Source organism: Plecotus auritus (assembly GCF_963455305.1).
Source record: "Plecotus auritus genome assembly, chromosome: 1".
NCBI lineage: Eukaryota > Metazoa > Chordata > Mammalia > Chiroptera > Vespertilionidae > Plecotus > Plecotus auritus.
This window is the reverse complement of record NC_137770.1, coordinates 46,869,315-46,941,403: the sequence shown is the minus strand read 5'-3', so window position 1 is coordinate 46,941,403 and position 72,089 is coordinate 46,869,315. Positions and strand designations below refer to the sequence as shown.

The 72,089-nt window shown below is 41.0% G+C and overlaps 1 protein-coding gene and 1 pseudogene across 2 annotated transcripts; both read left to right on the top strand.

Annotated features, from left to right (window-relative positions):
* Positions 1–47,803: 47,803 nt before the first annotated feature.
* SPESP1 (sperm equatorial segment protein 1) lies at positions 47,804–71,674 on the top strand (the record flags this gene model as incomplete). The annotated part of the gene is made up of 2 exons (XM_080666817.1): positions 47,804–47,873; positions 70,629–71,674. 2 exons carry the CDS (start codon positions 47,804–47,806, stop codon positions 71,672–71,674), a joined length of 1,116 nt encoding a protein of 371 aa, XP_080522943.1.
* LOC308247541 (large ribosomal subunit protein uL4-like) lies at positions 49,853–51,357 on the top strand (annotated as a pseudogene). Its single transcript has 2 exons — positions 49,853–50,377; positions 50,616–51,357. The product of its transcript is annotated as a large ribosomal subunit protein uL4-like (transcript).
* Positions 71,675–72,089: the final 415 nt, after the last annotated feature.

Sequence of the window (72,089 nt, the reverse complement as noted above, 5' to 3'; positions counted from 1 at the left end):
GCCTGTAGATGTTGGAGATTAAACCTTTATCAGTGATAACATTTGCAAATACGTTCTCCCATACAGTGGGATTTCTTGTTGTTTTGTTGATGGTTTCTTTTGCTGTGCAAAAGCTTTTTATTTTGATGTAGTCCCATTTGTTTATTTTCTCTTTGGCTTCCGTTGCCCTAGGGGCAGTATCAGTGAAGAAGTTCTTAAGGCATATGTCTGAGATTTTGCTGCCTGTGGATTCCTCTAGTATTTTTATGGTTTCCCATCTTATATTTAAGTCCTATACCCCATGGTGATAGTGGGGTATTAAAGTCTATTACTATGATTGTATTTGGGTGCTCCTGTATCCATTTTGAGTTTATTTTTGTGTATGGTGTAAGTTGGTGATCTAGTTTCATTTTTTTGCATGTATCTGTCCAATTTTCCCAACACCATTTATTGAAGAGACTGTCTTGACTCCATTGTATGCTCATGCCTCCTTTGTCAAATATTAATTGCGCATAGTGGTTTGGGTCGATATCTGGATTCTCTATTCTATTCCATTGATCTATATGTCTGTTCTTGTGCCAGTACCAGGCTGTTTTGAGGACAGTGGCTTTGTAATACAGCTTGAAATCTGGTATTGAGACCCCTCCTACTTTATTCTTCTTTTTCAGGATTGCTGTGGCTATTCGGGGTCTTTTTTTTATTCCAGATGAATTCTTGGAGAGTTCTTTCTAGGTCTGTGAAATATGCCATTGATATTTTAATGGGGAGTGCATTGAATCTATAGATTGCTTTGGGTAGTATGGATATTTTAATGATGTTGATTCTACCAATCCATGAACATGGTATGTTCTTCCATCTGTTTATGTCTTCCTCTATCTCTTTTTTCAGTGCCCTATAGTTTTCCGCGTATAGGTCTTTTACCTCCTTGGTTAGTTTTATTCCTAAGTATCTTAATTTTTTTGGTGCAATGGTAAATGGGATTGCTTTTTTAGTCTCTCTTTCTGTAAGTTCACTATTGGTGTATAGAAATGCCATAGATTTCTTGGAGTTAATTTTGTATCCTGCTACATTGCCAAATTCATTTATTAAGTCTGTTAGTTTTTTGATGGAGTCTTTCGGGTTTTTTATGTACAATATCATGTCATCTGCAAATAAGGACAGCTTTACTTCTTCTTTTCCAATTTGGATGCCTTTTATTTCTTCTTCTTGTCTAATTGCAATGGCTAATAATTCCAGTACTATGTCGAACAGGAGTGGTGGGAGTGGGCATCCCTATCTTGTTCCTGTTCTTAGGGGAAATGGTTTTAGTTTTTGCCCATTGAGTATGATGTTAGCTGTGGGTTTATCATATATAGCTTTTATTATGTTGAGGTATGATCCTTCTATCCCCACCTTGTTGAGAGTTTTTATCAAGAAAGGGTGTTGGATTTTGTCAAATGCTTTTTCTGCATCAATCGATATGACTATGTGATTTTTATCTCTCAATTTCTTTATGTGATGTATCACATTTATTGATTTGCGGATATTGTACCACCCTTGCATTCCTGGGACAAACCCTACTTGGTCATGGTGTATGATCTTTCTGATGTACTGCTGGATCCAATTTGCTAGAATTTTGTTCAGGATTTTGGCATCTACATTCATGAGGGATATTGGCCTGTAATTCTCCTTCATTGTGTTGTCTTTATCTGGTTTTGGTATTAGGGTGTTGCTGGCTTCATAGAAGGAGCTTGGAAGTGTTCCTTCCTCTTGAATTTTTTGGAATAGTCTGAGGAGGATAGGTTTTAGTTCTTCCTTGAATGTTTGGTAAAACTCTCCTGTGAAGCCGTCTGGCCCTGGGCTTTTGTTTGCCGGAAGCTCTTTGATGACTGCTTCAATTTCTTCCATAGTTACTGGCATATTGAGCTGTTTAGATCCTTCCTGATTGAGTTTTGGAAGGTTATATTTTTCTAGGAATATGTCCATTTCCTCCAGGTTGTCCAGTTTGTTGGAATAGAGTTGTTCGTAGTATTTTTTAACAATCCTTTGTATTTCGGCGGGATCTGTTGTTATTTCACCTCTTTCATTTCTGATTTTGTTTATTTGGGTCCTCTCTCTTTGCTTCTTGGTGAGCCTGGCTAGAGGTTCATCAATCTTGTTTATCCTTTCAAAGAACCAGCTCTTGGTTTTGTTGATCTTTTGTATTGTTTCTTTGGTCTCTATGTCGTTTATCTCTGCTCTGATCTTTATTATTTCCTTCCTTCTGCTTACACTGGGCTTTTCTTGTTGCTCTCTTTCTAACTCTTTGAGTTGTTGGGTTAGGTAATTTATTACCATTGTTTCTTGTTTTTTGCAGTAGGCTTGTAGAGCTATGAACTTCCCTCTCAAGACTGCTTTCGCTGTGTCCCATAGATTTTGGATTGTAGTGTTTTCATTGTCATTTGTTGCCATGATGTTTTTTATTTCTTCTTTGATCTCTCTGGTAACCCAGTCCTGATTTAAGAGCATGCTGTTTAATCTCCATGTGTTTGATTTCTTTGGGTTGTTTTTATAGTAGTTGATTTCCAGTTTTATGCCACTGTGGTCTGAGAAGATGCTTGATATGATTTCTATCTTCTTGAATTTGAAGAGACTTTGCCTATGTCCCAACATATGGTCTATCTTTGAAAATGACCCATGTGCACTTGAGAAGAATGTATATTCTGTGGCTTTGGGGTGAAATGTTCTGAAGATGTCAATTAATTCCATCTGGTCTAGTGAGTCATTTAGGATTGATGTTTCTTTGCTGATTATTTGTTTAGAGGATTTGTCCAATGGTGATAGTGGGGTATTAAAGTCTCTTGCTATGATTGTATTGCTGTCAATCTCTCCTTTGATATCCTCCAGGAGTTTTTTTATGTATTTGGGTGCTCCTGTATTGGGTGCATATATGTTTACCAGAGTTATTTCTTCTTGTTGGATTGCTCCCTTTAGTATTATGAAGTGGCCTTCCTTATCTCTTGTTATGTCCTTCACTTTGAGATCTAATTAGTCAGATATAAGTATTGCTACCCCTGCTTTTTTTTCAGTTCCATTTGCCTGGAAAACCTTTTTCCATCCTTTCACCCTCAGTCTGTTTGCGTCTTTTTTTCTGAGGTGGGTTTCTTGTAGACAGCAGATATATGGGTCGTGTTTTCTTATCCAATCCATTACCCTATGTCTTTTGATTGGGGTATTTAATCCATTTACATTTAAAGTTATTATTGATAGGTACTTATTTGTCGCCATTCCTATTCTTTACCCCTGTGTTCCTTCTTCGCTTCCTGTTTCTTTCTTTCTTTCTTTCTTTTTTTTTTTTACAGCAGACCCTTTAGCATTTCTTGCATTGCTGGTTTGGTGGTAATAAATTCCCTTAGTCCTTTTTTGTCTGTGAAGCTCCTGATTTCACCTTCAATTTTGATTGATAGCCTTGCTGGGTACAGTATTCTTGGATTCAGACCCTTCCTTTGCATGACTTTGTATATTTCATTCCATTCCCTTCTGGCCTGATGAGTTTCTGTTGAGAAATCAGTTGCTAGTCTGATGGGGGTTCCTTTGTATGTAACTTTCTGTCTCTCTCTTGCCGCTTTTAAGATTCTTACTTTGTCATTGGTGTTTGCCATTTTAATTATGATGTGCCTTGGTGTCGGTCTTTAGGGGTTCATTTTGCTTGGGACTCTGTGAGCTTCTTGGATTTGTGTGGGTTTTTTCTTCCCTATATCAGGGAAATTTTCTGTCATTATTTCTTCAAAGAGGTTTTCTATTCCTTGCTCAGCTTCCTTTCCTTCTGGAACTCCTATTATGCGGATGTTGTTTTGTTTCGTGTTGTCCCAAAGTTCCCTTAGGCTCTCCTCCTGCCTTTTAATGTTTTTTTCTAGAAGTTGCTCTACTTGGGTATTTTTTCCCATCTTGTCTTCTAGCTCACTGATGTGGTCCTCTGCTTCTTCTAGTCTACTCTTGATGCTTTCTATTGAATTCTTTACAGCAGCGATGTCATTTTTCATTTCTTCTTGGTTCTTCTTCATTTCCTCTTGGTTCTTACTCATATTGTCGAATTTGTCTTCCATTCTTTTCAGCCACCTTATGACCATTTCTCTGAATTCTTTTTCTGGAAGGTTGCTTGCCTCCATTTCATTTACTTCCTTTTCTGGTGATGCCTGCTTTTCTTTCCTATGTGGGCTCTTTCTTTGTCTCCCCATGGTCTCTCTTCTCTGGGTGTCTGGTTATGTAGTTCTCTCTCTCCTGTGTTGATTTAAAGGCACATAATACAGCACTACCAGGTACACACACAAGGCACTGAACAGAAATGTATTCATGATATTAATTACCTCCAGTAAAGGTGACCACCAGAGAAAGGCAAATTAGGGGATAGGAGAGAAAGAAGAAGAGGAAAAAGAAAGAAAGAAGAAGAAGAAGAAAAAAGGAGTGTCAAAATGAAATTGGGAAAATGGAAAAAAAAGAGAGACAAGAAAGAGACTAAGAGAGAAAGGGGAACAGACTATATATATTGGGGATAAAACTCCAATAGAACAATCACTAATCCCAGCAAATGCCAGCAACAAGTACCTGGGGATTAATACAAACTACAACACCAACTAATATTGAGTGAGGCAAGGGAAAACGGAAGCACAAAACAAACAAAAAAATAAACAAAAGAAGAATAAGCAAAACAATCTCACAAAAAAGCATAAAAATTCGATATAATCTACATTCAAGTGAACAACAACAAAAGGACAGAGAGAAAAACAATTTTTTGGATAGTTAAGACAGTGAAGAGAGAGGTGTGTATGGACTTGGAGCAGAGGACTGGAGATTAGATATGTAAGTAGGGTGAAATTTTAACAAGTGGTAAACAGAAAGAATAGGGAAAATCTAAAGCAGGAAAGGGTTAAGATAAACAGGACACCTAAAAGGGGAAGGTTAGGAAGAGAGTGATGGCATAAAGGTAGAGTTGAGATAGAGTAAAACGATGCTAAAGGAAAGATAAAAATAGAATGTAGAACACTAATCCCAAAATAAAATGAAGAGAAAATAAAACGACACTTAAAAAAAAAAGATAAAATAGCAGTAGTAATAATACGAATTGAAAATAAAAATGTAATAATTAAAAAGGTAAAATCAAGTGAGGAAAAAAGAAAAAAATTAGTTTCTTGAGTAAAAGATGCAAAAAATGAAAATAAAAAAATAAAAAATAAAAATAAAATGTGGAGTAGTGAAGGTCATTCACTTCCTCTGTTGTTCTGTTTGGCACGCCTGTTTCTCAGTCCGGACAGTATTGCAGTTCCCTGCGTTCCACTGCTCTTCAGTGTTGTAAGCCAGTCCTGATTTTAAGCAGGCGGTGTGTCTTAATTTCTCGTATTCCTTTATTTTTGATTACACAAGAGTCAATTTGTGATTCAGCCCCTGGGTGGCAGTGTTTCTGGATTGACTTCCGGGTCTATCTATGGCCTCTCTAGGCAGTGGTAGAGCCTTCTTTCCCTGTGGCACTCACTACCGGTTTGTGGGAGTGGGCTGCCTCAGAGCTGGCTCTCCGATGGTCACTCCCCGCTCCGATCCCCAGGTTCCAGAAAAACAACTTTCCCCTGCAGTCTCCCAGGGTGTCCCCAACTGGGTGATCCTATGTATTGGGCTTAGTAATCAGAAGCAAGGATTTGAAGAGGAAAAAGCCCAAGTGTGCGAACTCCGGGGCTGTGCGTAACTCCAGGCAGCTGGCACACCCCTGAAATTCTTAGGGTGTCCTTGCACGTCAGATCAAAATGGGTTGCTTTTTAGAGAGCCCTTCTGTTAGCAGCTCTGAGGACCCCTTTCCACATTCACAGATCACGCCAGCCCCAACAGCCACGGATTTTTTCTAGGCACAGACTTCACTGGTCCTCCAGCTCCCGCAAAACGCGCGTTCCTCTCTCCCGCCGGGACCAGAGACCTCACCTTATCCCAGGCGAAATCTGACCTTTCCGTGGTGGAGTGTAGAGCTCCTCTGAACCCGTGTGCTTGCGCCAGTTGGGGAGCGTTGTTCTGGGGCTCGCAGCTGTTCCGTGGGTGCCGCAGTTGTGGATTCTCAGGCTTCAGATAAGCTCCACTTTCCGGTTCAAGATGGCGCAGACTCCGCGTCCAAGCCCGCAGCTCCAGGAGGGGACCCAGCCGCAGTGGGGGCTGCCAGGTCAGGGGAACCCCGTATAGCAGTCCCCCACCTTCATCTGGAGTTCAGCTGTCCCCCAACTTGCCAACAAACACTCCTCGTGCGACCCACAGCTGTTCTTTCTTTCTGCTCCAGGACAAGGCTCGGAACACGTGTCTATTCCGCCGCCATTTTTCCCTCTCAAGTCTCAATAATCTGTTTCTTGTTTTTTGCAGTAGCCTTGTAGAGCTATGAACTTCTCTCTCAAGACTGCTTTCACTGTGTCCCATAGATTTTGGATTGTTGTGTTTTCATTGTTGTTTGTTGCCATGATGCTTTTTATTTCTTTTTTGAACTCTCTGGTAACCCAGTCATTGTTTAATAGCATGCTATTTAGTCTCCATGTGTTTGATTTTTTTGGATTGTTTTTATTGTAGTTGATTTCCAGTTTTATGCCACTGTGATCTGAGAAGATGCTTGATATGATTTCTATAAACCTGAATTTGAAGAAATTTTGCCTGTGACCCAATATATGGTCTACCTTTGAAAATGACCCATGTGCACTTGAAAAGAATGTCTATTCTGTGGCTTTGGGGTGAAATGTTCTGAAGATGTCAATTAATTCCATCTGGTCTAGTGAGTCATTTGGGATTGATGTTTCTTTGCTGATTTTTTGTTTAGAGGATTTGTCCAATGGTGATAGTGGGGTATTAAAGTCTCCTACTGTGATTGCATTGCTGTCAATCTCTCTCTTGATATCTTCCAGGAGTTTTTTTTAATGTATTTGGGTTCTCCTGTATTGGGTGCGTATATGTTTACCAGAGTTATTTCTTCTTGTTGGATTGCTCCCTTTAGTATTATGAAGTGGCCTTCCTTATCTCTTGTTATGTCCTTCACTTTGAGATCTAATTAGTCAGATATAAGTATTGCTACCACTGCTTTTTTTTCATTTCCATTTGCCTGAAAAACCTTTTTCCATCCCTTCACCCTTAGTCTGTGTGAGTCTTTTTTTCTGAGATGGATTTCTTGTAGACAGCAGATACATGGGTCATGTTTTGTTATCCAATCCGTTACCCTATGTCTTTTGATTGGGGCATTTAATCCATTTACATTTAAAGTTATTATTGATAGGTACTTGTTTGTCACCATTTTTATTCTTTACCCCTGTGTTCCTTCTTCGCTTCCTATTTCTTTTTTTTTTTTTTACAGCAGACCCTTTAGCATTTTTCTGTTCTTTTCTTTTCTTTTCCTTTCTTTAATAAATCTTTATTGTTCAGATTGTTACAATTGTTCCTCTTTTTCCCCCCATATCTCCCCTCCACCCGGTTCCCACCCCACCCTCTGCCCTTAGCCCCCCCCCACTATCCTCATCCATAGGTGTATGATCTTTGTCCAGTCTCTTCCTGCACCCCTCACACCCCTTTCCCCCCGAGAATTGTCAGTCCACTCCCTTTCTATGTCCCTGGTTCTATTATATTCACCAGTTTATTCTGTTTATCAGATTGTTTATTCACTTGATTTTTAGATTCACTTGTTTATAGATATGTATTTGTTGTTCATAATTTTTATCTTTACCTTTTTCTTCTTCTTCCTCTTCTTAAAGAATACCTTTCAGCATTTCATATAATAATGGTTTGGTGGTGATGAACTCCTTTAGCTTTTTCTCACCTGTAAAGCTCTTTATTTGCCCTTCAATTCTGAATGATAGCTTTGCTGGGTAGAGTAATCTTGGTTGTAGGTTCTTGCTTTTCATCACTTTGAATATTTCTCCCGTCTGGCCTGAATAGTTTCTGTTGAGAAATCAGCTGACAATCATATGGGTGCTCCCTTGTAGGTAACTAACTGTTTTTCTCTTGCTGCTTTTAATATTCTCTCTTTGTCTTTTTCTGTTGTCATTTTAATTATGATGTGTCTTGGTGTGATCCTCTTTGGATTCCTTTTGTTTGGGGTTCTGTGTGCTTCCTGGACTTGTAAGTCTATTTCTTTCACCAGGTGGGGGAAATTTTCAGTCATTATTTCTTCAAATAAGTTTTCAGTATCTTGCTCTCTCTCTTCTTCTGGCACCCCCATAATTCTGATGTTGGTATGCTTGAAGTTGTCCCAGAGGCTCCTTACACTATCTTCATATTTTTGGATTCTTTTTTCTTTTTGCTTTTCTGGTTGAGTGTTTTTTGCTTCTTTGTATTTCAAATCTTTGACTTGATTCTTGTGATCCTCTAGTCTGCTGTTGGATCTCTGTATATTATTTTTTATTTCAGGCAGTGTATGCTTAATTTCTAGTTGGTCTGTTTTCATATCCTCGAGGGTCTCACTAAATTTATGGGCCTTTTCTAGAAAATTCTTGAAAAACCTTATAACTGTGGTTTTGAACTCTATATCCAGTCATTTGCTTTCCTCCATATCTTTCATTTGTGACCTGTTTCTTTGTCTCCACATTTTGGCTGCTTCCCTGAGTTGATAGAGTGGCTTTGTGTGCTAGGTGTCCAATAGGGCCCAGTGGCTCAGCCTCCCCAGTTACCTGAAGTGAACACTCTTGGTGCACCCCTTTGTGGGCTGTGTGCATAGTCTTGTTGTAGTTAAGCCTTGATTGTTGTTGGTATCACTGGGAGGATTTGACCTCCAGGCCAATTGACTGTGAGGATCAGCTGTGTCTACGCTGGGAGACCTTCTGTGCTGGAGACACCCTTATGAGATAAGACTTGCTTCAGTGGGGCTTTGGTGCTCACTGAGTCTGCCCCCTGTGTGTGTCCCTTATGGATTTGAGGAGCTGTAATCTGGATGGTCCCACTCTGACCTCTGGGTACACTGGCTCTTGGATCACCAAGGAGGTGCTAATTTAGCCTCTGCCTAAGGCCACCCAGCAGGAGCTATGGAGAGATCTGCAGATTCCTTTTCTTTGTTTGGTTTTGGAGGTGCCCAGATGAGGCCCAGCTGTGAAGCAGTGCAAGCTGCTGTGGGGCCTTGGGCTCTCTTTTGTATGTTCTGGGTCTCACTGACTCAGCTGCAGTTTGTTAGGTAAGTTTAGAATTCAAAGGACCAGGCCATTCATATGCAAAAGCCTCTGTGCTCAGCTTGGATGGGACTGAGTCTCAGGGTGGAGCAAGCAGCAATGGCTTCCTGGGGAGGGATCTTAGTGTGGAGCAAACCACAATGGCTTCCCGCAGCCCTGCCCTAAGAGGCCCCTGGGTCTCAGTGTCCTGCGGTAATTGCTGCAAGCACCTCTGAGAGAAAGCTGCCCTCGAGTTTCGCCCGCTGCTAGACAGTCCAGTTTCTCCCCGTATGAGTCTGGGTCCCCAGAGTCTCACCCGGAACTGGAGTTCAGAGTAGTCGGGAGCTTTTGTCTCCCTCCAGCTTGAGAAAGCCAGCCGTGTACTCAGTTGCCATCCCTCTCCATGCGTGCACGCCTCCGTACCTCTGCCTTCCACAGCTCCTGTGAGTCTCAGTATGCTTTCCTCTTTCCTTCTAGTTGTAGAATTTCCACTCAGCCAGCCTTCCTGTGGTTCTGGATGATGTCCGTTTTGTCTTTTAGTTGTAGTTTTGAAATTGTTGTGCGAGGCAGCAGTTCAGGTGTTTACCTATGCTGCCATCTTGGTTACTCCTGCCTTTAGCATTTCTTGCATTGCTGGTTTGGTGGTAATAAACTCCCTTAGTCCTTTTTTTGTCTGTGAAGCTCCTAATTTCACCTTCAATTTTGATTGATAGCCTTGCTGGGTACAGTATTCTTGGATTCAGATCCTTCTTTTGCATGACTTTGTATATTTCATTCCATTCCCTTCTGACCTGATGTGTTTCTGTTGAGAAATCAATTGCTAGTCTGATGAGGGATCCTTTGTAGGTAACTTTCTGTCTCTCTCTTGCCGCTTTTAAGATTCTTACTTTGTCATTGGTGTTTGCCAATTTAATTATAATGTGCCTTGGCGTTGGTCTTTAGGGGTTCATTTTGCTTGGGACTCTGTGAGCTTCTTGAATTTGTGAGGGTTTTTTCTTCCCTATATCAGGGAGTTTTCTTTCATTATTTCTTCAAACAGGTTTTCTATTCCTTGCTCAGTTTCCTCTCCTTCCGGGACCCCTATTATGCAGATGTTGTTTTGTTTCATGTTGTCCCAAAGTTCCATTAGGCTCTCCTCCTGCTTTTTAATTTTTTTTTCTAGAAGCTGCTCTACTTGGGTATTTTTTTTCTACCTTGTCTTCTAGCTCACTGATGCAGTCCTCTGCTTCTTCTAGTCTACTCTTGATGCTTTCTATTGAGTTCTTTACAGCAGCGATGTCATTTTTCATTTCTTCTTGATTCTTCTTAATTTCCTCTTGGTTCTTACACATATTGTCAAATTTGTCTTCCATTCTTTTCATCCACCTTATGACCATTTCTCTGAATTCTTTCTTTGACAGGTTGCTTGCCTCCATTTCATTTACTAACTTTTCCGATGATGCCTGCTTTTCTTTCATAGGTGGGCTGTTTCTTTGTCTCCCCATGTTCTCTCTTCTCCACATGTCTGGTTATGTAGTTCTCTCTCTCCTGCATTGATTTAAAGGCACAAAATATAACACAACAAGGCACAACGCACAAGGCACTGAACACAAATGTATTCATGATATTAATAACCCCAAATATAGGTGACTGCCAGAGAAAGGCAAATTAGAGGATAAGAAAGAAGAGAAAAAAAAGGAGGGCAAAAAGGAAATTGGGAAAAGGAAAAAAAAAAGAGAGAGAGAAAAGAGAAAGAGTAAGAAAGAAGAGGGGAAACCCTATATATACATGGGGAAAAAACTCCAATAGAACAGCCACTAATCCCAACACATGCCAGCAACAAGTACCTGGAGATGAATGCAAACTACAAAGAACAATTAATATCAAGTGAGGTGAGGGAAAACAGAAGCAAAAAACAAAACAAAAAAACAAAAAGAAAAAGCGAAACAATCTCACAAATAAGCATAAAAAATCGAAATAATCAACAATCAAGCACACAAAAAGAAAAGGACAGAGAGAGAAAAAATTTGGATAGTGAAGAAAGAGAAGACAGAGGTGTGTATGAACTTGGATCAGGGGATTAGAAATTAGATGTATAAGTACGGTGAATTTTTAACAGGGGGTAAAAAGAAGGAATAGGGAAAATCTAAAGCAGGAATAGGGTAAGAGAAATAGGACAACAAAAGGGGAAATTGAGGAAGAGAGTGATGGCGTAAAGGTAAAGTTGAGATAGAGTAAAATGATGCTAAAGGAAAGATGAAAATAGAATGTAGAACACTAATCCCAAAGTAAAATAAAGAGAAAATAAAATGACACTTTTTTTTAAAAAAAAAAAAGGTAAAATAGTAGTAGTAATAATACTGATTGAAAATAAAAATGGAGGGAGGGAATAATGGCGGCGGAATAGACAGACGTGTTCCGAGCCTTGTCCCGGAGCAGAAAGAAAGAACAGCTGAGGGTCGCACAAGGAGTGTTTGTTGGCTGGTTGGGAGACAGCTGAACTCCAGAAGAAGGTGGGAGACTGCTGAACGGGGTTCCCCTGACCTGGCAGCACCAACTGCGGCTGGGTCCCCTCCTGGAGCTGCGGGCTTGGACGCGGAGTCTGCACCATCTTGAACTGGAAAGTGGAGCTTATCTGAAGCCTGAGAATCCACAACTGCGGCACCCACGGAACAGCTGCGAGCCCCAGAACAACGCTCCCCAACTGGCGCAAGCACACGGGTTCAGAGGAGCTCTACACTCCACCACGGAAAGGTCAGATTTCGCCTGGGATAAGGTGAGGTCTCTGGTCCCGGCGGGAGAGAGGAACGCGCGTTTTGCGGGAGCTGGAGGACCAGGGAAGTCTGTGCCTAGAAAAATCCGTGGCTGTAGGGGCTGGCGTGATCTGTGATTGTGGAAAGGGGTCCTCAGAGCTGCTAACAGAAGGGCTCTCTAAAAAGCAACCCATTTTGATCTGAAGTGCAGGGACACCCTAAGAATTTCAGGCAGTCCAGACTTACGCGCAGCCCCTGCGTTCCCTGGGTGCCTGGGCTTACGTCCCGGAGTTCGCACAACTGGGCTTTTTCCTCTTGAAATTCTTGCTTCTGATTACTAAGCCCAATACATAGGATCACCCAGTTGGGGACACCCTGGGAGACTGCAGGGGAAGGTTGTTTTTCTGGAACCTGGGGATCGGAGCGGGGAGTGACCATCAGAGAGTCAGCTCTGAGGCAGACCACTCCCACAGGCCGGTGGCCAGTGCCACAGGGAAAGAAGGCTCTAACACTGCCTAGAGAGGCCATAGATAGACCCGGAAGTTAATCCAGAAACACTGCCACCCAGGGGCTGAATCACAAATTGACTCTTGTGTAATCAAAAATAAAGGAATACGAGAAATTAAGACACACCGCCTGCTTAAAATCAGGACTGGCTTACAACACCGAAGAGCAGTGGATCACAGGGAACTGCAATACTGTCTGGACTGAGAAACAGGCGTGCCAAACAGAAAAACAGAGGAAGTGAATGACCTTCACTACTTCACATTTTATTTTTACCTTTTATTTTTTTATTTTATTTATTTATTTTTTTATTTTCTTTTTTTGCATCTTTTAATCAAGAAACTTTTTTTCTTTTTTCATCACTTGATTTTACCTTTTTAATGATTACATTTTTATTTTCAATCCGTATTATTACTACTGCTATTTTATCTTTCTTTTTTTTTAAGTGTCATTTTATTTTCTCTTCATTTTATTTTGGGATTAGGGTTCTACATTCTATTTTTATCTTTCCTTTAGCATCGTTTTACTCTATCTCAACTCTACCTTTAGGCCATCACTCTCTTCCTAACCTCCCCCTTTTCAGTGTCCTGTTTATCTTACCCTTTTACTGCTTTAGATTTTCCCTATTCTTTCTGTTTACCCCTTGTTAAAATTTCACCCTACTTACATATCTAATCTCCAGTCCTCTGCTCCAAGTCCACATACACCTCTCCCTTCGCTGTCTGAGCTATCCATAAACTTGTCCTTCTCTCTGTCCTTTTGTTGTTGTTTGCTTGAATGTAGATTATATCCAATTTTTATGCTTTTTTGTGAGATTGTTTTGCTTATTCTTCTTTTGTTTATTTTTTTGTTTGTTTTGTGCTTCAGCTTTCCCTTGCCTCACTCCATATTAGTTGGTGTTGTAGTTTGTACTAATCCCCAGGCACTTGTTGCTGGCATTTGCTGGGATTAGTGATTGTTCTATTGGAGTTTTATCCCCAATATATATAGTCTGTTCCCCTTTCTCTCTTAGTCACTTTTTTGTCTCTCTTACTTTTTTTTTCCTCTTTACTTTCCCTTTTCCCAATTTCATTTTCACACTCCTTTTTTCTTTCTTTCTTTCTTCTTTCTTCTTTCTTTCTTTCTTTCTTTCTTTCTTTCTTCCTCTTCTTCTTTCTCTCCTATCACCTAATTTGCCTTTCTCTGGTGGTCACCTTTATTGGAGGTTATTAATATCGTGAATACATTCCTGTTCAGTGCCTTGTGAGTTGTACCTGGTAGTGCTGTATTTTGTGCCTTTAAATCAACCCAGGAGAGAGAGAACTACATAACCAGACACCCAGAGAAGAGAGACCATGGGAAGACAAAGAAGCAGCCCGCATATGAAAGAAAAGCAGGCATCACCAGAAAAGGAAGTAAACGAAATGGAGGCAAGCAACCTTCCAGAAAAAGAATTCAGAGAAATGGTCATAAGGTGGCTGAAAAGAATGGAAGACAAATTCGACAATATGAGTAAGAACCAAGAGGAAATGAAGAAGAACCAAGAAGAAATGAAAAATGACATCGCTGCTGTAAAGAACTCAATAGAAAGCATCAAGAGTAGACTAGAAGAAGCAGAGGACCGCATCAGTGAGCTAGAAGACAAGATGGAAAAAAATACCCAAGAAAAGCAACTTCTAGAAAAAAAAAATTAAAAGGCAGGAGGAGAGTCTAAGGGAACTTTGGGACAACACGAAACAAAATAACATCCGCATAATAGGGGTTCCAGAAGGAAAGGAAGCTGAGCAAGGAATAGAAAACCTCTTTGAAGAAATAATGACAGAAAATTTCCCAGATATAGGGAAGAAAAAACACACACAAATCCAAGAAGCTCACAGAGTCCCAAGCAAAATGAACCCCAAAAGACTGAAGCCAAGGCACATTATAATTAAATTGGCAAACACCAACGACAAAGTAAGAATCTTAAAAGCAGCAAGAGAGAGACAGAAAGTTACATACAAAGGAACCCCCATCAGACTAGCAACTGATTTCTCAACAGAAACTCATCAGGCCAGAAGGGAATGGAATGAAATATACAAAGTCATGCAAAGGAAGGGTCTGAATCCAAGAATACTGTACCCAGCAAGGCTATCAATCAAAATTGAAGGTGAAATCAGGAGCTTCACAGACAAAAAAGGACTAAGGGAATTTATTACCACCAAACCAGCAATGCAAGAAATGCTAAAGGGTCTGCTGTAAAAAAAAAAAAAAGAAAGAAAGAAAGAAAGAAACAGGAAGCGAAGAAGGAACACAGGGGTAAAGAATAGGAATGGCGACAAATAAGTACCTATCAATAATAACTTTAAATGTAAATGGATTAAATACCCCAATCAAAAGACATAGGGTAACGGATTGGATAAGAAAACACGACCCATATATCTGCTGTCTACAAGAAACCCACCTCAGAAAAAAAGACGCACACAGACTGAGGGTGAAGGGATGGAAAAAGGTTTTCCAGGCAAATGGAACTGAAAAATAAGCTGGGGTAGCAATACTTATTTCTGACAAATTAGATCTCAAACTGAAGGACATAACAAGAGATAAGGAAGGCCATTTCATAATACTAAAGGGAGCAATCCAACAAGAAGAAATAACTCTGGTAAACATATATGCACCCAATACAGGAGCACCCAAATACATAAAAAAACTCCTGGAGGATATCAAGGGAGAGATTGACAGCAATACAATCATAGTAGGAGACTTTAATACCCCACTATCACCATTGGACAAATCCTCTAAACAAAACATCAGCAAAGAAACATCAATCCTAAATGACTCACTAGACCAGATGGAATTAATTGACATCTTCAGAACATTTCACCCCAAAGCCACAGAATATACATTCTTCTCAAGTGCACATGGGTCATTTTCAAAGATAGACCATATGTTGGGACATAGGCAAAGTCTCTTCAAATTCAAGAAGATAGAAATCATATCAAGCATCTTCTCAGACCACAGTGGCATAAAACTGGAAATCAACTACAATAAAAACAACCCAAAGAAATCAAACACATGGAGACTAAACAGCATGCTATTAAACCATGACTGGGTTACCAGAGAGATCAAAGAAGAAATAAAAAACATCATGACAACAAATGACAATGAAAACACTACAATCCAAAATCTATGGGACACAGCGAAAGCAGTCCTGAGAGGGAAGTTCATAGCTCTACAAGCCTACTGCAAAAAACAAGAAACAATGGTAATAAATTACCTAACCCAACAACTCAAAGAGTTAGAAAAAGAGCAACAAGAAAAGCCCAGTGTAAGCAGAAGGAAGGAAATAATAAAGATCAGAGCAGAGATAAACGACATAGAGACCAAAGAAACAATACAAAAGATCAACAAAACCAAGAGCTGGTTCTTTGAAAGGATAAACAAGATTGATGAACCTCTAGCTAGGCTCACCAAGAAGCAAAGAGAGAGGACCCAAATAAACAAAATCAGAAATGAAAGAGGTGAAATAACAACAGATCCCGCCGAAATACAAAGGATTGTTAAAAAATACTACGAATAACTCTATTCCAACAAACTGGACAACCTGGAGGAAATGGACATATTCCTAGAAAAATATAACCTTCCAAAACTCAATCAGGAAGAATCTAAACAGCTCAACATGCCAATAACTATGGAAGAAATTGAAGCAGTCATCAAAGAGCTTCCGGCAAACAAAAGCCCGGGTCCAGACGGCTTCACAGGAGAGTTTTACCAAACATTCAAGGAAGAACTAAAACCTATCCTCCTCAGACTATTCCAAAAAATTCAAGAGGAAGGAACACTTCCAAGCTCCTTCTATGAAGCCAGCATCACCCTAATACCAAAACCAGATAAAGACAACACAATGAAGGAGAATTACAGGCCAATATCCCTCATGAATGTAGATGCCAAAATCCTCAATAAAATTCTAGCAAATCGGATCCAGCAGTACATCAGAAAGATCATACACCATGACCAAGTAGGATTTATCCCAGGAATGCAAGGATGGTTCAATATCCGCAAATCAATAAATGTGATACATCACATAAACAAATTGAGAGATAAAAATCACATAGTCATATCAATTGATGCAGAAAAAGCATTTGACAAAATCCAACACCCTTTCTTGATAAAAACTCTCAACAAGGTGGGAATAGAAGGATCATACCTCAACATAATAAAAGCTATATATGATAAACCCACAGCTAACATCATACTCAATGGGCAAAAACTAAAACCATTTCCCCTAAGAACAGGAACAAGACAGGGATGCCCACTCTCACCACTCCTGTTTGACATAGTACTGGAAGTATTAGCCACTGCAATTAGAGAAGAAGAAGAAATAAAAGGCATCCAAATTGGAAAAGAAGAAGTAAAGCTGTCCTTATTTGCAGATGACATGATATTGTACATAAAAAACCCGAAAGACTCCATCAAAAAACTAACAGACTTAATAAATGAATTCGGCAATGTAGCAGGATACAAAATTAACACCAAGAAATCTATGGCATTTCTATACACCAACAATGAACTTACAGAAAGAGAGACTAAAAAAGCAATCCCATTTTCCATCGCACCAAAAAAAATTAAGATACTTAGGAATAAACCTAACCAAGGAGGTAAAAGACCTATATGCGGAAAACTACAGGACACTGAAAAAAGAGATAGAGGAAGATGTAAACAGATGGAAGAACATACCATGTTCATGGATTGGTAGAATCAACATCATTAAAATGTCCATACTACCCAAAGCAATCTATAGATTCAATGCACTCCCCATTAAATACCAACGGCGTATTTCACAGACCTAGAAAGAACTCTCCAAAAATTCATCTGGAATAAAAAAAGACCCCGAATAGCCACAGCAATCCTGAGAAAGAAGAATAAAGTAGGAGGGATCTCAATACCAGATTTCAAGCTGTATTACAAAGCCACTGTCATCAAAACAGCCTGGTACTGGCACAAGAACAGACATATAGATCAATGGAACAGAATAGAGAATCCAGATATCGACCCAAACCAATATGCGCATTTAATATTTGACAAAGGAGGCATGAGCATACAGTGGAGTCAAGACAGTCTCTTTAATAAATGGTGTTGGGAAAATTGGACAGATACATGCAAAAAAATGAAACTAGATCACCAACTTACACCATACACAAAAATAAACTCAAAATGGGTACAGGACTTAAATATAAGATGGGAAACCATAAAAATACTAGAGGAATCCACAGGCAGCAAAATCTCAGACATATGCCAAAAGAACTTTTTCAGTGATACTGCCCCTAGGGCAATGGAAGCCAAACAGAAAATAAACAAATGGGACTACATCAAAATAAAAAGCTTTTGCACAGCAAAAGAAACCATCAACAAAACAACAAGAAACCCCACTGTATGGGAGAACATATTTGCAAATGGTATCACTGATAAAGGTTTAATTTCCAACATCTACAGGCAGCTTATACAACTTAATAAAAGGAAGATAAAGGATCCAATAAAAAATGGGCAACGGACCTAAATAGAATCTTTTCGAAAGAAGACAGAAGGAAGGCCAAGAGACACATGAAAACATGCTCAAAGTCACTAATTATCCGAGAGATGCAAATCAAAACGACAATGCGATACCATCTCACACCTGTCAGAATGGCTATCATCAACAAATCAACAAACGACAAGTGTTGGCGAGGATGCGGAGAAAAAGGAACCCTCGTGCACTGCTGGTGGGAATGCAGACTGGTGCAGCCACTGTGGAGAACAGTATGGAGTTTCCTCAAAAAACTGAAAATGGAACTCCCATTTGACCCAGTAATCCCACTCCTAGGAATATATCCTAAGAAACCAGAAACACCAATCAGAAAGGATATATGCACCCCTATGTTCATAGCAGCACAATTTACAATAGCTAAGATTTGGAAACAGCCTAGGTGCCCGTCAGCAGATGACTGGATCAGAAAACTATGGTACATCTACACAATGGAATACTATGCTGCCGTAAAAAAGAAGGAATTACTACCATTTGTAGGCACTTGGATGGAATTAGAGAACATTATGCTAAGTGAAATAAGCCAGTCAATGAAAGAAAAATACCACATGATCCCACTCATTTGGGGATAATGAAAAACATTATAAACTGATGAACAAAAAGATAGTTACAGAAGCAGTAAAGCATCAAACAGACTGTCAAATTACAGTGGTAAGGTTAGGGAGAGGTGGGGGAAATAAGAGATCAACTGAAGGACTTATATGCATGTATATAAGAGTAACCAATGGATGCAAAACATTGGGGGGTGAGGGCATGTATGGGAGTGGGGTGGGGGTGGGGGGCAATGGTAAGATATGTACACATATAATACCTTAATAAAAATTTGAAAAAAAAATAAATAAATAAATAAATAAATATGTAGACTATAAAAAACAAACAAACAAAAAAACGTAAGAAGAAGTGGAAAATTGGGTCTCTGAATGGTTTGCCTCAAAATAAGAAAAGTTCTATTGGGACGGTATCCACAAAGTAATTGAAAGATGGGGAAAATGTGTAGCCTGCAATGGACATTACTTTGAATAAAGCACTTTTGATGTTTCTCTTGAAAAAAAAAAAAAGAAAAAAAAAAGAAAAGAAAAATGTAACAATTAAAAAGGTAAAATCAAGTGAGGAAAAAAGAAAAAAAAATTAGTTTCTTAAGTAAAAGATGAAAAAAATAAAAATGTGCAGTAGTGAAGATCATTCACTTCCTCTCCTGTTCTGTTTGGCACACCTGTTTCCTAGTCAGGACAGTATTGAAGTTCCCTGCGTTCCACTGCTCCAGTGTTGTAAGCCAGTCCTGATTTTTAAGCTGGCAGTTTATTTGTGTTTACACAAGAGTCAATTTGTGATTCAACCCCTGGGTGGCAGTGTTTCTGGATTGACCTCCGGGTCTATAGGTCATCTCTAGCTAGTGTTTAGATATTGTTTTCCCTGTGGCACTTAATACCGGTTTAGGGGAGTGGGTTGCCCCAGAGCTGGTTCTCTGATGGTTATTCCCCGCTCTGATCCCCAGGTTCCAGAAAAACAACTTTCCCTTGCAGTCTCTTAGAGTGTCTCCAATTGGGTGATCCTATGTATTGGGCTTAGTAATCAGAAGCAAGGATTTAAAGAGGAAAAAAAAAAAAGAGTCAGAGTTAAGTGTGTGAACTCCGGGGCTATGTGCAAGTCTGTGCAGTCTTTTTTTCCCTTGGGTCTAAGCAGCCGGCACACTTTTAAAATTTTTAGGCTGTCCTTTTGTGTCCAGATCCAAATGGGTTGCTTTTTAGAGTTCCCTTCTGTTAGCAGCTCTGCGGACCCGCTTCCACATTCACAGATCATGCCAGCCCCAACAGCCACAGATTTTTCTAGGCACAGACTTCCCCAGGTCTCCAGCTCCCATGTGCGCGTTTCTCTCTCCTGCCGGGACCACAGACCTGATCTTCTCCCAGGTGAAATCTGACCTTTCCGTGGTGGAGTGTAGAGCTCCTCTGAATCTGCGTGCTTGCGCCACTTGGGAACCAGTGTTCTCAGGTTCGCAGCTGTTCGGTGGGTGCCGTAGTTGTAGATTCCCCAGGCTTTCCAGGCTTCTAATAACATCCACTTTTCCTTCAAGATGGCGTGGTCTCCGCCTCTGAGCTGGTCACTCCAGGAGGGAACCCAGCAGCAGTGGGGGCTGCCCAGTCAGGGGAGCCCCATCCGACAGTCCCCCACATTCTCCTGGAGTATAGCTGTCCCTCAACTCACCAACAAACACTCCCCGTGCGACCACACACTCTCTCTTTGTTTTCTCACTCACACACTATATTGCAGTCTGCCTTCCCATCGGCAGCCATCTTCCAACATCTCAGGCAGGAATTTAAAACAACTATAATTAATATGCTAAAGGCTCTAATGGGTAAAATAGACAGCATATAAGAACGGATGGGCAATGTAAGCTGAGATAGAAATACCAGGAAAGAAACCAAAAAATGCTAGAGGTTAAAAACTCACTATTGTAGAAGTGAAAAATGCCTTTGATAGGCTTACTAACAGACTGGACATGGCTGAAGAAAGAATCTCTGAGCTTGAGGGTGTCTCAATAGAAACCTCCCAAACTGAAAAGCAAAAGGAATAAAGATGGAAAAAGAAATAGAACAGACTATCCAAGGATTGTGGGGCAACTACAAAAGGTATAATATACAAGTAATAGGTATACGAGAAGCAGAGACAAAGAAACAGAAGAAATATTTGAAATAATAATGACTGAGGATTCCCCAAGTTAATGTCAGACCCCAAACCACAAATCCAGGAACCTCAGAGACCACCAAGCAACACAAATGCCAACAAACAAACAAAAAATTACACCTAGGTATATAACTTTCAAATTATAGAAAATCCAAGACAAAGAAAAAACCCTGGCCCTGGCCAGTTTGGCTCATTTTGTCCCACGCACCAAAGGGTCTCAGGTTTGATTCCCTGTCAAAGGACATACTTGGGTTGCATGTTCAATCCCCTACCCCATTTGGGGTAAGCGCTGGAGGCAACCAATCAATGTGTCTCTCTCTCTCACATTAATGTTTCTCTCTCTCTTGCTACTTCCTTCCCTCCTTTCCACTCTCTCTAAAATCAATGGGAAAATATCCTTTAGTGAGGACTACAACAACAACAAATCTGAGAGAAGCCAAAGGCGCAAAAACACTTTAACTATAGAGGAGCAAAGATAGAAATTATATCCAGCTTCTCTTCAGAAACCGTCCGATCAAGAAAAGAGTGGGGTGAAATATTTAAAGTGTTGAAAGAAATAAAACCACCAAAAATCCTCCCATCAAACTAGAATTCTGTGCCCTGAAAAATTATCCTTCGAAAGTGAAGGGAAAATGTCTTTCTCAGACACAAATTGAGGAAAATTGTTGTTAGTAGATCTGCCTTGCAAGAAATGTTTTAGAAGTTTCTTAGAGAGAATGAAAATAATATGGGTCAGAAATTTGGAACTACATTAAGAATGGAAGAGCATCAAATAAGAATTAAGTGAAGGTCAAATAAGAACTTATTTTTCTTATTCATAATTGATTTAATAGATAACAGTTTGTTCAAAATAATAACAATAATGTTTTTGATTATGATGCTTACGTATATTGTATATGCTTACATATAAGTAAAATCATATTTGAGAAATCTCTGTACTTTCCTCTTATTTTTGCTGTGAACCTAAACTGTTCTAAAATGAAGTCCTTTTTTTTGTTGTTGTTAATCCTCACCTGAGGTTATTTTTCCATTAATTTTTAGGGAGAGTGGAAGAGAGAGGGAAAGACAGAGAAACATCGATGCGAGAGAAACATATCGATTGGCTGCCTCCTTCACGAGTCCTGACCAGGACCCTGGCCAGTGAGGAGCCTACAGCCAGGGTACGTGCCCTTGACTGGAATCGAATCCAGGACACTTTGGTCCGCAGGCCGACGCTCTATCCACTGAGCCAAACCGGCTAGGGCAGTGGTCGGCAAACTGCGGCTCGTGAGCCACATGCAGCTCTTTGGCCCCTTGAGTGTGGCTCTTCCACAAAATACCACGGCCTGGGAGAGTCTATTTTGGAGAAGTGGTGTTAGAAGAAGTTTAAGTTTAAAAAATTTGGCTCTCAAAAGAAATTTCAATCGTTGTACTGTTGATATTTGGCTCTGTTGACTAATGAGTTTGCCGACCACTGGGCTAGGGCAAAAATGAAGTCCTTTTAAAAAAAAGGTCTATGATATGGATAGACACTGGTATTGTTTAAACACACACACACACACACACACACACACACACACAACTTCACAGCACAAGTGATTCTAATGTGCTAGGGTGGTTTCATTTAGAATTAACAATTGATGGTTTTCTTTAATTGATTCACTTCACAAAATATTATTGAGCTCCTACTAGGTGCTAAGTACTGTGATGGAGATGATGTGCACGTGCTCATGCACGGGCACGCGCGCACGCGCACACACACACACACACACACACACACACACACCAGTCCCCTACCCTCAGTTACATTACAGATACTAATAAAATAAGTATTCAATTTTAAAATAGGTATTAGAGCTAAGAACAGGGCAACCTGAACTCATCTGGGGGTTAGCAAAGGATTACCTGAGGATCTGCCTTTTGCTGTGAGATCTGAAGAGTGAGTTGGAATTAACTAGGTCAGGGTGATGTACTGAGCTTCCCAATTAATTGCCTCAGGTATCTTTGCTGGAAAAATGGCCCATGAAGTTGGAGGCAGGCCCTTCTTGATTCAACTCTGATTTCCCCAAATGAACAATCATATCATTGGATGATTTAAGATGATTACCTATTCATTTCATTGGGTTAATATGAGAAAACATTAACATCAAGAAATTGTTGACTCTAGGGACAGTTAAAGGTGTATGGGTGAGGAAGGCAGGGGAGGAAGGTAGGAGAGGGAGATAAGATGAAGAATTGAAAATCAAATAAATGCAACTTAAAAATGGGGCTGTATTTTATCAAGCCGACTGACAAAGATGGATAATACACTGGGCTGGTGAGAGTGGAAATTCTTGCCTCTGATCCAGCAAATTCACTGCTAGGACGTCATCCTAGAGGATTACAGGCATAGATGTGCAGAGTCTAACAGAGCAAGGGAGCATGGCTGGGCTTAGATAATTAGGATCCTAGCCCCTTCTGGAGGGGAGGTTCCTTTTTGAGAGAGGAAGAGAAAGTGTTATGTGGGAGGTTGTCTCAGTGGATGAATTGCCACTGATCATCCCATGTAGGATTATGTAAGAGCAGATCTATGCATATAAAAATTTCTATATAACAACCTCTCCCATGCTTTTAATTCCAGTTGAATTCAGCACACTTAATGAGTACCTTCTGATGCAAGGCTTTGGCAAGGATGAAGAACTGCATTATGATGAGAATGGGTAACACCTGACTGCCCACCAGGAACATAGTCTAAAGCAGCGGTCGCCAACTGGTGGTCCGCGGACCACTGGTGGTCTGTGAGGTCTGAAAGGTTGGCGACTGCTGGTCTAAAGGAAGGCTGGCATGTGACAAATTCAGATACAGTAATTATAGTAAAGTAAATATTATATTATAGGTATAAAATATGTGTTTAAAAGCGTTATGAGAAGAAAGGAAAAGCACAATAAATTGTAATTGGGCAAAGGGAGAAATAAGAGGTACATTCTTACCACCCCCTTTCCTCAGGCTTCTAGACTAAAAGTATTATTCTTCCTTTCTTTTTTTTCTGCTTTTTAAAATTATGTTTTTATTGATTTTGAGAGAGAGAGGAAGGGAGAGGGATAGAGAGATAGAAACATCAATGAGAGAGAAACATCATTGATCAGCTAGCTGCCTTCTGCACAGGCCCCCTGCGGATTGAGCTCCCAACCCAAGCATGTGCCCTGACCTGGAATTGAACCAGCAACCTCTTGGTTCATGGGTCAATACTTAACCACTGAACCACACCAGTCAGGCTGTATTATTACTTCTTAATGTTATCTGATCCATACCTGAAAACACTTTGGCAAAAATTCAAGCATAAATAATACGGAAAAAATCAAAGCCTCCCTTTACCACTCCCACTGCCCTCCAATTCCATATCTCTCCCCATGTATAACTACTATTGCTAGATGGTTGTGGAGCCTCAGAGGACTTTGTGCATTTATGTGCAAATATGTAGGGTTGTGTTTTTTTTTTGTTTCTGTGTGTTTTATATAAATGGTAACATTCTAAATAGCTTCTTCAACTTTATTTTTCACTCTAATATATTTTAGGGAACTTTACATGTCAGTCTGCTTAGATACACTTCATTTTTAAAAATGTATTCCATGGTATGCGCAGGTTAGTTACTTAACTATTCCCATATGATCAAACATAAAATGGGCAACCCATTAAAGGTCTACTTCTTTTGTACAACAACAATAATAATAACAGCAGACACACACACACACACACACACACACATACACACAGAATTAAATGGAGCCCTATCTTCAGCCTCTACTCTAGAGAGTCATGGCCCACTGCCAATTCCAAGATCTGAATCAATTCACAGATCCAGAATGGAGGGGAAACTGGGAACCCTTGAAGAGGAACATAGCAATGGCACTACAGGGTGAATGGAGAACCTTACTCCAAGCCTTCACCAAAGAAACTGGTGATCTTTGACTAAGTAACTATATAACGACAAAAGGGAAATACCAAGAGCTCAACAGCCACCGTGGTCTATCAGTGAGGGTGGGGACCCAGGTGAGCAGGGGAATAAGTGATGCTTTGATTTGAATCTGCCTCATAGTAGGCACACTGAAATGTGAACTTTAAGAAAATTCAAAGATGTTTGGGGTGGGGGAGGAAAGCCAAGTTAGAAGTCTTTGCATCTCTAAAAATTAAAGAAATGAAGGTTAAGACAAGATACTCATTTTATCATGCTGATTGTTAAGTCAATAAATTGTTTATGAGATGAAAATCAGTGTTTTCCACCCTGGCCAGTTTGGCTCAGTAGATAGAGCATTGTCCCACAGACTGAATTTGATTCCCTTCAAGGGCACATACCTTGGCAATCAATCAATGTCTGTGTCTGTCTGTCTGTCTGTCTCTCTCTCTCTTACACTCTCTAAAATTCAATGGAAAATCTCCTCAGATATTTTTGATGGATTGACAAAAAGAAAAGAAATCAGTGTTTTCCTTTGACTCAGTAGACCCACTTTTAGAAATATCCCATAGAATAAAGCTCATAGATATGTAGAGAGAAAGCAGAAAATGAGAGAAGTTGCCAAACTTTTATTTTACTTAAATTGTGGAATTAAAGAACCTGTGGGATAAGATATTTTGAACCTGGTAATTATTTCCCAAGTTCCTGAGTATATAGTTGAAACTGATATACTTAGAAATTGGCAGAATCTTTATTTTGGATCCCTAATCCAGTGAGAGATATCAGGATTGGAAAACCCAGACTTCCCCCTTTTACCACACCAAAGAGCAATACTGTGTCCCTGGGAGAACCATAGCAAATCAGTGTCACCAACAAAACCTTGAAAGTTACAAAAGTAATGATTTCTGTCATATCTGCAGTTTACCTGACAATTTGGCTAATGCACAATTTAGAAGAACTTGGAGAATGGATTGACAATGGCTTTAATTGCATCTGCTTTTACAGATGTTGTCTCTTTCCTGCTATGTCACTGTCAATTTGGAAAGTGCTTCTTCATCTCAATGAAAGCAGCCATTTGCTTTTACATGGCAGGGACTGCAGAATACTTTCAACTTCTTGCCTCAGATTTATATCAGCACCATGGTTTTTGGCTTCAGTTTTGTACTTAGTAACCTTGATCATCTCATCAACCCACAGGACACAGTCCTGGGCCTCTACACAGATGTCATCATGCTAAGAGGGCCTGGTGAGCAGGAAGGAACAGGTACCCTGGTTGACTTGGTAAGACAGCTGCATACTGAAGGTGGGAGATATATCTTAAGAAAAACCAGGGAACTATCACATTAGTAAAGTTTCTGAGAGTCCAGTAGTCTGAATTATGATGGATAGTTCTCCAGAATGAAAGATAAATCTCTTAATTTTATGCCCCCATATAGTTTTGACAGAGATACAATACTTTATAGGACATTTTTGGAGAAGCAAAAACTTGTTAGCTTTGCATGAGGCCCAGAGAAACAGAACACTTCTCAAGCTATCCCAGGCTGCAGTGTAAGTAATGGCTACCTAGCCTTTCTGACCAGTACATCTACTGGTAGTCCAAGTGTCTGTGGAAGATTGGGCTGTGTGGAGTCTGGGGCAAGCCCAATAAAAGTAGTTTGAAGGCTAATATTTCATTACTGTAATTTCTCTGTTATAGTACTACATGATTTCTGTTGTTAATATATTTTAAAATTTTTTCAGTTGTGTAAAATATAGATAACATAAAATTTACCATCTTAAATGTACAGTTCAGTGCCAGTATGTACATTCACATTGTTGTGCAACCATCATCACCTTTCATCTTCAGAACTTTTTTCATTTTGCAAAACTAAAACTGCATACCCATTAGCAATAGCTCCCACCCCTCTCTCTCCCTAGTCCCTGGCAACTGCCATTCTACTTTGTCTCTATGAATTTGACTGGTCTAAAGTACACCATGATTTAAATTTTGATATCTTTACAGTCTTTTGCTCTGCAGAAAGTTGTCTTTCCTCATTGTTCTTTAAAAAATTTCCTGGACTCCCCCTGGCCGGTGGTGAGAGCATCAGCTTGACGACTAAAGGGTTTGTGTCCAGTCAAGGGCACATACCTTGGTTGCAGGCTCAATTCCTGGCATGTGTCAGGGTGTGTTCAGCGGATAACCAATTGATGTGTCTCTCCCTCCTTTCCACTCTCTCTAAAAATAAATGGAAAAAATAACCTGAAAATTTCCTGGACATCTCTTGTACATTTGATTTTCCAGCTTAGTTTTTGAGACAGCTTATCAAGTTACATAAAAAATTCATAGGGGATTTTTGATATTACACTGAACACATTGCTAAGGTATAAAATTTAAGCTTTATTAAAAATATAATTTATTAAAACAAGTTAAGTCTATTATAAAAAGTTATGAGACTCTAATGACTGCAAATAGATATTTCCTTTTCTTTTCAAATAAATAATACCATACTCAGGTTAATTTTATTCAGGTGAGAGCAATTTTGTTCACATTTAACTGTAAATATGTTCTCAGGGTGTCTTCATTATATACAGAAAGATAAGAATTTTCCTTTGAAATATTAATGAACAGTCTCATGGGACTTTCTGTTCCTCCAGCATATGGTGTTAGTAGGGAAAAGACAGGGCCCTGGAGAGTGGGGTAGGCTTTAAAAACTGAGATTACAATCTCAAAATTTCAAAATAGGTTTGTATCAGACAGCCTAATATCCCTGTGTTTTAGCCACCTTGGACCATAAAATTATTTGACTGCCCCCAAATTCCACTCATCATATGTCAAGCAGCCACAGGGTGAGCTTTTGTCATAATGTCAAAATATAATTCAATATGATGTGTGGTAAATATACATTTTTTAATGGATGCCTGGGTTTTTAAAAATACATTTTTACTTATTTCAGAGAGGAAGGAAGAGGGATAGAGAGATAGAAACATCAATGATGAGAGAGAATCACTGATCAGCTGCCTCCTGCATGCCCCACACTGGGGATCGAGCCCGAGCCTGCAACTCAGGCATCTGCCCTGACAGGGAATCAAATCTTGACCTCCTGGGTCACAAGTCGATGTTCAACCATTGAACCATGCTAGCTGGGTCATATCTTCAAGTACACTTTAAAAATCAAATCTAAGACCATTCAGCTTATAGTGTAATGTAGGATAGGGGCCTTTTCCCAGCAGAAGCATCCATTCAAACCATACCAATTCATAATCACTATGCTGTTCACCTGAAACTAATACAAAATAATACTGAATATAAAGCATAATTGAAAAAACACACCCTACCAATTCATGTATGAAATGTGTCCCACTCAACTCTTCCACGCTGAGGCAAACAGCATATTTCATGCAGTGAAAGACAAGAGGGTGACCTAGGGGCCCAAACTCCCATTACAGGGAGTATCTGAGGATAAACTGCAAATATGGTCAGAGTCCTTCCTTAGATTGAGTAGTAGAGTTTGAAAACCTCTGGACTGATAATTAGATCAAAATCCAATGCATTATAGTTATATTTTTAGAAGCCTCCTGGATCCATCCACTTTAGTGATAGTTCTTTCATGCGGTACAGAAAATTGAAAGAAGGTTTCTCTGAATGGCATTCTAATTATACCAAATTTGAATCAACTACTTTGTAAGTTGAAGTATCCAAAAAGTGTATCTAACCAACTACATGCTTAACATTAGAATTTTTTTTTACCATATACATTAAAAACATTCCCCACCATATTTTACAAATACAACTTACATTTATAGTTTCTAAGGTAATTTTTATCTGATTTTGATTATTTTACATATATCATAAAGAAACAGAGCTATATCCTACAGGTAAAGGCTCAGTGGTTTACTCTGTTACTTATTACTAAGGATGAGATAACCAGATCTCTTATGCTTCCTAAGGTGATGTAAATTCATAAAGTCCTCAGTTTGGCATACTAGGGCTGAAATGTGAAGTATCCAAGACAGTTGAGGGATATGTAATAAAATAAAAGGTTTGGAGGATATATGGTCCAGCTAAAGCTGTACCCCCTCCCTGTGAGTTAAATAACTAAAAAATCAATACACAATGTTACCGACAACCAAGCTATTGCATTGTGGAGGTTTTGTGCTGAAACAGATAGTAGTAAAAGAGAATTATGTTGTTTTTCATGCATCATATCTTGCCTTCCAACCAATGGCATGATCTGGGGAATCCATAAATAATGATTTATAGCAGGACCCAAGCTTTGAAATAAAGTCGTTTGTGATCAAGTTTGATGAACATCTTTGCCTGTTGTTATTTAAAAAGCAATAAAAGACTTCTAGACCTAAAAGATAATTATCAACATGTTAAAAGAATAACTAAGTTACAGAAACCTCATTAACTGACCACGTAAAACTTGGCCCTTTGGAGCACCTTTCAATTTAAACTGCAAGGTCAGTCAAAACAAAGGCCATTGTAATTCATGAATGATTGAAAATGGATCATCTGTATGAAAATGGAGAGCCAAAAGAGAAAATCCCACCCCAAGGCTGTGTTTTGAACACTTATATCTGTTTGTGGGAAGGGAATTTAGTACAGTTATCCACAGGGCATACGTTTCAAGGCCTCCATGGATGCCTGAAACAGCAGATAGTACCAAACCCTACATATACTGTTTTTTTCTATGCATACATACCTATGATAAAGTTAATTTATAAATTAGGCAGAGTAAGAGATTAACAATAACTAATAGAACAATTATAACAATATACTGTTATAAAAGTTACAAGAATGTGGTCTCTCTCTCCCTCTGTACTCATCCTTCTTCTTATAATGATGTGAGATGATATGATGCCTCCGTGATGAGATGAAGTGAGGTGAATAATGTAGGCATTGTGACATAGTGTTAGTCTATTATAAGGGTTACTTGAACACAAGCACTTTGATACCATGACAATTGATCTGATAACGGAGACAGCTACTAAGTGACTAATGGGTGGGTAGTGTACACAGTGTGGAAACGATGTACAAAAGAATGATTCATGTCTTGGGCACAGCAGAACAGGACAGTGAGAGATTTCATCATGCTACTGAGAAGAGTGTACAATTTAAAACTTATGAACTGTTTATTTCTGGAATTTTCCATTTAATATTTTCAGACTTCGGTTGACCATGGGTAACTGAAACTGCAGAAAGCTAAACCCTAGATAATGGTGACAACTGTACAAAGGTTTTAGAGGGAAATTTGGCCCTATATACAAAATTTTAAATACAATGTCCTCTGATTCAACAAGGCCATTTGTAAGAATTTGGTGCACTGAAATATTGGAATGTATACAAAAATAAATGTATAAGAAAAGTTCATTACTAAATATTTATAACTAGAGGTCCAGTGCACAAAATTCGTGCAAAGGGGGGTGTGTGGTGTCCCTCAACCCAGCCTGCACCCTCTCCAATCCAGGACTGCTGGCTCCCAATCACTCGCCTGCCTGCCTGCCTGATTGCCCCTAACTGCTTCTGCCTGCCAGCCTGATCAGCCCCTAACCACACCCCTGCCAGCCTGATCAATGCCTAACTGCTCCCCTGCCAGCCCGATTGCCCCCAACTGCCCTCCTCTGCCGGCCTGATCACACCCAACTGCCCTTCCTTGCAGGCCTGGTCGCCCCCAACTGCCCTCCTCTGCCAGCCTGGTCACCCCTAACTGCCCTCCTCTGCTGGCCTGATTGCCCACAACTGCCCTCCCCTGCTGGCCATCTTGTGGCGGCCATCTTGTGTCCATATGGGGGTGGCCATCTTTGACCACATGGGGGCGGCCATCTTGTGTGTTGGAGTGATGGTCAATTTGCATATTATCTGTTTATTATATAGGATATTTGTGAAAGTGAAAAGTTGACAACCTACATGTCTAAGAATAGTTAAAAACATTGTAGATCCATCGTGTGAATACTATATAGCCATGAGCAAGAAGGAGGTTGATTTACATGCACTGACTTGAAAGTAACTGTGGGGTCTATTGGGGAGAAGATAGCAAGTTGCAGAGCAGCATGAATAATGTAATTTCATTTTGTAAAATAAATGTAAAAAAAAGCAATCTGAATACACATGCACATGTGTGCTCATAAATAATTCAGGAAATACTATATTTACAGCAAATTGTTAAGAATGGTTAATGCTTGGGAGTGGGTGAGAGTGATTCATTTGAATTTTTTAGGATGTACTTTCATTACTTTTTTTTTTAAGGCAGAACTTATTTTTTGTTTCTTTTAAGAACAATGGAGCATGTTGTCAGGTTCTCTCCATACCATCCCAAGTACAGGGATTTAAAAAAAGAGAGAGAGAGAGAGAGAGAGAGAGAGAGTTGATCTATCCTACTGTATTTTTGGCAAAGGTTTCCATTAGGTAACACATTGAAATCACTTATCAAATAAAGATAATATGTTACTTGAAGAATTAAATTTATATTTTTGTACCTATTCATATTGCTCTATTTTAAACTTGGAATATAAAGAATGCTTTTCCTTCTTCCCTAAGCTATTTCTCACTTCCTGGGTCTTCCAAGACCTACATCTGTCTCTCTCTAGACACCATTCAATTAGCAGAAGCTGTTAGTGGTTCTAAAAGAAGTGGTATTTCTGGAAGTTTACATATGGGCTAGGTGAATGGAGGGGGTCAGGACATACCTATGGGATCCAACAAGTGATCCAATAATTATTAAGAGACTGAAGAGCAACTATTCAGAGATCAAGGATAAATCACCAAGATGGCACTTCTGTTCCCACCCAATAACAATGCCTGTCAATCAACTTAGTACATTGTGAAAGCAACCAAAGAACTAATGGAGAGTATTAAAAGTGTAGAGAATTAAGGAGAATTGCTTTGAACAGTAGCAGTTTAATTTTGGAAAACATCATTTGAATTCTTAAAAAGGGATTAAAGCCCTAACCGGTTTGGCTCAGTGGATAGAGCGTCGGCCTGCAGACTGAAGGGTCCCAGGTTCTATTCCGGTCAAGGGCATGTACCTGGGTTGCGGGCACATCCCCAGTAGGGGGCGTGCAGGAGGCAGCTGATCGATGTCTCTCTCTCATCGATGTTTCTAACTTTCTATCCCTCTCTCTTCCTCTCTGTAAAAAATCAATAAAATATATTTTTAAAAAAAGGGATTAAAAATAAACTCTTGAGGTATAATATACAAAAAGTACATATTTAATTTAATAAGTGTACAACTTATTAAATTTTTATAAACACAACAGTCCCATGTAATCAGTATCCAAATTAAGAAATACTAAATCAGTATCACAGGAACTCCTTGTTTGTTTTGTTTTTGTGGGTTTTTTTAGTGTCAGGTGACAGTGTATGCGTGAGTTTGCTTTTGGGCTGTCTTGGAAAGGACTGACATGAACACAATATTGAATTTTTCAATCCATGAACATGGTCTATCTCTCACAAAGGGAAACTTTGATTCAACAACTCCCCTGAGAAATGCAAGAGAATCAGAAGTGTGTCTAAGTTCGTCAGTTTGTCTGGGGCTCCTGAGGGTCCCTGCAGGGAGAAGTCCTGCTTCACCATACCCTCCCCAAAATAAATTTTTTACTGATCTGAAAAAAATAGATAAAATTTTGATTCATTCACACCAGACAGCTATTGCCATATTTTATTTGACAATCTAAAGGAAAAGAGTTCATTGCTTCTGACAAAATAGTCAGGTATTGCATGTTTTAAAAATTCTTGCAGCACACCAGTGTGTGTCTTGAAGCATACCAGTTGAAAATTGCTGCTGTAATCCAATTTCCCCTTACTTTCTCCCACATCTATGTAATCTTCCTTAGTTCCCTCCTTAATTTCAAATGTATAAAAAAAGCTGCAAAACTGTTATCCTCCAGAGCGTTTGAGACTTTGTTCCCCCCAAATGGTGTCAGTTTGGCTTAAATAAACTCTTATAAAATTCTCTACAGGTTTAGACATTTCTTATGTTAACAGGTTGAAATCAAAGGACAGTAAGCAGTAACTCAAAGCCTTATGAAAAAATAGAGATCTCCAGTAAAGGTACATGGGTAAATGTAAAAGCTAGCATTACTGTATTTTTGGTTTCTAACTCCACTTTTTATATCCTACATGATTAAAAGACAAAGGTAAAAGCAATCATTATAAATCTATAAATGCATGCACAATGTATAGAGATGTAACTTGTGAAAATAACAACCAAATGGGGAAATGGATCTGTACAGGAGCAGAGTTTTGTATGCTATTGAAATTAAGCTGGACTCAATTCAAACTAGATTTCTATAAATTTAGGGTGTTAATTGTAATCCCATGGTAACTATTAAGAAAATATCAAAAAAATTATACACAAAAGGAAATGAGAGGGAATCAAATGGTACATTACAGAAAAAATAATTACAAAAGAAGGCAATAATGAAGAAAATGAAGGATAAAGGAATAAGACATACAGAAAAAAAACAGCAAATGGCAGAAGTCCTTCCTTATCAGTAGTTACTTTAAATGTAAATGGATTAAACTGTACAACAAAAGGCAGAGATTGGCAGAATGGATTTTTAGAAATGATCCAACTACATGTTGTCTACAAAAGTCATTTTAGATCTAAGGACATGCATGAGTTGAGAGTGAAAGAATGTAAAAAAAAATATTCCATGCAAATAGTAATCCAAAGAGAACTGGAGTGACTATACTAAAATAAAAATAAAATATAGACTTTTAGTCAAAACCTTTAAAAGGAGAAAAAGAAGTACATTATATATTAGTAAAAGGGTCAATTCCTCAAGAATATATAACAATTATAAACATATACACACCAAATGACAGAGTCCCAAAATATATGAAGCAAACACTGACAGAATATAAGGGAGAAATAGACTGTGCTATAATAATAGTTGGAGATTTCAATACCTCACTTTGAATAATTAGTAGAACATGGAAACAGAAGATCAATAGGAAATAGAATAATAATAATATGTAACAGGACTATAAAACAACTAAGCCTATATAACATACATATATAGGACATTCTGCCAACAACAGGAGAATACACATTCTGCTCAGGTGCACAAGAAACATTCTCTAGGACAGGCCATAGATATTGGACACAGAAAAATCTCAATAAATTTAAAAAGATGGAAGGCATTCAAAGTGTACTTTCCAAACTCAATGAAAAACACATACCTAGATAATAAAAGGAAAACTGAAACATAAAAAAATGTGGAAATTAAACATATCCTTAAACAACCAATGAGTCAGAGAAACAAATCACAAGGGAAATTACAAAATATTTAGAGACAAATGAAAATGAACCCATAACATACCAAAATGTATGAGTTGCAGTAAAAGCAGTGCTAAGAGGAAAAACCTATTCTTACATTAAAAATAAGATCTCAAATCAACAACCTAAATTTACAACTTAGGAAACTTGCAGCATTATTTGCAGTAGCCAAGATTTGGAAGCAGCCCAAATGTTCATTAGTAGATGAGTAGATAAAACGGCTATGGTACATTTATGCAATGGAATATTACTTGGCTGAAAAAAGAAGGTAATTTTACTTTTTTTTGACAGCATGGATGCTAAGTGAAATAAGCCAGTTAGAGAAAGACAAGTACTACCAGTATATGATTTTACTCATATGTGGAATCTAATGAACAAACTGAACTAACAAACAAAACAGAGACAGATTCATAGAGACAAGGTGTTTTCACTGGTGAATTCTATGAAACACTAAAGAAGAATACCAATTCTTCTCAAACTCTTCCAAAAAATAGAAGGGGAAGAAACACTTTATAACTCATTCTATAAAGCCAGTACTACCTTGATACCAACTCCAGACAAAGATATCACTGTAAAGAAAACTATGGACCAATATATAAATATAGATATAAAAACTTTCAATAAAATATGAGCAAACCCAAGTTAACAGTATATTAAAAAGGACTATACACCATGACCAAGTGGGATTGGTTTTTTTCACTTAGCATAATTTCTTGGAGATTCATCCATGTTGTTGCATGTATTCATAGTTCATTCTTTTTTATTGCTGAGTAGTATTTCATGGTATGAATGTTCCATAGCTTGCTTAACCACTTATCCACTGAGTGACAGCTGAGTTGTTTCCAATGTTTTTGTTATTATTAATAAAGTTGTTATGAACATTTATGTCCAGATTTTCTATAAAACACGTTTTCAATTCTCTTGGATAAGTACCCAACATTGCAATTATTGAGTCATACAGTTGTTTCATGTTTAGTTTTATAAGAAAACTAGTGGCCCGGTGTATGAAATTCATTCACGGGGGCGGGGGGGTTGTCCCTCAGCCCAGCCTGCACCCTCTCCAATCTCGGACATCCCTCTTGCAATTGGGGACTGCTGGCTCCTAACCGCTCACCTGCCTGCCTGCCTGATTGCCCCTAACCACTCTGCCTGCCTGCCTGCTTGCTCCAACTGCCCCCCTGCCGGCCTGCTCGCCCTCACCTGCCCTCCCTGCCAGCCTGATCGCCCCCAACTGACCCCACTGATGACCTGCTCACCCCCTACTGCCCCCCCCCCCCCCCGCTGGCCTGATCACCCTCAATGCCCCCCCCCCCCACTGGCCTGGTCACTCACAACTGCCATCCCATCCTGGCCTGATCACCCACAACTGCCCTCCCTTCTTGGCCCCTAACCACCTCTACCTCGGCCCTGCCACCATGGTTTTGTCCAGAAGAACATCCGGAAGGTCTCCTGGAAGGTCTCCCAGTCTAATTAGCATATTACCCTTTTATTAGTATAGATAGAGGCCTGGTGCATGGGTGGGAGCCAGCTGGTTTGCCCTGAGAGGTGTCCCGGATCAGGGTGGGGGTCCCCTTGGGGAGTGGGGCGACCTGGGCGAGAGGCCTGTGGTGGTTTGCAGGCCAGCCACACCCCCATTGGGGTGGGGGTCCCCACTGGGGATGGTGCCAGCCTGGGCGAGGGGCTGGGGCAGTTTGTAGGCCAGCCACGCCCCCATGGGGTAAGGGTCTCCATTGGGTGGGCGTGGCCAGCCTGGGTGAGGGGCTGAGGGCCATTTTCAGGCTGGCCACACCCCCTTCAGGGTGGGGGTCCCCGCTGGGGTGCCTGGCCAGCCTGGGTGAGGGGCTGAGGGCCATTTTCAGGCTAGCCACACCCCCTTCAGGGTGGGGGTCACCGCTGGGGTGCCTGGCCAGCCTGGGTGAGGGGCTGATGGCTGTTCATAGGCCGGCTATGCCCCCCAGCGGGGACCCTCACCCCGATGGTGGCGTGGCCAGCCTGGGTGACGGGCTGAGGGCCATTTGCAGGCCCCTCCCTCGGTGGCCAGCCCAGGTGACCCAAGCCTCCCGCGCGCTCAGGCCGGCTCCGAGGCCACCGCCATCTTTGTCCCACTAATTTGCATATTATCTCCTGATTGGCTGTGGGTGTCACAGAGTGACAGTCAATTATCATATTTCTCTCTTATTAGTATTGATGGCAAACTGTCTTCCAGAATGACTACACCATTTTATATCCCACCAGGAATTTATGAGTGATGCCATTTCTCTGCATACTCTGCAGCATTTGGTGTCACTATTTTTATTTTGGTCATTTAGATATGTGTGTAGTGGTATCTCGTGGTTATTTTGATCTGCAATTTACTAATGGCTAATGATGTTCAACATCATTTCATGTGCATTATTTGCCATCTATCTGTTCTTTTGGGCTAAGTTTCTGTTTGTTCTTTTTCCTGTTTTCTAATTGATTTTTGTCTTTCACTGTTGAGTTTTGAGGTCTCTACATATTCTACATACTAGTCCTTTGTCAGATTTGTGGTTTGCAGATATTTTCTCTAAGACTGTAGCTTGTCTTTTCATTTTCTTAACAGGGTCTTTCTTAGAGCAAATGTTACTAATTTTGATGAAGTCAAATGAATCAATTTTTTTTGTATAGTTTCTTGTATAGCTTTTGGTGTCAAGTTTAAGAACTTTTTGCTCAGTCCTAGGTCCTGAAGATTTTCTCCTATTTTTTCTTAAAGTTTTATAGACTTATATCTGTGATCCATTTTGAGTTAATTTTTGTATAAGGGATGAGGTTTAGTGTGTGGGTGTTTTGTTTTTTTTTAAACCTATGCATGTTCAATTGCTCTAGCACTATTTCTTTAAAAGAGTATCCTTTTTCTATTGAACTGCTTTTGCATTTTGTAAAATATCAGCTGGGCACATATATCTGGGTTTATTTCTGGACTTTCTATTCTATAGTTCTATTGAGCTATGTGTCTATCCCTCTGCTAATACTACACAGTTTTGATTAGTGGTTATTTGTTTTTAAAGGTCTGCACTAATTCTAATGTGCCATAAGGACTGAGAACCACTGCTGGAGCTAGAAAAATGGTTTCAAGGGACTGACAAGTCCAATGATCTCATAAAATCCAGAGAGGTGGAGTGAAAAGCATGTTGTACTTAGAGGCAAAAGACCTGCGTTTTGCAGTCTTATTGCCTCAGGATATGGCTGGAGGACCTGGCCAAACCTTTTAGACTGAGCCTCAGTTTTCTCATACAAGGAAGGTGGGTGTTAATATCTGTTTAGCCTACCCTTCCAGTATAAAAGGAAATATAGAATCTGTAAGGTTTAGACTAAATCCAGTATTCAAATTAAAGGGTTATTATTTGAGGGATAAGGAAAATGAGATCCCAAGAGATTAAGGTCCTTCTCACCTTCTATTTGATTTGGTGGCATCACCAGAAAGTGTCACATGTTATTTGACAACACTTCCAGAGCCCACATTCTTTCAGGCACTGTGTAAAGCCCCTGGGACACAAACACAAAAAGACATGGTCCCTGTCCTTAAGAATCTTTCTTCATAGTGGGGACATATTCAATTTTTCAAAGGTTAAGTGAATTCAAATTAAATTTATACTGAGGAATCCTTTAGAATTCCAGGACCTTCCTAGGTGGATGGATACATGGAGCAATAAATCATGGTCTGACATCTCTCTAAGTCACATTCGCAGACTTTCATAAGGCTGCACACTGACTTAGGTAGAGCGAAAGGAACGAGGGAGGGTTTTGCTGGACAGAACTAAAAACACTGAGGTTCACATGCTTGCAACCACTTTCCAACTATTCCCATCTCCATTCCAGGATTTCTTTGCCATCTACTTATTAAAAAAAAAAAAAAAAAAAAAAAAAAAAACACATTATGGGAAAACAAATCCCACGGAGCCAATTCAGAGTCCTATATAGTGAATAAAAAAATGCATTTTGTCTAACTGAAGCGGGGCAGAACCTGTTGAAAGAGGGCACTTCCAAGGCTCAGCCTGCCTCTTCTATGTGCCCCCAGGTCTCATTTTACGAAACGATTTCAGCCCAGGTCTGTCTGCAATGCGGTGCATGTGGAGTAGCTTTAACAGCCAGAGAAAGACTAGATGTACAACATCCCTCGTCCTCAAACTACGGCCAGCGGGCCACATGCGGCCCGCCGAGGACATTTATCCAGCCCGCCGGGTGCCGCTGCCTGTCCTGCTTAGCAGCCGACTTGTTCCAGGCCCGCAGTGCGCATAGGAATTTGTTCATAGTTTTTTTTAAACTATAGTCCGGCCCTCCAACGGTCTGAGGGAGAGTGAACTGGCCCCCTGTTTAAAAAGTTTGAGGTCCCCTGCTAGACAGCCTGCAGTGAAGAAAATCTCACTTACTGAACAAACTGTTCTTATTGAATCATTGTGAATGTTAGTACATCCTATTTGGTGCATTTAGAATGCAAGGTATAAAAATAAAACAAACACACAATAGCAAAACACACTCCAGCACAACAAAATCAGAATCCAGTTCCGACGCACAGCTAGAGAGATCGGTGAGGCTCTGCTGCCCCCAGGCGGCTGAAGCCTTTCTCAGACAGCCACAAGTGCTCGGGTGCTGTTAGGTATTATGGTAACTTTTAGAATGATGGGAGTGGATGGATGGATAGGGAGATGGGTGGATTCATTTATTTGTTCATTCAGTTAATAAAGGTAGAATTTAAACTGTTTTACAAGGCACTGTCACAAGCGCTGTTCGGAAGTTTCATTTGAGATATGACATCTGAAAACTTCTATGGTCAGAGCTACCCTGTGCATTGGTCCCAAGAAAATAGTGGGAGCAATGGCAAGTGAGCTATGATGATAAAGGCAAGAATTCCCAAACATGCTATTCCCCCCAAAGGACAAATATATATCATAACCTATTAATTCAAACCCATTGAGAGAAAGAATATGAAGCAGGTAAGCGTGAGTTTTACAGATACATTAAAAGGAATGAATATAGTGAGAGTTTGAGGTGGGGACAGAGAGCGTAGGTAGAACCCTTTGCCTCACTGAAAAAAAAAAGTGAACAGACTAAAACAACAAGATACCATATTTAACATGGTTTTTCCTCAAAGATTATGACAGCCAATATTAGTAAGTCACCATACTATTGGTGGGTATAGAAATTGGTGCAATTCATTTGATAGAGCAATTCTACAAGTAGGAACTTATTGTCCAGAATTACTTGCACAAGTGTATAGAGGAAAGAACAGATGAAGTAACCACATGCCGTTTGTTTCACCGGGATTAAATAACAGAGTCACAGACATTAGAGCTGAGGAGTTCCTTCTTAAGAATAAAAATTGTGCTGGAAGTTGCCTCTGTAGCTGTCTTACTATTCTTAGGTCTTTTTAGGACTCAGTAAGCCTATATAAAATTCCCAACCTTTTCATTTCAATTGAACTCAAACATGCATTTACTGAGCACCTTGGTAAATCCAAGATTTTGGCTGTGTTGGGGAGGGTGCACAGCATAGATAACTTAGATCTAGTTCCTGGACTTCAATGACCTAGGTCTAAAAAATCGACTTGTTAAAACATAAAATTCAGTAATTAAATGAAATAATGGCTATAAGATAGCATTATGGAAATAATATGAGATCCAGAAGATATAATATATTCTAAGTGGAGAGGTTAGGGAGGAGTGGATTCTAGCAAATGTGGTATTTGAGCCTTGAAACACAACAGGATTTTGATAGGCCTGGGAGGTCAGGAGGGGGAATAACTCTTTTCCTTTTGGTTGGAAGATTATGAGATGTTAACTGTTGAGCAAGTCTTTACTGAACACCAACAAGATACTGTGTTAAATAGAGAAGCATAAGAACTACTATATCCCTGAGAAAAAGTTATATTAAATGATGCTGTGTGATTAGGTATTGCACAATCTACAGAGTTCAGAAGTAAAGCAGAGATGCAGGCTAAACATATATTTTTGGTAGTGAATTAACCACTTGAAAAATATTTCAGTAATAGCATGAAACATAAGATATATATTATTTCTATTACTGCTCCCCCTTTCCAAGTTTCTAGATTTTGTAAAAAGTAATTGTTTTTATTTTTAATTAAATGAACAATGTATAATATACAGTATAATCTTGTTTGGAAAAGTTTAAGGGAGAAGAAAAATATTTTCAGGCAAAATTAAAACTCCCCCTTCAAAATTTCCCATTCTGCCCCCAATCGCATTCTCTTTCCAGCAAGCAGTAGTTATCTGCTTGCTGTGTTTCCTCCCAGAATGATTCATGTAAATATATAACTGTGCTGTATTTTCACATAAATGGATATGTATGTGTGTGGTTTTGTGTCTTTTTTTTTTTTTTTTGCACTCTTACTTTTAACTCAATACCATATTTTCGAGATTTTTCTATGTTAGTACATTGATCATAGAATACATAGAGTTAAAACTCATTCTTCTGAACTAGAATTCCATGGTAAGGCTATACCTTGGCTATTTCACCGTGTCCATTTTGATGGTCCATGACAGTCACTAAGGTCTGATCTGATTTATATAAACAAGCAAAAACAACCCCACTTCTGGGCTTAACAAACAGACATCTTATTTGAACCTCTCACTTACAGCCCCTTGCTCAATTCCCAGACCTGAGTTCATTCACAAACCCAGAGTCTCCTAAATGAAGGGAAATCTGAAAATCTTTGAGGAGTAAACATTAATAACATCACAAGTATGTATTGTGACTCTTACTCCTAGCCTTACCCAAAGGGACCAGTGGTCATCTATAGAAAACCTGCATGGACAAAAAGAAAAATCAGTCCTCTGAGATGACTGAACCCTGGATGTGAATTACATTAACTCCTAGAGACCTGGAATGTCACTGCAGTTCACTGATTAGAGTGGGACTATATACAGCAGTGAGGTGATCAAAGAAATTATAACCTGAGTCCACCTTACAGTGAGTTTATTGGGACCCTAAACCCTTCCTGCGGTTATCTTCCCAAATCTTAAGTGTACAGTAGAAAGAGATATACTCTTCACATTGGTTTCCAGGCTTTTACAACAAGAGTGATTATGATAGAAAAGACTAAGTGGAAACCCACAGAGCTTTATCCTCCCTTCATCAAATCAAGAGTAAAATGAAAGTTATATAAATCCCTTGGCTAATGACCATAGTAGGGGTCATCAAAGGTTTGAAAGATGCATTTAACCTGCCAGCTTGGTTGAGGATGAAGATGGATGGATCTTGAAGAATGACTGAGGATTATAAACTCAATCAGGTAATGTATCCAATTGCCAGTGCTTTTCCAGGTGTGGTCTCTTTTGAGGAACATATCAACAGAGGCCCTGGCATGGAGCCATTGCCTGAGCAAATGCTTCCCCTCATCTATTTTATAGATAAAACATACCAGAAGCAATTTGCTGTCACCTGTTGAACACCATCTTGCCTTAGTGTTGATGTAACTCTAAGGATCTGTTTGGTAAACAGAGATCATGATCATCTCACTAGCCCATAGGATATCATAGTGGTCCACCAGGCTGATGAGCTGCCTAGTGGCACTTCATTTATTGTGTGTGTGTGTGTGTGTGTGTGTGTGTGTGTGTGTGTGTGTGTGTGAGAGAGAGAGAGAGAGAGAGAGAGAGAGAGAGAGAGAGAGAGAGTTATTCATTTGTTTGCACTCAGCTACATTTCTACCTTCCTATACTCTTCTTGGTTATCATAAGGGGCCAAAAGTATATCAAATACATTTATCAGACCCTTTGTAAGGTAGCTTCCAATTAGGTTTTTGACAATGAAAGATAGAAGGCAGGTGAAGGCATATTTTGTTTGTATTAAGTCCCCTCCCCCACTTCTCCTATTTCTGGCTTACTTACAGACAGCAGTAACTGTGGACAAGAGTGGGTCACTGGGTTCCCATGTTATTACAGAGATAGCAGTAGCAGCAGGCATGCTGGAAGCCACTGAACAAGTGATCCTGGGCTCTGGCTGTGGTGGGGGCAACAAAAGAAGCAGGTGTCACAGTATCCTGCAATGTTATGGTGGGTGTAGCACCAATGGCAGCATCGTCAGCAACAGGTACTGCAGCTGGCTCACCTGGACAATGATCGTGGGCTGTGTGTAACACCATTTATCATTCTCTGTTGCTGTGTTAGACATTACTCTCATACTAAGTGGATTAAAACAAGCATTTATCTTCAGTTTGTGGTCAGGAATCTGGGCATGGCTTACCTGGGTACCTTACATGGCAGCTGGCATCACTCACAATGAATGAGCAAGGGATTAAGAGAAGGTGCCTAAAATGAAAGCCGTAGGGCTTTGTGTCCTAATCTCAGAGGTGACATCCTTCCTTAACAAAATTCTAGCAAATCGGATTCAGCAATACATTAGAAAGATCATGACCAAGTGGGATTTATTCCAGGGATGCAAGGATGGTACAATATTTGCAAATCACTAAATGTGATACATCACATAAACAAACTGAAAGACAAAAATCACATAATCATATCAGTTGATGCAGAAAAAGCATTTGACAAAATCCAACACCCTTTCTTGATAAAAACTCTCAGCAACGTGGGAATAGAGGGATCATACCGCAACATAATAAAAGCCCTGTATGACAAACCTACAGCCAACATCATACTCAATGGACAAAAACTAAACCCATTTCCCCTAAGAACAGGAATAAGACAAGGATGCCCACTTTCACCACTCCTGTTCAACATAGTACTAGAAGTACTAGCCATAGCGATTAGACAAGAAGAAGAAATAAAAGGCATCCAAATTGGAAAAGAAGAAGTAAAACTGTCCTTATTTGCAGATGACATGATACTATACATAGAAAATCCCAAAGACGCCATCAAAAAACTACTAGACCTAATAAATGAATTTGGCAATTAGCAGGATACAAAATTAACACCCAGAAATCTATTACCATTGCACCAAAAGATTTAAGATACCTAGGAATAAACTTAACCAAGGACGTAAAAGACCTGTACTCGGAAAACTACAGGACATTGAAAAAAGAGATAGAGGAAGACATAAACAAATGGAAGAACATACCATGTTCATAGATTGGAATCAACATCATTAAAACGTCCATACTACCTAAAGCAATCTATAGATTCAATGCAATACCTATTAAAATACCAATGGCATATTTTGAAGATCTAGAACTAACTCTCCAAAAATTCATCTGGAAAAAAAAAGACCCCGAATAGCCATAGCTGTCCTGAGAAAGAAAAACAAAGTTGGAGGGATCACAATACCAGACATCCAACTATATTACCAAGCCACGGTTCTCAAAACTGCCTTGTACTGGCACAAGAACAGATATATAGACCAATGGAACAGAATTGAGGACCCAGAAATTGACCCAAGCCATTATACTCTCAATTAATATTTGACAAAGGAGGCAAGAGCATACAATGGAGTCAAAACAGCCTCTTTAATAAATGGTGCTGGGAAATTTGGTCAGATACATGCAAAAAAATGAAACTAGATCACCAACTTACACCATACACAAAAACAAACTCAAAATGGCTAAAGGACTTGAATGTAAGATGGGAAACCATAAAAATCCTACAAGACTCCATAGGCAGCAAAATTGCAGACATATGTCGTAGCAATATCTTTACTGACACAGATCCTAGGGCAAGAGAGACTAAGGAGAAAATAAACAAATGGGACATCAAAATAAAAAGCTTCTGTGCAGCAAGAGGAACCATCAACAAAACAACAAGAAAGCCCACTGCATGGGAGAACACACATTTGCCAATGTATCTCTGATAAGGGTTTAATTTCCAAAATTTACAGGGAACTCATACAACTTAACAAAAGGAAGATAAACAACCCAATAAAAAAATGGACAAAGGACCTAAATAGACACTTTTTGAAAGAGGACATTCAGAAATCCAAGAGACACATGAAAACCTGCTCAAAGTCACTATTCATCCCAGAGATGCAAATCAAAACAACAATGAGGTACCACCTCACACCTGTCAGAATGGCTGTTATCAACAAATCAACAAATGACAAGTGCGGAGAGGATGTGGAAAAAAAGGAACCCTTCTTCACTGCTGGTGGGAATGCAGACTGGTGCAGCCATTGTGGAAAACAGTATGGCGTGTCCTCAAAAATTTAAAAATGGAACTGCCATTTGACCCAGTAATACCACTTCCAAGAAATATATCCCAAGAAAACAGAAACACCAATTAGAAAGGATACATGCACCCCTATGTTCATAGCAGCACAATTTACAATAGCTAAGATTTGCAAACAGCCTAAATGCCCATCAGCAGATGAGTGGATTAGAAAACTATGGTACATCTACACAATGGAATACTATGCTGCTATAAAAAAGAAGGAATGCTTACCATTTGCAGCAGCATGGATGGAACTGGAGAGCATTATGCTAAATGAAATAAACCAGGCAGTGAAAGAAAAATACCACATGATCTCACTCATTTATGGATAATAAAGAACATTATAACCTGATGAACAAAAAGATAGATACAGAGGCAGAGCAGCATCGAACAGACTGTCAAATTACAGCGGGAAGGCTGGGGTGTGTTCGGGGGTGATAAGAGATCAACTGAAGGACTTGTCTGCATGCATATAAGCATAACCAATGAACACAAGACACTGGGGGTTGCGGTGAGGGCATGTGCCGGGGGGTAGGGGAGGATAGGGGAAGGTCAATGGGGAAAAAAAGGAGACATATGTACTACTATTTGTAATACTTTAAACAATAAAATAAAAATTTTAAAAAAAGAAGTGACATGCTGTCACTTTTGTTGTATTCTGTTCATTAGAATCAAGTTACTGGGTCCAGCCCATACTGAAGCTAATATTTACTCAGTACTTACTATGTGCCAGGCCCATACACTCTGTCTCCTTCTCTTCTAAGCCACAGGCTTGTGTGAGTTCAGAGGTGCTCTCTCAGCATTTCTGAGCTCCCCCTGATGCTTAGGAACACTAGAATGCTCCCCTGATCTGAGCTGTCCACCTAACCTGTCCACTTAATTGAGTCAGCCATAGCTGCACAATTGCTCTGGGCCCATACTGGAAGTGCAGCATATCTGAGAAACTTGAAGTTTCCCCTAAATTCTACCCTGAAAATGAAATGCAAACACAAGAAGGTTCTGCACCCCCCAAACCTGTCAGGAGGTCTGTATGCAAACTACAACCTGCCTTTTCTGCTCCCAGAAACTTTACCCTGAATCAGGGAAACAGACCTTACATCATCCTGAATCTGCCCTTGACCTATGGTTTATGCTCTCCTCTTGTACAAGTTCCTTGGCTTTTATACTCAAAGCCAAGCATGTCCACTAAAAACACAAACAAAACAAAAAATACTTTTTATCTTACAAAAGGGCTTTGACTTAAAAAAATATATAGGTCTTTGTTGATTTGAGAGAGAGAGGAAGGGAGAGGGAGAGATAGAAACATCAATGAGAAAGAAACAGATCAGCTGCCTCCTGCAAGACCCCTACTGGGGATTAAGCCTGCAACGCAGGCATGTACTCTGACTGTGAATGGAACCAGTGACCCCTTGGTGCATGGGTCGATGCTCAACCACTGAGCCACACCAGTTGGACAAAAGTGCTTTGACTTTTAACCCCACCATGAATTTTTTTTAAAAAAATCCAGCCCCTCTTTTAATGTCTCTGTACAGGATTCTATCTATCTTTCCCTGAGGCAAGTACATTAAGGTGACCACTAATATTTCAGTGGTGGAATGAAAGATAAGGGACAATGAAACTCAAGGAGGGTAGAACCTCAGTTAAAACCTCAAATATGATCTCCTACAATGTGTGTCTTAGGGCATATCCCCCCTTAATTTATATTACATCATTTATATAATAGTATTTATACTATGTTAGGCTTTTGTTACATGTTCCAGGCTGCTTTCCAAATAGTTTAACTGATTGATTCTAGAAGGCTGCTATATTTGGATTAAGCCCTGGTGCAGCATATTAAAGACTCCTACGCCAACCATGAAAACGTTGTCTGTACTAGCTATCACCATTTCCTAACCTCTTACTTATTCCTCAACTCAGTTGGTCTGGCTTCTTTCTTTAGTGGAGTCATTTACTCCACTAAAACTGTCTCTGTTTCTAAATCTAAGTCCTCTTGTTTGACTTCTCAGAAGCATTTTATAGTTATGTATTCCTTCTCTTCCATGAAGCTCCTATTTTCTTCTGGTTTTCCACTTCCCACTCTTAATCTCCTTTACAGGTCCATCCTCCCCTTTCTAGCCTACCCAGAGATCTGTCTAATGACCTTCTCATTCTAAAAACTCTCCTCAGGCAATCTCATACATCCCCACTTCCAGATGCTGATGCCTCCTAAATCTCCTTCTCCATCTCAGTTCTTTCCAGGACCCTACATCCATCTGCTCCTGTACAGGCCACTCCAGTAGGTCACAGCCTGACGGGGCTGACCAGCAGACCCTGAGCGATGAATGAATGATTACGCTGACACACGTTTCTGTGAAAGAGAGGGCTAAGGGACTGCTTGGCTAGAGAAACCAAACAGCCCTATTTGCCTGCCTCCTCAGCAGCTTATATCAGCAGCTTGAATTAAAATTAAATATTAGATACTATCAGTAGGGTAAGCATCCTTGAGAAGACATGCATCTGCAGTGTCTTTTAAGCAAGGACGTCTGAAGACTAAGTATAATGATTCCAGTAAACACCCAGGTGCTCACACATACACAGACTTGCTTTCTTTCCTACAACAGCCCATCTCAATAGAACAACGTTTAAGTTAAACTTATCCTCCTCCATCCCCTCCACCCCTCTATTACCCATCTCACACCACATGAAGAGGTACCCAAACCAGAAATATGAGCATTATCTACTTCTCCCTATTTCCTCACATTCAATTTCCCAGTCTTGTTGGTCCTAGCTGTAAATGTCTGTCAAATCTGTCCACCTGCCCCATGCCCTCTGCCACCATGATCCAGGCCCCTATTAATCCATGCCTATATTATTGGAATGGCTTTCTAACGTGGCTCCCTGCCTTTAGTCTGGCTTTCCTCTATTCTTTATGCTACGCGAAGGGAGCTTTCTGAAATGCAAATCTAATTACACAGTTGCCAGCTCAAAACCTTGCAGTATGTCCCCAATGCCTCAGAATAAAATCTAAACTCCTTGCTTCCTGAGGCAGCAGTTACAGGTGAATTTTAAGAAATTATCACACAGTAAAATTGATTCTTTATAGTGTACAGTTCCATGAATTTTATGACATGTTTACTTAGATTCTGTGGCCACAACTATCCATCACTCCCAAAAAACTCCTTCATGCTCTTCCTTTATAATCACGCCCTCCCCCATCCTTAACTCCTGATGCCCTGACAACCATCGATCTATTCTCCATAGCTACAGGTATGTCTTTTCAAAGAAAAAGAAAAAAATAATCTGAGAAAGGAAAAAAAAGGAATGTAATCTTTTGAAAAAGTAAAACAAAACCCAAGCCCCTTAAAGTGGCTTTAATGCCTCTGCCTACCCCACCTCCAACTGCCCTTACCGCTTAGAGTGATCTATTTTCGGTTCTTGGGGAGCTCCAAGCTTTCTTCCAACTAGACAACCTCCTCCAAATCCTTTTGGAGAGGGGGGCACACAGAGGTGTACTCCGCAGTGCCTAACACTTCCTCCATCATAACACCTTTATGTTGTTGTAATGGGCAGGTTACTTGTCTCTTCCCACAGTTCCTTGCGCGCTGGGACGTGCTTTAGGCGCTGTTATATGCCAACTTCCCCGATGGGCCGAGCCGGGCCCCCAAGCCCCCAAGCCCCGAGAGCACCTGCCTGGGCTTCGACACTTTCCGAGGCTCACGCAGCCACAAAGCTTCGCAGGCAGAGAGAGCATGCGCACCAGGGCAGCGTGGTGTGGCGTGGTCACGTGGCCCAGAAGGGGGCGGGCTCAGACGCTCGTGTCCGCCTCACACAGGCTGCGCTTGCGTGCTGCGGACAACCGTTGCGGGGCGTCCAGGGCCCTGAGTTAGGACCGTCGGCCGCCCACACCCTGCCCTTTGGCTCTGAAGTACTTGGCCTGGTGGCCCCAGGACGTTCCTGTCGCATGGCGGAGTGCTGCGGAAGATGCCCATGAAGTCCTTAGTCCTTCTAGTTGCGCTGTTGACATGGCCTTCGTTCGTGCCGGCGTATCCGAGTGAGTGACTGGCCTGAGGTTGCAACCACCCAGGGATACTGCTAGGGGAACCTCCGGGGTCAGGACCCACCGGAATTCCGGCTCTTCTTTCCTTGGTCCCACATTCCTCCCAAACTTCACTGTCCAGGGTTCTGGCCTCCAAGGCTGAGGTGTGTCCCTCCTCCTCCCCTTCCTGCACGCTGCGAGGCAGTCACCCAGGCAGTGGGTCCCAGACTTGACCCAGGATGCACCGGCTGGGCACATGGGGCACACGGACCTCCTTACCCCATCGGAGACTGTCCTTGATGTTAACGCGGCCCCCTTCTACCGGAGAGTCGCTGCGTGTGCGATAAAGCAGGGTGCTCAAACTGCAGCCAGGCCAAGGAAGCCTGTTTTTGTAGGGCTGGCTAGCTAAGGGTGGTTTTTACATTTTTAAGTGTGAATATGAAATGTTATCTTTAGTGAAATGTGAAAAGTATGAAATTCCAATTTCATTGTTCATAAATAAAGTTTTATTGGAACATAGCCACACTCATTCCTTTCTGTATTGTCCATGGCTGCTTTCCCTTGTTACAACATCCGAGTTAGGTAGTTGCCACAGTGATAGTATGGCCTGCAAAGCCTAACATATTTACAGAAAAAAGTTTAACCCCTGTGGTAAAACATGGAGAACATGTGGATTGTGGGCAGCGGCCTGGGACACTTAACTGACCCGTGTGCACCCCTGCAGAGCATGCTCAGGAGTATAGCATTAAAAACCTTCGTTAAGAAGAATTATAACTTATGACCTACCCACCCCCCCCCCCAGTAGCTGAAAATTAGTAAGGTGGTTACCTTCAGGTATTTAAATAGTGAAGTCCAGTGTCTGATAGCTGATATTCCAGATATGATTTGCTGCTTGTCCATCTAGTCTAACTATAATTCATTATAGCATTTTGGAATGTTGGGGTTTGTTTTAACCAAATAAAATTTAATATGGAGGTGTAAAGTACTAAAGTGCTTGCTAGTTATGCAGGCCTACATTTCATGAATAGTAGTGGCAAAAGTTCAGGATTAGGTGTCTTAGATAAGTTAGTCCATTAAATACTAGCACTTATGATTTTTAGTTGTTTTAAACAAAAATATTTGAAAAAAGTTCTTTGCCATAAATAAACAGAACATACTGAAAATGATAATTACCTTTTCTTGATATCTGATGGTCATTATTACTAATATAAGTTACTGCATTTTGGTAGTTGTAGATCTTTAGGTCACAACTAACATATATGGGGAGTTTAGATGACATAGAAACATATTGTACATTCTGGGACTGCTAAAATGTTAAAGGGACATCTTTAAGAAGAAAGAAACATTAATATATAAATAATAAAATGGCAATAAATACTACCTATCAATAATCACTTTAAATGTAAATGGATTAAATGCTCCAATCAAGACAGGGTAGCTGAATGGATAAGAAAACAAGACCCATATATAGGTATTAAAAAAAAATGTAGGCACACACTTTGAATAATTACAAAGGCAGTGTTTATTAAAATACTGTACATTTCATCTTCAAAATTGAGCTATCAGTTGTTACAGTGCATATATATATATATTTTGGACACCCTGTATATGCTGTCTATAAGACAAAAAAAAATCAAAAAAGATACAGCAGCCTTAATGACACATTAGGCCAGATAGATTTAATTGATATTTTTAGAGCATTATACCCAAAGCAGAAGAATATACATTCTTTTCAAGTATACATGGAACTTTTTTTAGATAGACCACATTAGGCCACAAAACAAATTTCAATAAATTTAAGAAGATTGAAATCATATCAAGCATTTTCTCTGACCACAATAGTATGAAACTAGAAATCAAGTACAAGAAAAAAAAAACTGGAAAGCCCACAAAAAAATGAAAGCTAAATAGCATGTTACCAAACAATATATGGGTTGCCTTTTCCTGTGGGAGCCGCTGGGTAGAGAGGAATGTGGCCATCCCCTCTCCCTACCATGGCATGTGCTCATCCACTGATATCTGTGTACTCCAAAAAGAGGGAAACATCTGGCAAAAATCTCATTTTGCCTGCTATATTCAAGGCTCCCATTCAACCAGATATTGTGAACTTTGTTCACGCCAACTTGTGCAAAAGCAATAGTCAGCCCTATGCTGTCAGTGAATTGGCAGGTCACCAAACCAATGCCGAGTCCTGGGGTACTGGCAGAGCTGTAGCTCAAATTCCCAGAGTCATAGGTGGTGGAACTCATCGTTCTGGCCAGGGTGCTTTTGGAAATATGTGTCATGGGGGCCGCATGTTTGCACCAACCAAAGCCTGGCACCATTGGCACCGCAGAGTAAACACAACACAGAAATGATAGGCCATCTGCTCTGCCCTAGCTGTCTCAGCCTTACCAGCACTGGTCATGTGTAAAGGTCACCATATTGAGGAAGTTCCTGAACTTCCTTTGGTGGTTGAAAATAAAGTTGAAGGCTACAAGAAAACCAAGGAGGCTGTTTTGCTTCTTAAGAAACTTAAGGCCACCCTAGCGGGCTTAGCTCAGTAGATAGAGCGTCGGCTTGCGGAGTGAAGGGCCCTAGATTCGATTCCAGTCAAGGGCACATGCCTGGGTTGTGGGCTCGATCTCCAATAGGGGGTGTGCAACGAGACAGCCAATCAATGAGTCTCTCTCATCACTGATGTTTCTATTTCTCCCTCTCCCTTCCTCTCTAAAATCAGTAAAAATGTATTTTTTAAAAAATTAAAAGAAATTTAAGGCCTGGAATGATATAAAAAAGGTCTATGCCTCTCAGTAAATGAGAGCTGGCAAGGGCAAAATGAGAAACCATCATCGTATCCAGCACAGGGGACCTTGTGTCATCTATAATGAGGACAACGGTATCATCAAAGCCTTCAGAAACATTCCTGGAATTACTCTGCTTAATGTAGGCAAACTGAACATTTTGAAGCTTGCTCCTGGAGGGCATGTGAGCCGTTTCTGCATTTGGACTGAAAGTGCTTTCCACAAGTTAGATGGACTGTATGGCACTTGGTATAAAGCTGCCTCCCTCAAAAGTAACTACAGCCTTCCCATGCACAAGATGCGCGATTCAGACCTTAGCAGAATCTTGAAAAGTCCAGAGATCTAAAGAGCCCTCTGAGCACCATGCAAGAGGATTCACTGTAGTGTCCTGAAGAAGAATCCACTGAAAAACCTGAGAATCATGTTGAAGCTAAACCCATATTCAAAACCATGCACCAGAACACCATTCTTTGCCAGGCCAAGAACCACAAGCTTTGGGTGGATAAAGCAGCAGCAGTGCTAGAAGCCAAATCAGGTGAGAAGGGGGTTCCAGGCAAGAAGCCTGTGGTAGGGAAGAAAGGAAAGAAGGCTGTTGGCCTTAAGAAGCAGAAGAAGCCTTTGGTGGGGAAAAAGGCTGCAGCTACCAAGAAACCAGCAGCCGAGAAGAAGCCCGCAGAAAAGAACCCACCGCAGAAGAAAAGAAGCCTGTGGCATAAACTTAAATTTGTTTATTCCATAATGGTCAAATCATTTTGGATAGCTAATTTTGAATAAAAATATAATCAAAGGCAAAAAACAACAACAAAACAATATATGGGTTAACAATGAGATCAAGGAAGAAGTGAACAGATACCTTGTGACAAATAAAAATGAAACACCACTACCTAAAACCTATGAGACACAGCAAAAGCAATCCTAAGAGTGAAATTCATAGCAATACAGGCCTACCTCAAGAAATAAGAGAAATCTCAATCTAACCTTACACTTAAAGGATCTAGAAAAAGGACAACAAACAAATTACAAAGTGAGTACAAGGAAGGTCAGAGTAGAAATAAACAAAATAGAGTCTAAAAAATATATATCAAAGATCAATGAAACCAAAGAGCTGGTTCTTTGATAAGATAAACAAGGTTAATAAGCCTTTAATCAGACTCATGAAGAAAAAGACTGGAAGGACTCAAATAAATAAAATCGGAAATAAAAGGGGAGAAGTAACAACTGACACCACAGGAAAAAAAGGGGGGGGTAGTAAAATACTCATGTACATGCTACAATATAAATGACCTTAAAAATATACTAAGTAAAAGAAGCCAGTTACAAAAGAACACATATTGTATGATTTCATTTATATGTAATATATAGAGTAGGCAAATCCGTAGAGATAAAAATAGATTAGTGGTTACCTAGATTGAGGGATAGAGACAACTAGGAATGGATTTATTTTGGGGGTGATGAAACTATTTTAAACTTAGATTGTGCTGATAGCTGCACAACTGTGAATATACTAAAAATCATCGAATTGTAGACTTTAAAATATGTACTTGATAAATTATGAAGGTATATTAATATTGCTTAAGATTATAATTTACTTAAAATTATGTTAATTATTTTAAGTAAATTAAAAGTAATTATGTTACTTTAGACATTGATAAAATCCAATATAATAAAATTAATAGAACTTAAACTTATGTGATCTAAATTTATACTAGGCCATTTAGTAAGGGCCAACTAGAAGAACGTGGGGGTTTTCTGAAAATTGGAACTGTTTAACTACAATGTTTATGATGTTCTTTTAGATAAACTTTAGATTTCGAAACTTAGAAAAATATGGCTAAAGTTGTATCTTTTATTATTATAAAAACTGCATGTATTCCCCAAAATAAGAGAATTTTTTATTACCCAGTTTTATCCCTTAATAAATATTGGAATATTACCCACAAACCCCAACCGCCCCCCTCCCCGAAAAAAAGCCAAAACAAAACAGATTTATTTTATTTATTAATCCTCACCTGAGGATATTTTTTCTATTGATTTTTTTAGAGAGTGGAAGAGAGGGAAGGAGAGAGGGAGAGAGAGAGAGAGAGAGGAACATTGATGTGAGAGAGACACATTGATTGATTGCTTCCTGCACATACTTCTACCAGGGCCAGGATAGAGCTTACACATTTTTTTTAACCTGTTCCTTAATATAAATTACTGGAGGCACAATTAATTTACATACTTGCAAGCTTTTGGTTCATTCATTAAATCATTCATTTAATAAACGCTTTTAAATACACACACACACACACACACACACACACACACACACATATATATATTATTGATTTCAGAGAGGAAGGGAGAGAGAGGTAGAAACATCAATGATGAGAGAGAATCATTGATTGGCTGCCTCCTGCACACCCCCTACTGGGGATTGAGCCTGAAACTCAGTGACTTACTGGTTCATAGGTCAATGCTCAACCACTGAGCCATACTGGCCAGAGAAAGACTAATGAAGGATCTCTACATCTTAAGGGAAGTAAGGAAGTTACTTCCTTTACTAAGGAAGTAAACTATGCACATGACAATTATAGATTTTATTGTTTAAAAAATATTGTCTACTTGACTGGCAAAATGAAAATTGTTTTTAACTTGTATTTCTTTCATGAACAGTGAATTTTAGTAAGTTTTCATGCTAATTGGCTTTTGTGTTATTCCTTATATCCTCTTCCTTCTTTAATTGGGCATTTTATGAGAAGGAAGTACATATTTTGAATGTATTGTTTGTTGAAATTTTATATTTCATTGCTCATTTTAAAATATGATTTTATTAATTTCTGTCACTTCTCTGTGAAGTTAGTTTATTCTTTTGTAAGTCATTGTCAGTTCCTACCAATACTTTGTAGTAAGAAAACATTAAATTTGGATCAGCTATTTTTAATATTTCCAAATACATAATCTTAATATAGGGGGGTCCCAAAAATGTATACACCTATTAAAGGTATGCATTTTAGTCCAGTTGTCAGGAGAGCAACCTTTGGTATATTTTAACAAACTTATTTTATTTATCTACACTAACAAAAGAGAAACATGCAAATTGACTGTACCTCGCCCTAACCAGTTTGGCTCAGTGGATAGAGTGTCAGCCTGTGGACTCAAGGGTCCCAGGTTCCATTCCGGTCAAGGGCATGTACCTTAGTTGCAGGCACATATCCAGTAGGGAGTGTGCAGGAGGCAGCTGATCAATGTTTCTCTCTCATCAATGTTTCTAACTCTCTATCCCTCTCCTTTCCTCTCTGTAAAAAATCAATAAAATATATATTTTAAAAAAAATTGACTGTACCTCCACTACGCCCACAAGCCACGCCCACAAGGCATTCAGGAGCGAGTATGCAAATTAACCCAACCAAGATGGCGGCAGCCACTGAGCTGGAGCAAGCAGGAGGCTTGGATTGCCCTTGCGATGGAGTAAGCCAAGCTTCCCGCCCACCCTGGCCTGCCCTGGCTTCCGTTCAAGGCTACAAAGTTTCAATTATAGAAGATAAATAAATCTCAGATACTTGCTTCCAGCCGGCCCTGGCCTCTGCTCAAGGAGGCGCTGAAAAAAAAAAGAAAGAAAAAAAGGAGAGGCTGAGAGCTTGGGTTGCCAGGGGGTGATCAGGCCAGGATGGGACAGCAGTTGTGGGTGATCAGGCTGGTGTGGGGCGGGGCTGTTGGGGGTAAGCAGACCAGCAGGGGGGCCAGTTGGGAGTGAGCAGGCCGTCAGTGGGGGTCAGTTGGAGGTGATCAGGACAGCGGGGTGGGGGGAGGGCGGGCAGTTTGGAGTGAGTAGGCCAGCAGGGGGGCAGTTGGAGGCGAGCAGACCAGAGGGGGGGGGGCAGTTGGGGGTGAGCAGGCTGGCATGGGGGGCAGTTGGGGGTGATCAGGCTGGCGGGGGGGGCATTTGGGGGTGAGCAGGCTGACAGCGGGGGGGAGGCATTTGGGGGCGAGCAGGCCAGCAGGCAGAGTGGTTAGGGACAATCAGGCAGGCAGGCAGGCAGGTGAGTGGCTGGAGCCAGCAATCCCAGATTGTGAGAGGGATGTCCAACTGCTGGTTTAGGCCCAATCCGTGTAAACCGGCAGTAGGACATCCTTTGAGGGGTCCCAGATTGGAGAGGGTGCAGGCTGGGCTGAGGAACACCCCCCCCCCATGCATGAATTTCGTGCACTGGGCCACTAGTTTACTATATTTTAATATTTACATTTTATTAATATTAAACAAAATATTTAGACTTTAATATTTATTATCTATCTATATATAAAAAGCCAGTGACCGGAACGACTGGAACAACAGGTTGCTATGATGCTCACTGCAGCCAGCACACCAACTGATTGGGAAGTGGGGCCACTGGCCAACCTCCTGCGACCCCTCCCCCCTGGCTGGCCTACCCCTGATCGGACTCTCCCACCCCGATCAAGGGCAGGGTGGCCGGCCAACCACCATGACCCCTCCCTCAGGCCACTGGCCCCTGATTGGCCTCCCATCCTATTTGGGGGTGGGTCCAGCTGGCCCACCGCCCACAGCCCCTCCCCATGGCTGGCCCCACCCCTGATCAGCCCCCACCACCCTGATTGAACTGAGGCCCCTCCCCCCAGCCAGCTCTGCCCCCAATCAGCCCCCCACCAGACTAATTGGGGGTGGGGCTGGCCAGCCAACCTCGCATGGCCCCTCCCCGGCTGCTGATCCCTGATCAGCCCCCCTCTACCCCATTTGGGGACGGGGCCAGCTGGCCCACCACCCACAGCCCCTCCCCATGGCCAGCCCCACCCCTGATCAGCCCCCACCACCCTGATTGACCTGAGGCCCCTCCCCCCAGCCAGCTCTGCCCCCAGTCAGCTCCCCCCAGACTAATTGGGGGTGGGGCTGGCCAGCAATCTCCCCTGACTGCTGATCCCTGATCAGCCCCCTACCCCATTTGGGGGCGGGGCCAGCTGACCCACTGCCCACAGCCCCTCCCAATGGCTGGCCCCACCCCCAATAGGCCCCCCACCCCAATCGGGGGTGGGTCCCACCGGCCAATTGCTCTCGGCCCCTCCACCCAGCCGGCCTGGCCCTGATCAGGCCCCAATCAGGGTGGGCCAGCCAGCCAACCTCCCGCCATCTCCTCCTCTCATCAGGCTTGGTCCTAATCTGTCCCGACTGGGGATGGGCTGGCTGAACCCCACCCATGCACGAATTCATGCACTGGGCCTCTATTATTTTAATATTTAATTATATTTTGACATTTAAAATATAGTTGTATTCTTCCAAGACAATTAAAAAAAATTTTTTTATTGATTTCAGAGAGGAAGGGAGAGGGAGAGAGAAATAGAAATATCATTGATGAGAGAGAATAATTGATTGGCTGCCCTGACTGGGAATTGAACCATGACCTTCTAGTCTATATATAGAAAAAGCCAGCGACTAGAACACTGTAATGACCGGAGTGACCAGTTGCTATGACACCCACTGCGGCCAGTGAACCGGCCTGATCCGAGAGTGGGGCCAGCTGACCAACCTCCTGCAGACCCTCCCCCTAGCTGGCCCCGCCCCTGATCACCCCCCACTCCAATAGAGGGTGGGGCTGATCGGCCAACCTCCTGCAGCCTCTCCCCCTGGCTGGCCCCACCCAAGATTGGCCCCCCACCCCGATCAGGGCCAGGGCCAGCTGGCCAACTGCCTGCGGCCCTTTCCCCCCCAGATGGCCCTGCCCCCAATGGACCCCCACCACCCTGATTGGCCCCTCCACTCCACTTAGGGGCAGGGCCAGCCAACCTACTACCCATAGTTCCTCCCCATGGCTGGCCCCACCTCCAGTATGCCCCTCCACCCCGATTGGGATGGGCCAGCCGGCCAACCTCCCACCATCTCCTCCTCCTGACAGGCCCAGTCCCAATCTGCCCCGATGGGGGCAGGGCTGGCCAGACCCCACCCATGCACAAATTCATGCACTGGGCCTCTAGTTTATAGGTCAGGGGTCCTCAAACTTTTTAAACAGGGCCAGTTCACTGTCCCTCAGATCATTGGAGGGCCGGACTATAGTTTAAAAAAAAACTATGAACAAATTCCTATTCACACTGCACATATCTTATTTTGAAGTAAAAAAAAAAAAAAAACAGGAACAAACACAATATTTAAAATGAAGAACAAGTAAAGTTAAATCAACAAAGTTACCAGTATTTCAGTGGGAACTATGGGCCTGCTTTTGGCTAATGAGATGGTTAATGTCCAGTTCCATATTTGTCACTGCTAGTCGTAACAAGTGATGCAAGTGTGCATCAGTTAGTCTAGATCTGGTTGGAGATTTCAGATGTTTCATTCTGGAAAAAGTCTGTTCACAGACATAAGTGCTGCCAAAGATGGTTGCCATTTTGAATGCATGGTTCCTGAGATTAGGATATCTCAGAGGGGAGAGATGCATAGAAATTAGGAAGGCTGCTTGACTTGAATGCGTCTTTCAGAGAGTCACAATTCTGCAGTTCAGCCAGTTTCATTTGGTAAATTGTATCCACATTTTCAATGTCAATAGAAAATGGGTTACGGAAAAGCTGTATGTCCTGTTCATGGAGATGAAGCTCTTTAAATCTAAATTGGAGCCCTAACTGCTTTGGCTCAGTGGATAGAGCATCGGCCTGCGGACTGAAGGGTCCCAGGTTCGATTCCAGTCAAGGGCATGTACCTGGGTTGCGGGCACATCCCCAGTAGGGGGTGTGCAGGAGGCAGTTGACCCATGTTTCTCTCTCATCGATGTTTCTAACTCTCTCTCCCTCTCCCTTCTGCTCTGTAAAAAATCAATAAATCTAAATTGGAACTCCTTTTGCAACTTTTCCAGTGAATCCACACATGTTTTGTTGGGAATGCAACCAATGGTTTTTCCGCTAACAGATTTTGAGTTGTGGGGAGATAGCAGAAATTTTCCTCCTTCACTTGTTTGATGAGGAGGCCTAATTTTACTTCAAATGCTTTCACATGTGATTGCATATCACAGATGAGCTTCCCCTTTCCTTGAAGTTGCACATTGAAACTGTTGAGTAGCTCTGTTACATCTGTCAGAAAGGCAAGGTGCCATTTCCATTCTGCATCATTGAGCTCTGGTACTTCTTTGTTTTTTGAAAGCAGAAAAGCTGTAATCTGTGGAAGTAAGTCATAGAAATGTTTCAAAACTCTCCCTCAACTCAGCCAACGGACTTCTGTGTGGTACAGAACATCTTCATAGGCAACATTTAGCTCAAACAGAAATTCCTGAAATTGTCTGTGGTTTAGTGCATTAGCTCTAATGAAGTTAACACAAGATACCACAATTTTCATAACAGAGTCCCACTTCAGTGATTTACTACACAGCGCTTGTTGGTGGATGAGGCAGTGTATGGCTATTGGATGAGAATGGTTATGTTTGTCCATCTCTTGGTTAATGCGAGCAATTACTCCTTTCTTAGACCCCACCATGCTAGGAGCACCATCAGTTGTCACACTGGCTAGTTTAGCCCAGTCCAGCTCCAAACCATTCACAGTTTGGCAAACCTTTTCATAGATATCCTCTCCTGTAGTTGTTCCTTTGATGCTTTGCAGTGCAGCAAGCTCTTCTGTGACTTCGAAATAGTCATTCGTCCCACGAATAAAAATAGAAGTTGTGCAGAATCACGAACATCATTACTTTCGTCGAGTGCCAAGGAAAAATAGGAAAGTTTTTTTGCTAAGTTTTGTAAATGCTGATGCAAATTGTCTCCCATTTCTTCAATCCTTCGTGTAATTGTAGGTCCTGAAAGACTCACTGTACTAAATAAATCGGCCTTCTCTGGACACATCTCTTTGGCAACAGAAAGAAGGTATTCTTTAACAAATTCTTCCTCCACGAATGGTCTGCCAGTGCACACTATTAGCTTGGCAACTTGAAAACTTGCTCGCAGTGATGAAATATTTAGCTGCTTCTGCTTCACAAAAGTATTTTGCTGAGTTGTCAATGTATTTTTCAGTTTTAATATTTTATCTTTTCTCACTTCTCCGACCAAACAATCATATTTATCTTTATGTTGAGTTTGATAGTGTCGACGCAAATTGTATTCTTTGAACACAGACACTATATTGTGGCATATCAAACACACAGCTCTTTCCTTGTACTGCATGAAAAAGTAATCATAAGTCCACTGTTCTTTGAATATCCTACACTCCGAGTCAATTTTTCTCTTTCTTGATATCATTGTTTCCTAGGGATTCCAAATTGCTATTAGTAAAATACCAATATATATACACAGCTACAAAAACAATATACCAGCAATAACTTTGCCCACACAGAGACATATAGACTGCACTGCCCATCAGTGCAGTCTGATCAGTGCCTATCAATGCAGTCTGATCAGTGTCCATCAATGCAGCCTTGCCAGTCCACATCATTTCAGCCTCACCAGTGCCCATATTGGTGGAACTCTGCTTTTACCTCAGGCTCACACTGGTGCGGTGCGGGAACCAGCATGATTACAGAGCCGGTTCCTCAACCACCTTTCCAGTTCACACTACCCTGTGGGAACCGCACTGCGATCTGTGAACTCGCACAGGAATCTGATCGCATGGGTGAGAAGACCCATGCAATCAGATTCCACTGCAGGAAAAAAGAAGGCACGTATGCCTTTTTTCTTCCAAATCTAATGCGAGTTCAGCCATACAAGCATATGGCTGAACTCGCACTGCTCAGAGATCGCAACAGTGTGAACCGGGGCTTACACAGCACACAACATACAACATCATACACAAATGAATAGCAATCAAAATATAAATGCACTTACTGTCAATTAAATTGGGTTTCCTACTCCTCGGCTGTCTGCAGAGCCGGATTAAGTTCCCATGGGGCCCTAGGCAGATTACCAGTTTGGGGCCCCCATGCGATAACACTGAGCACTGACCATTTGCGATAACACTGACCGCTGACAATTTGCATTAATACTGAGCGCTGACCATTTGCATTAACACTGAGCACTTACAATTATCATTATCACTGAGCACTGACTATTTGCATTACCTCTGAGCGCTGACAATTTGCGTTATCACTGTGATGCAACCCCCCCCTAGAAACCACCCCCAACCAACTAACCAACTTTAAAAAAAAAAGGCTCTCCTAACTTAAAAAAAGGCTCCCCTAACTTCAAAAAAAAAAAAGGCGCCCCATCTGCAAAAAAATAAGACCTCCTAACTTCAGAAAAAAAGGCCCCCCCTTAACCGCAAAAAAGGGCCCTACTAACTGCAAAATAAAAAAAAATAGACCTCCTAACTTCAAAAAAAAAAAAATCCTAACTTGTTCTTACCTCGGTCCTCAGGCAGCAGCAGGCTCTGTCTGCACAGGCTAGCTCGTGACTCATCCGATCACACCCGAGACTGAGAGAGAGAAGGAGGGGAGTCGGAGAGTGCGGTGCACATTCCACACATGTGCACTGCAGGCCTGGGATGAGTCGGCTGCTAAGTAGGACAGGCAGTGGCGGCAAAAACACCCGGCGGGCCGGATAAATGTCCTCGGCGGGCCGCATGTGGCCCGTGGGCCGTAGTTTGAGGACCCCTGCATAGGTTGACACTCAACCACTGAGCCACATGGGCTAAGCCTTCCCATACAGTTTTATCATCATACTTCTCTTTTGCCAGCATCCTTGTGTCACCTTTTTATGGCAACATTGTGTAGTTACTTATATGTACCTGCTCTGAAGCAAGACAACATATTTTTGAATTCCATTCTTACTACTTTCAAGTTGAATATAATTTTAGGCAAATTATTTGTTCTTTCTAAATACCCTCCTTTTTCTCTTTATAAAGGTACATTTAAAGCCCTTAATATAGTGCCTGGCACATAGTAATTGCTCAGTCAGTCAGAACTGTTATGGTCCTTCAATCAGTATTTTCTAATTTCCCCTTCAGATTTCATGCCACTTTGTTTCTACAATTGTTTGATCATTTTGTTTACTTTCCTACTATTTGTCATGTGCATAATTCTTCATGTTCTATTTCAAGAAGAGAAGTGTTGATAGCCTCAAGCTCAGCTATAACTTCCATATCTGTGATTCTTGCTAACCTCAAGCCTGCTTAGCAGGTAGCCATCCTGCTAACTAGATGCATAGGAAAGCAGCGTTGTGGTTTTTCAAGGTGGAAGAGATTCTTATTTAGCCATATTCTGAGACATTGCTATGTTTGGTTGGATCACTAACTGGTAAAATAGAAGGGATATAATGAAGAACACAAGGGCAGACAACAAATATCCCAAGTTTAATAACACAACTTCTAGCAGAGAAGTCTGGTCTTTGTAAGAATTTGAAGTTTGTTCATCCTTCTAAGTACCTTCTAAAAAATGGGATAAAGCAGGTTTTCAGTGGCCAGAGCCATTTGGAGGGATATTTGAGGCTTGACTATATTTTATTACCTTGCCTGCAAAGATTTTTATAAAGAACAGGTTGATTTGCAAGAGCATTTCTGGTTAGTAGAACTGACAAGGTCTACATCAAACATATAGATATTTTAGGGGACAAAAGTAGGAGGTGGGAAGTGGTGGGGAGGGGATGGATTTAACAACAGAACAATGTGGAGACAAAGGGTACATGAAGAAGGGAGGAAAAACAAAGTAGGAGGTAGAGTCCTCGGTTGATAGGCAGCATGAATAGGCTTTTTAGTGTTGCCTTTGTAACAGTATAAAGGGAAAATGAGTATTTCAGGTGGTTTTTTCTTTTAAGAAATCAACTAGCAGTAAGTATCTCCTTTTTCAGTCCTTTGACAATCTAATTCATCTAATAGTAGCCTGGGTATCCTATTTACTACTATGAGAAGAGACAAGTTAAATGATTAAACATTGAAAGGGAGGGAGGAGCAGGGGAAGAGAGAAAACATCAACAGGGCTGGGATTGGACCTGCCATACATGCTCTTGACGGAATGGAACCTAGGACCCTTCAGTATGCGGGCTGATGCTCCAACCACTGATCCAAACCAGCCAAGGCTGGAAATGTCTTCTTAAAAGCATTTAAGCTTTTTAAAAAATATATATTTTATTGATTTTTTAAAAAAAAATATGAAACGCTTCACAAATTTGCGTGTCATCCTTGCGCAGGGGCCATGCTAATCTTCTCTGTATCATTCCAATTTTAGTATATGTGCTGCCGAAGCGAGCACTATTTTATTGATTTTTTACAGAGAGGAAGGGAGAGGAATAGAGAGTTAGAAACATCGATGAGAGAGAAACATCAATCAGCTGCCTCCTGCACACCTTCTACTGGGGATGTGCCTGCAACCAAGGTACATGCCCTTGACCAGAATTGAACCCAGGACCCTCAGTCCACAGGCCGATGCTCTATCCACTGAGCCAAACGGGTTAGGACAAAAGCATTTAAGCTTTTGTTGCTTGCAGACTTTAGATTTGCTTATGAATAGTTGCTCAGAATAGATTTTTTCCAAAATTGATTTAAAAAAATTATTTTGGAAAAATTTTAATATATCCACAAATAGAAAGAATGGCATAATAAATCTCCATACATCTATAACCAGCTTCAACTAATATTAACCCATAATTAATCTTGTTTCATTTATATCTCCACCCCATCACCTCCCCAACTTCTCAGCCTTGGATTATTTAGAAGGAAATTCCAGACATCATATAATTTTATAAGTAAATACTTCAACATGTAGAACTAAAATATAAGTACACAACAATGTGAATTTCATACCTAAAAAGATAATTATCCTTTAATATTATAAAATATCTGGTTAGTGTTGAAATTTTCCCTCTCTTCCAGTTTGATTGCATTGGGATTCAAATAAGATTCATACATGTAATTTATTAATGTCCATTAATTTCCTCCTCCCCCCGACCCCAGGCATGAAACAGCTCTGGCCACCGACACAGACATCAAGCTAGAATGAACTAAGGACTGTACATCTGCTTTGCCCCTGATTGATATAAGAGCAACACCACCAATCAGGTGTTTCCTTGCCCATTGCCAGGGGTCATTAAATTCCCTTTTAACCTATAGTTCTTCATCTTTATTTTACCCCTGGTAATGTAATTGAAGAAATTGGATCATATACCCTGTAGTTTGCTGCAGTCTAAATTTTGCTGATTACATATCCATGGTGTAGTTTATGTTTTCCTTTGTTGTCCCATGTATTTCCTATATATTGTTAGTTAGATCTAGAGGTCCTGTTAGATTCAAATTTGACCTTTTTTGCAAGACTGCTACATTGAAGGTTTTGTGTTCTTTCATGAGGATGCATATCTAATTTTGTATCTTTTTGTGATATCATTAATATTGATAATCATTGAAAATGATCATATTCTATTTATAAATGGCTTCTTCATTTATTATTTGGAATAATTTATAAATTGAAACTTTGTTTCATCTTGAGCTATATTTCAATATGTAATTCGGTCTATTTCTGTATTTTCTGTTCTGTTCCATTCATCTATTCATATGCAGTGCTAAACTATTTTTATAATAGAGGCTTTATACTGTATTTTAATACCTAATAAGGGGTAGCTCCTGTTTTTCTGGCTATTCTTACTCATTTGTTCTTCAAATGAACTTCATAATCCATTTTTTTTTGTCTTTAGAAAATAACTAGTGATATTAGGAGCATATTAAATGTATGGCCCTAGCTGGTTTGGCTCAGTGGATGGAGCGACAACCTGCGGATTGCGGACTCAATCCTCAGTAGGCGGCATGCAGGAGACAGCCGATCAATGATTCTCTCTCATGGATGTTTCTGTCTCTCTCTCCTCTCCCTTCCTCTCTGAAAAAAAAAAAAAAAAAAAAGAAAAAAGAATTAACAGAGAATATGACATCTAAGCATCTTTAGGATATTGAATCTTTTTGTCTGAATACATGGTATATTTTTCTATTTATAGAAGTTTGCATTATGCCTTTGATTTTATTATATTCTTGTGCCCGTTTTATGAGGTTGTTATAACAAATTATCAACAGAAATTTATTCTCTTACTAGAGGCCTGAGTCTAAAATCAGTTTCACTGAGCTATAATCAAGTTGTAGGGCAAAGCTGTGCTCCTTCTGGAAGCTCTGAGAGCCAATATTTTCATTGCCTGTTTCAGCTATTGGTGGCTGCCAGCATTCTTTGTCATGTGGTCACACTAATCTCTGCCACCTCCTCCATATTACCACTTCCTTGTCTCTGTGTGTATCATATCTTTCTCCATCTCTCTCTTATAAAAACATTTGTGACTATATTTAGGATAATCCCCTTTTGCAAGACGCTTAATTCAATCATATATGCAAATATTCCGTTTCCATATAAAGTAACATTTACAGGTTCCAGGGATTAGAGCCTGATCTCTGTATGTCTATATTCAGCCTAGAATAATTCCTCATATAGGTTTTGAGCATATCTTTTCAACTTTATTATTAGATTTTTTAAAAATTATTTTTGTTTTCAAAAGAGCATCTTTCCTCTCATTTTATCTTGTAACTGGTTTATATTTGTACTAAAGGCCAGGTACACGAGATTTGTGCCCTCAGGGGGGTCCCTTAGCCCTGCCTGTACCCTCTTGCAGTTCAGGAGTCCTTGGGGGATATCCAACAGTCAGACATCCTTAGTGCTACCGTGGCCCCTGCTGCACTCACCACCGCCATCACTACTGTGCTCGCCAGCCGTGAGCCCGGCTTTTGGCTGAGCGGTGCTTCCCCTGTGGGAGCTCCTGCGTTGAGTTCTGCCCCCTGGTGGTCAGTGCGCATCATAGCGACCAGTTGTTCAGTCGATTTGCATATTAGCCTTTTATTATATAGGATGTTGGTTTTTGTATATTGATTTTCTAACTTGCTACTTTATTACATTCTCTTATTCCTTGTAATAGCTTTTCAGTAGATTCTTTTATGTGGTCTAGATGTATAATTATCCTATACTAGAGGCCTGGTGCACAAAATTTGTGCACTCGGGGCGGGGGAGGTCCCTTAGCCCGGCCTGTGCCCTCTTGCAGTCCAGGAGCCCTTGGGAGATGTCCGACTAACAGCTTAGGTCCGCTTGGGGAGCGGGCCTAAGCTGTTAGTCGGACATCCTTAGCGCTGCTGCAGAGGTGGGAGAGGCTCCTGCCACCGCTGCTACGCTCGCCAGCCGTATCCTGGCTTCTGGCTGAGTGGTGCTCCCCCTGTGGGAGCGCACTGACTACCAGGGGCAGCCCCTGCATTGAGTGTCTGCCCCCTGGTGGTCAATGCGCATCATAGCGACTGGTCATTCCACCATTGGGCTGAAACCAGTTCTCCGACATCCCCCTAGGGGTCCCAGATTGCGAGAGGGCGCAGGCCAGGCTGAGGGCCCCCATTGGTGCACGATTGGGGCCAGGGAGGGACATGGGAGGTTGGCCAGCCAGGGAAGGACCACGGGAGGGCTCCAGGGTATGTTTGGCCCATCTTGCTCAGTCCTGATCGGCTGTACCCCAGCAGCAAGCTAACCTACTGGTTGGAGCATCTGCCACCTGGTGGTCAGTGCATGTCATAGCTACTGGTTGACCAGTCGACTCTCTACCCCCTGGTGGTCAGTGTATGTCATAGCGAGCAGTTGAGCAGCCTTAGCACATCATTAGCATATTATACTTTGATTGGTTGAACGGCCAACTGCACAACCGGACATTTAACATATTAGGCTTTTATTATATCCTATCTAATAAAAGAGTAATATGCAAATTAACCATCACTCCACTACACCCACAAGCCAATCAGGAGCGAATATGCAAATAAACCCAACCAAGATGGCTATGGCCACAGAGAGCAGGAGGGAGGCTTGGGTTTCCCTGGCGATGGAGGAAGCCAAGCTTTCCACCTGCCCTTGCCGGCCTAGGCCTCCACTCAAGGCTACAAAGTTTCAATGATAGAAGATACATAAACCCAAACAGAAATGGCAGCAGCCATGGAGCTGGAAAGAGCAGGAGGCTAGGGTTGCCCCTGGCGATGGAGGAAGCCAAGCTTTCCGCACAACCTGGCAGGCCCAGGCCTCGCTTAAGGCTACAAAGTTTCAATGATAGAAGATACATAAATCCCAGTAGAAATGGCTGCCGCCACGGAGCAAGCAGAAGGCTTGGCTCCACTCCAGGCTACAAAGTTTCAATTGTAGAAGATAAATAAATCCCAGATACCAGGGCCTCCACTTGGGTCGCCAGGGGGCGTGGCCAGCCTGCAAACCACCACAGGCCCCTCGCCCAGGCCACCCCATGCCCCAAGGGAACCCCCACCCTGATCCGGGACACCCTTCAGGGCAAACCAGCTGGCCCCCACCCATGCACCAGGTCTCTATCCCAGCCGTGAGCAAACTACGGCCCGCGGGCCAGATCCGGCCCGTTTGGCTGTTCTATCTGGCCCACGGAGCTGAAAGAGCGGAGGGTTCTCTTGCTCTCCCCTCTGCTCCTTTACTTTGAATTTATATTAGTTCACACAAACACTCCATCCATGCTTTTGTTCCAGCCCTCCGGTCCAGTTTAAGAACCCATTGTGGCCCTTGAGTCAAAAAGTTTGCCCACCCCTGCTCTGTCCTATCTAATAAAAGAGTAATATGCAGATTGACCATCACTCCAACACACAAGATGGCTGCCCCCATGTGGTCAAAGGTCCTGCCCCCATGTGGACACAAGATGGCCACCACAAGATGGCCAGCAGGGGAGGGCAGTTGGGAGGATCAAGCCTGCAGGGGAGGCAGTTAGGGGTGACCCAGCTGGCAGAGGAGGGAAGTTGGGGGTGACTGGGTCTGCAGGGAAGGGCAGTTGGGGGGGACTCAGGCCTGAAGGGGAGAGCAGTTGGGGGGTACTAGGTCTGCAGGGGAGGGCAGTTAGGGGTGACCAGGCCTGCAGGGGAGGGCAGTTAGGGGTGACCAGGCCTGCAGGGGAAGGCAGTTAGGGGCAAACAGGCTGGCAAGGGAGCAGTTAGGCATCAATCAGGCTGGCAGGGGAGTGGTTAGGGGGTGATCAGGCTGGCAGGCAGAAGCAGTTAGGGGCAATCAGGAAGGCAGGCAGGCGAGCAGTTGATAGCCAGCAGTCCTGGATTGTGAGAGGGATGTCCGACTGCCCGTTTAGACAGATTGGAGAGGGTGCAGGCTGGGCTGAGGGACACACACCCCCGTGCACGAATTTCGTGCACCGGGCCTCTAGTAGGATAATAAAAGTGTAATATGCAAATTGACTGAATGGCCGAACCGCAGAATGACCATCCGGACAACCATCCAGACAACCATCTGGGACCACACTATGACACGCACTGGTGCCAGGCCAGCCATGGTGGGTGCAATGTGATTGGTCAGGAGCCTGGCCATCGCCCCATGATTGCCCTGCAGAGGAAGGCCCAGGCTACTGGCTGGCAGGGTGATCAATCAAGGGGTTCCACAATTGTCCCAAAGAGGGAGGCCCAGGCCACCGACGGACAGGCTGTGGTGGGTGAGTGAGGCCTCTCTCTGCGAGGGAAGCCCAGGTCCTGGGTGCTGGCAGCTGTAGGGAAGTCCAGGTCCCAGGTTGCCAGAGGGAAGCCGGTGCCGGCAGCTGGGGGAAGGAAGGCCTACTCTTGCATGAATTTTGTGCATCAGGCCTCTAGTATCTACATATAAAGATAGTTTTGCCTTTCTCTTTTGAATTCTCATGCTTCCATTCCTTTCCCCTATCTAATTACATTGACTAATACCTCCAACACCCTGTTATATAGTAATGGAGATATTAGTATCCTGACCTTGTTCCTGTCTTTAGGGGAAAGCTTCTAGTGTTTTACCAAATAGGATACAAAACATGTTTTTAATGTTCTTTTTAGGGACTTAAGTTTATATTTTAAAATTAGAAGTGTAAGCAGTTACCTTTATAGGGAATATTATTATCTTAAATAGTGCTCTGTAGCTTTTGAAGTATTTTTAAATATTTAATTTATTTGGTTTTGTGAGATAGAAGGGCAAATATAGCATTTTAATTTTATAGTTTGGAGAAATTAAGTAATTGCCTTAGGTCATGATGTTAGAAAGTGGTAGAGCCAGGACTTGCTTTCTTTTTCTGTACTCAAGGCTACATACTTACTTTTCCTTCAGGAAAACTCTAGATTTAGGACAATGCTTTTTATACATATGAGAATATATAAATAAGTTATTTCACTTTTTAAAATGTAACTTTTAGTGGTTATTAAGTGTGTGTGCTTGTGTGTGTGTGGTTTTTTTTTTTTTTTTTGAGAGTAAAGCATCCTATATAATAAAAGCCTAATATGCAAATCAACCAAATGGCAGAATGACTGGTTGGTGGGGGCGGGGCCCGCAAGCGGGCAGCGCCAGGCCAGCCAAGATGGGTGCCGGTGGGCAGAGAGAGGGGATTGCGATTGGGGGGTGGGGAGCGAGTCTGTAGCGACCAGCAGCGGCAGAGGGGCGATCAGGGGACAGGGACAGCCGCTTGCCTGCTGGCGCCATCTCCTGATCAGCCAACTGGTTGCCTCCCACAGAGGGAGGCCACTGGTGGCAGGGGGCTATGGAGAGTGGGGCCTGAGCTGCCCCCTGGTGGTCAGTGCACTCCCACAGGGAAAGCGCTGTTTAGCCACAAGCCGGGCTGGTGGCTGGCAAGCACAGTGGTGGTGGTGGGAGCCTCTCCCGCCTCTGCAGCAGCGCTAAGGATGTCCAGTGGGGAGCGGGCCTAAGCTGTCAGTCGGACATCCCCCGAGGGCTCCCGGACTGCAAGAGGGTGCAGGCTGGACTGAGGGACCCCACCAGGCCTCTAGTTATAGATAAGTCTAAAGTCCTCTTTAATGACCAACTTCAGTCCCATTCCCTCTCCTCAGAGACAACTACCCACATGAGTTTGGTATGTTACCCTTCTGTCCATTTTTTAAAAAATCCATAATTCACAGACAAAATGTATGATACTATGTTAGTGATTAAGGATAATACCAAAATCTACCTTACGTTCTATATCTTCCCCTTTTTCACCCATCATCATCATATGGATCTTGGAGTATGCAAGGCTTTTCTCAGCATGACATAAAATGAGGAATCCACTTTTAGAATCTAGATCTCCAGAAAAGTCTAGTGTCTTCCCACTATCATATTGCCTCATTAAGCTGTTTCATTAAGACTTTTAAAATTTAGAAATATGCTTTCAGTCTTGATTAAACTTCATCTGGTCTTTCTAAGTTGTAACAGAAGAGTTAAGGGAGACAGGTGAAACATGTAAATATAAAGCATTTTTGGACTATTTTGTGCTTGTCAAACAGCTGAATAAAAAGTGCCTCCTTAACAGAAAGTTTGTTACTACTGTGATTCATTTTGCCTGCAGAGGGAGGGTTCAGGTACATGTTATACATTAGAGTTTGGTAAAAAGTGACTTACACCTGGCCGGCATGGCTCAATGGTTGAGCATCGACCTATGTATCAGGAGGTCAGGGTTTGATTCCTGGTTCAGGGCATATGCCTGGGTTGTGGGCTTGACCCCCAGAGTGGGGCATGCAGGAGGCAGTTGATCAATGACTCTCTCTCATCATTGATGTTTCCATCTCTCTTTCCCTCTCCCTTATTCTCTGAAATAAAAAATATTTTTTTAAAAGTGACTTACTTCCTTGAATTAAATCAATTTGTATCCATGATAGTGGCAAAATCTATTCAAAATGACATGCAATACAAAGTTCCAACACTTAAAATTTAAAACTCGTGACCAGGAGTAGGGAAGTTGGGCAGAATATCAGAATATCTTATTCAGAAGTCGTTTTTTGTTTTTCACATTGGAAATTAGAGGCTTCACCATTCAGATGCTGCAAAATACCAGTATAAAACCAGTATATAACTGCCATTTTTAAAAATATATATTTTATATTGATTTTTTACAGAGAGGAAGGGAGAGGGATAGAGAGTTAGAAACATCAATGAGAGTGAAAGAGAAACATCGATCAGCTGCCTCCTGCACACCCCCTACTGGGGATGTGCCTGCAACCAAGGTACATGCCCTTGATCAGAATCGAACCCAGGACTCTTCAGTCTGCAGGCTGATGCTCTATCCACAGAGCCAAACCGGTCAGGGCTATAACTGCCATTTTTGTTGTAAGAATTAAATATTGATGGTTTAGACAGAAATCTGCAAACTTTTCTGTAAAGGGCCAAGTAGTAAGTATTTTCAGCTTCTCAGGCCATGTGGTCTCTGTTGCAACTACTCAACTCTGCTGTTGGAGCCAAAAGCAACTATAGATAATAAAGAAACAAATGGGTAAGACTGGCTGGTTCCAATAAAACTTTATTTACAAAAAAAAAACAGTTGAGTGGAAATGACCCACAGGCTATAGTTAGATCATTTTTGGTTTGAAGGCAGTGGTGTACTGATAAATGTTTAACTGGCTTTTTGGAAAGAAGGGTAAACCCTAATTTACAGCATTTGCCCCATCATGGTTGATTTCAAGCTACCTACTTGACATCATTGAACAGAAAGTTAGAAAGAGATATATAGTAGCACACCATTATATAGCGTTTCGTCATACAGATACCCTAGATGTAAATAACCTCAAGAACATAGATAATAGTAAAATGAAATAAAATAAGAAAGTGATGACTTTGAATATTTATTACTTTTCTTTTCAATACAATTTACTTAAATGCAAATTCAGATAATTTAATTATGAATGATGTCTGTGTGTAATATCTGGCTCACAAAGTTCCTAAAATTTAACAATTGGCTCTGGTGAGTCATTATGAACCTAATTCATCACACCACTGAGTTGGAGGACATAATCACAAATTTTGTTTTAATAAGTTACATACTGAATCATAAGTTATATGGGAGAGTAATAGCAAAAAGATAGAATTGTGTTAATATGCAACTTTTGCACTGATCTTGCTCATTTGCTTTAAATAAGAATCTGAATCAATAATTTTAAGTGAGAGTTGACTGTCAGATATGCTTTATTCCTTGGTTCTTTATTTTGACTTTCAAGGGGTAGCATATGAAGTAAATATGGGTCAGTAGATTTTGTCAGTATATCATATATGATAATAAATGTTACTTATTATTTGATTTTTTCCCCCTTAAGGAATAACTGTAACACCTGATGAAGAAAAAAACTTGAATCATTATGTACAAGTTTTACAGAATCTACTACTAAGTGTTCCCACTAGGGAGCCAGGCCAAGAGAAAATATCAAAGTCTCCAAATAACATTTATTCTATGAGACCAAAGTCTTCAAATAACGTTTATTCCATGAGACCGAAGGTATCACAATTTAAGGAGTTAATTTCACATGACAAAGCTTCAACTGAGAATGATGTTTTAAGTGACCCTATCAGTGATAAAGCTACACCTTTCCCTACTAGAGACTTCCAACCTGAAATGAGGAGGAACAAACATACTAAAAGTACACCATTCTGGTCGATTAAACCAAATAATATTTCTGTTATTTTAAGTTCAAAAGTACCTTATATTGAAAGAGAAGAGCCAGAGCCAGAGCCAGAGCCAGAGCCAGAGCTAGAGTCAGAGGAGTCACAAATTGAGGCACCAATGTTATGGCCAAATGTTACTGAATTACCTCCAAGTCCTTCAAGTAGGAGCACTGACTGGGATACCTCCACAGAACTAGAAGATGTTCCTCAGCTCTCAGGGGAATATGAAATACCAATATATGAAAGTCAGCCACTAATTTTGAGTAATGAAGAAATTTTGGATAAAATATCAGATATTCGTTCGGAAGTACAACATGTACCTCTTGTTGAGAGCCTCAAGCCAGAATATAGAGAGGACATTCGAGCCACTAGAGAGAGCCTAAAACGAAGCCTTGCTTTAGCAGAAGCAGCAGAACACAGATTACAAAAAATGTATAAATCCCAGTTATTACCTGTAGGACGCAGCAGTTTTCCAAGTGATGACATTGAAACTATTATTAACACGCTGTATAATTCTAGATCTAAGTTATCTCAATATTTAGATATTAAATATGTTCCATCGGAGATGAGACAGAAAGCTACTACAGTAATCCGTATATTGAAAAACAGATTATGTGCAAATCAACTAGAAACTCAAAACCTTATTAGGAAGTTATTAAACAATAATATAAAAATTTTAAACCTACTTGATGTTCCATAACAAAGGTGACCTAAGAAAACTGGGCATTCATTAACAGGAGAAATACTAGTGATTCAAAAGTTGTATAAAGTATTTTCTATTGTAGTTCAATGTGCTAACATCTTTACGTGTCATATGTTATGAACATTTTTTCATATGCACTAATATGCCTAAAAATTTAAAATAAAAGTTTGGTTCAGGAGTTTGTAGTTTTCTTTCATTAATTGATTTTTAAAATTATGAAGATCTAATCTTTAAAATATTTAAGCTTTGGTTTTAATTGAATAAACTGGTTAGATTCACCCATTTAATAAGAGTTAAGGACTGTGCAATCTATATATGTAGCTTGTTTTAAATGAGTACATATAAATGTTTAGGGTATATGGTCTTTATTACTCTTTGAGAGAATCTGAGTTTTTTGTCTGACTAGCATAGA